Source organism: Camellia sinensis, chromosome 14 (assembly GCF_055761805.1).
Source record: "Camellia sinensis isolate YWXY chromosome 14, ASM5576180v1, whole genome shotgun sequence".
Taxonomy (NCBI): Eukaryota; Viridiplantae; Streptophyta; class Magnoliopsida; order Ericales; family Theaceae; genus Camellia; species Camellia sinensis.
Genome location: NC_138974.1, coordinates 21,788,138 through 21,860,226, shown reverse-complemented (window position 1 = coordinate 21,860,226; position 72,089 = coordinate 21,788,138). Strand labels below are relative to the sequence as shown.

The 72,089-nt window shown below is 35.2% G+C and overlaps 5 protein-coding genes and 1 long non-coding RNA gene across 10 annotated transcripts in view; 3 read left to right on the top strand and 3 right to left on the bottom strand.

The window, feature by feature from the left end:
- Positions 1-32,999: 32,999 nt before the first annotated feature.
- Positions 33,000-35,026, bottom strand: LOC145807640 (putative germin-like protein 2-2). Its single transcript, XM_082906175.1, has 2 exons — positions 34,832-35,026; positions 33,000-33,717 (listed from the first exon to the last, which is right to left on the bottom strand). Exons 1-2 carry the CDS (start codon positions 34,938-34,940, stop codon positions 33,182-33,184), a joined length of 645 nt encoding a protein of 214 aa, XP_082762301.1. The 5' UTR covers positions 34,941-35,026; the 3' UTR covers positions 33,000-33,181.
- A 698-nt stretch (positions 35,027-35,724) lies between these two features.
- On the top strand, positions 35,725-43,522 carry LOC145806840 (uncharacterized). Its single transcript, XM_082904675.1, has 5 exons — positions 35,725-35,761; positions 36,525-36,602; positions 38,297-38,478; positions 40,883-41,030; positions 43,109-43,522. The coding sequence occupies exons 1-5, from the start codon at positions 35,725-35,727 to the stop codon at positions 43,234-43,236; spliced, it is 573 nt and encodes a 190-aa protein (XP_082760801.1). The 3' UTR covers positions 43,237-43,522.
- A 2,358-nt stretch (positions 43,523-45,880) lies between these two features.
- Positions 45,881-49,881, bottom strand: LOC114308258 (calcium-dependent protein kinase 17). The gene is made up of 8 exons (XM_082906790.1): positions 49,090-49,881; positions 48,225-48,368; positions 47,963-48,115; positions 47,749-47,864; positions 46,932-47,099; positions 46,697-46,824; positions 46,490-46,589; positions 45,881-46,411 (listed from the first exon to the last, which is right to left on the bottom strand). The coding sequence occupies exons 1-8, from the start codon at positions 49,790-49,792 to the stop codon at positions 46,313-46,315; spliced, it is 1,611 nt and encodes a 536-aa protein (XP_082762916.1). The 5' UTR covers positions 49,793-49,881; the 3' UTR covers positions 45,881-46,312.
- A 5,704-nt stretch (positions 49,882-55,585) lies between these two features.
- LOC145806839 (non-specific lipid transfer protein GPI-anchored 10-like) lies at positions 55,586-57,220 on the top strand. Its single transcript, XM_082904674.1, has 3 exons — positions 55,586-56,188; positions 56,688-56,759; positions 56,970-57,220. Exons 1-3 carry the CDS (start codon positions 55,825-55,827, stop codon positions 57,203-57,205), a joined length of 672 nt encoding a protein of 223 aa, XP_082760800.1. The 5' UTR covers positions 55,586-55,824; the 3' UTR covers positions 57,206-57,220.
- A 211-nt stretch (positions 57,221-57,431) lies between these two features.
- On the bottom strand, positions 57,432-62,001 carry LOC145807830 (uncharacterized). Its single transcript, XM_082906789.1, has 2 exons — positions 61,401-62,001; positions 57,432-57,733 (listed from the first exon to the last, which is right to left on the bottom strand). The coding sequence occupies exons 1-2, from the start codon at positions 61,875-61,877 to the stop codon at positions 57,560-57,562; spliced, it is 651 nt and encodes a 216-aa protein (XP_082762915.1). The 5' UTR covers positions 61,878-62,001; the 3' UTR covers positions 57,432-57,559.
- Positions 62,002-69,767: 7,766 nt separating this feature from the next.
- The window catches only part of LOC145807585 (uncharacterized), a 3,771-nt gene continuing 1,449 nt past the window's right edge, over positions 69,768-72,089 (top strand). The window contains exons 1-5 of one of the 5 annotated variants that reach the window (XR_014350812.1): positions 69,768-70,097; positions 70,188-70,277; positions 70,354-70,518; positions 70,631-70,883; positions 70,988-72,089. The exon at positions 70,988-72,089 is cut by the window's right edge and continues 138 nt beyond it. This is a non-coding gene — a long non-coding RNA (uncharacterized LOC145807585). The remainder of the gene's footprint in view (positions 70,098-70,187; positions 70,278-70,353; positions 70,519-70,630; positions 70,884-70,987) is intronic. The other 4 variants (XR_014350809.1, XR_014350810.1, XR_014350811.1 and 1 more) reach the window with 4 other exon arrangements.

The window sequence follows — 72,089 nt, the reverse complement described above, 5'->3', positions numbered from 1 at the left end:
GGTCATGCCCTTTGGCCTGAAGAACGCAGGGGCAACATTCCAACGGATGGTCACCAAGATGTTTGAACCATTGTTAGGCAGAACAATGGAAGCTTACATCGACGACATGGTGATCAAAAGCAAGGATGAGAATGACCATCTTAAGGACCTAGGCGAGATGTTCCAGATCCTGAAGAAACACAAGTTGCGCCTCAACGCGTCCAAGTGTGCATTCGGAGTAGGATCTGGCAAATTCCTAGGCTTCCTCGTGACCAACCGAGGTATAGAGGCAGACCCCTCTCAAATCAAGGCAATCCAAGATCTGGAGAGACCAAACTCAGTAAAAGAAGTGCAGCATCTCACCAGCATGGCAGCTACACTCAACCGGTTCATAAGCAGGTCGTCAGACAGACTACGACCATTTTTTCATGCCTTAAAAGCCATGTTTGAGTGGGATGAAGAATGCGACCGAGCTCTGGAAAGCTTGAAGGAGTACATGTCTTCCCCACCACTGCTTGTTACTCTAGTACCTGGTGAAGAACTCTTCTTATACCTGGCGGTCTCTCAGCACGCAGTTAGCGCAATGTTGGTTCGTGCAGAAGGAATCCAACACTTGCCCATCTATTGTGTCAGCAAGACGCTGCTGGGAGCCGAAACAAGGTATTTGCCACTGGAAAAACTGGCATTAGCCTTGATGATGGCCTCCAGAAAATTGGCACACTACTTTCACGCCCACACCATAGTCGTTCTCACAGCTTTCCCACTAAAAGCTTTGTTTGAGAGGGCGAACTTTTCTGGGCGAATTTTGAAGTGGGCAGTAGAATTGGGACAATTCGACATCAAGTTCCAACCCAGGACTGCAATAAAAGCCCAATCTTTGGCAGACTTTGTCGCAGAGTTTACTCCTAGAAGTCATCATATCTGCCCAGTCGACCTAACTGTCACAACCGAACTAGGGACGGAAGTTGACACCGGAATAGCGCAACCCCTAGTAGAAGGTACTCAGCCAAATAAGGTAGACCAGACTAAGGACAACAAGGAAGAAACAAACAAAGGCTCACCAACATTACAATCAGATGACGAAGGGCGGACAGCAAGCATGGACTTTGAAGAAAACACCATTCTTGACCCCACGACGTCATCTGACCCCTCCACATGCTGGAAGTTGTTCGTTGGAGAGATGTGGAAGCTCTTTGTGGATGGAGCATCCAACCGGCATGGTGCAGGACTTGGCATAGTCCTCATCTCCCCAGACGGCCTGGTTGTAGAGCAAGCAATCAACCTTGGCTTTCCAGCATCAAACAACGAAGCGGAATATGAAGCGCTTCTCGCAGGACTCAAATCAGCATGCTACATGAAGGCCACCGAACTAATGGTTTACAGCGATTCACAGCTGGTGGTAAATCAAATTTCTGGCGACTATGAAGCAAAGGATGATAGGATGGCCAAGTACCAAGAGTTGGTCAGAACAGAGACCAAGAAATTTGAAGTAGTAAGGATAGAACAAATCGGCAGGGAGGAAAACAGCAGAGCTGACGAACTAGCAGGCTTCGCCTCAATGGCAGACTCCTCCATACTTCATCCACTACTAATCGACTACCTACCTAGACCAAGCATAGAAGACCCCGAAGCAGAAGAGGTATGTTGCACAGAACTAGGCCCCTCTTGGATGGATCCCATCATCCTGTTCTTAAAAGACGGCATCCTACCAGAAGAGAAAAAAGAAGCCAACAGAATAAGAGCAAAATCACAACGATTATGGCTCTCTCCATCCTTAGCATTATACAAGAAGTCATTTTCAGGACCCTACCTAAAGTGCGTACATCCCAGCAAAGTAGAAGCTTTCTTGTACGAGATACATGAAGGGGTGTGCGGAAGCCATCAAGGTGGAAGATCGTTAGCTTACAGGGCCATTTCACAAGGTTACTGGTGGCCATACATGCAGGCAAACTCAGAGAAATATGTAAAGAAGTGTGAGAAATGCCAAAAATTCGCACACCAAATTCATCAACCAGCAAGAGAACTCCTACCATTGACCAGCCCATGGCCTTTCGCAATGTGGGGCTTGGACATATTAGGACCGCTTCCAACAGCACCCGGCAACAGGAAGTTCTTTATCGCAGCAACAGACTACTTCACAAAGTGGGTGGAAGCAGAAGCATTGGCATCAATCAAAGAAAAAGATGTGAAGAAGTTCGTTTGGCAGAATATCATCACTCGGTTTGGCATACCAAAAGTCCTAATCTCAGACAATGGCACTCAGTTCGACGGCAGAATCTTCAGAAGCTTTTGTGAAGAATACAAGATAGAGTTCTACAATTCTACACCAGCATATCCTCAAGCAAATGGCCAAGCAGAAGCATCAAATAAAGTTGTCTTGGATGGACTTAAGAAAAGACTAGAGAAGGCAAAAGGCAAGTGGACAGACGAACTTCCTTATGTTTTATGGGCTTACCGCACCACACCTCGACGATCAACAGGACAGACACCATTCTCCTTAGCCTATGGAATAGAAGCAGTAATCCCATTAGAAGTTGGCCTCCCCACAATTCGAAGCGAAAATTTTGATCCAGACTTAAATGAAGAAGCCATAGCATTGGAACTCGATCTTGCAGAAGAAAGAAGAGAAAGGGCACTGGTTCACATTGCTTCATACCAACGAGAGTTAATTAGAAAATACAACAAAAAGGTACATCCAAGACAATTCAAGATCGGCGATTGGGTATTGCGCAAAGTAATGGGAAACACCTTGGTACCAGGAGATGGAAAGTTAGGGCCAAACTGGAAAGGTCCTTACAAAGTGGTTGGGTTAGCAGGCAAAGGGGCATACCACCTAGAAGACAAGGACGGCAAAGCAATCCCTAGGCCATGGAACACGGCCAATCTCAAGTTGTTTTATTTTTAACTTTTTTTCTTGCAAACATGTAATTTCTTCTTTTTTCTCAATAAAAATCAATTCTTTTTCAGCATGAGTTGTTCTTTGTAAAAGTTAGTTTTAGTAAAGATAGGAATATTCCAAGTTACCTGGAAAAAACTAACTTAGAGGTTGGCTGGAATAAACCAAATCTTAGCACTCTTCAGCCGAAGTATGGGGATGGCTGAAGAGCGGTTGGCTGGAATAAACCAACACCCTTCCTAAGCCCAGGATAAGGATCCAGGCTGCAGGACGTTTGGTCGGAATAACCAAACATTGTCCTAAGTTAGCTGGAAAAAACTGACTTAGAGGTTGGCTGGAATAAACCAACACCCTTCCTAAGCCCAGGATAAGGATCCAGGCTGCAGGACGTTTGGTCGGAATAACCAAACATTGTTCTAAGTTAGCTGGAAAAAACTGACTTAGAGGTTGGCTGGATTAAACCAACTCTTTGTACTCTTCAGCCAAAGTATGGGTATGGCCGAAGAGTGGTTGGCTGGATTAAACCAACTCTTTGTACTCCTCAGCCGAAGTATAAGTATGGCTGAAGAGTGGTTGGCTGGAATAAACCAACTCTTAGTACTCTTCAGCCGAAGTATGAGTATGGCTGAAGAGTGGTTGGCTGGAATAAACCAACTCTTAGTACTCTTCAGCCGAAGTATGAGCATGACTGAAGAGTGGTTGGCTGGAATAAACCAACTCTTAGTACTCTTCAGCCGAAGTAAGGGTATGGCTGAAGAGTGGTTGGCTGGAATAAACTAACTCTTAGTACTCTTCAGCCGAAGTAAGGGTATGGCTGAAGAGTGGTTGGCTGGAATAAACCAACTCTTGGTACTCTTCAGCCGAAGTATGGGTATGGCTGAAGAGTGGTTGGCTACAAAACCAAACTCATCGTACTCCTCAGCCGAAGTAATTATGTCGGCTAAGGAGTGGTTGGCTGATAAGCATAGTTTAACCATTTAAAACCGGAATAGCAGTTGGAACAAAAGAAGACATTACAAGTGCAAGCACACATCAAAACCGGAATAAAAGTCGAACAAAATTTTCATTCATTGAAAAACAATTACAAAGGGGCGTAGCCCGGTTACAAAGACAAAAGGTAACAAAAAAGAGAAAAAGTGCAAGATCAAGAAAAAAGATCTTCAATTTCAGCGTCAAAGGCAGCGTCGGCATCAACTTGAAGACCGGTTTCAGGCGGAAGGACGTTTTCAGTCGCAAGAGTGGTTTCGGTCGGAACCACGGTTTCACCTGGTTGTTCAATAGTTAGATCTTCCACCGTGGGCTCCGACCGAACTACCTGATCTACATTCGCAACCGGAGTATCCTCAGGGGCAGAGTCTTCATCAGAGTCTGAGCCCTCAAGAAACTGCTGTTGCATGGCATTTGCATATTCCATGAGGGAGTTCGGTATGAAGTAGGCTGGAGGGTTGAAAACCTCGGTCTGAGGATCATGACCGAGCTTCTCAACGGCTCCCCTCCAGCCGCACTTAAAGAACAGCTCCTTGGCGGCCTCACACTGTTTGACATATACATCTTCTGCCTTCTTGAAGCCTCTCTTTTCGGCCTCTTTTGCGCTCTCTTTCGCCTGGGATATTTCGGCATCTTTCTTCTTTTCAAGCTTTACCAACTCGCGCAGGTATTTGTCCTTCAGAGCAATGGCAGCCTTCTGTTTTTCAAATTCAGCCGAACTAACCAGTCCGGTCAGTCTGCCGATCTCACCTCGTAGCTCGGCCATTTCCTTTCTGGCCTCCTCCAGCTCGGTCGCTTTTGCCTCAGCTTTTGCCGCGGTTTGCCTGGTTACTTTCCTAAGCTCCAGCATTTTCCTATGAGTGATTTGGTTTTTCTGAATGGCCTGACAAAGCAAAGATTTCCCTTTAGCCGAAGTAGAAGTTGAAAAAAAGAAAGTAGACAGAAAAACGACCGAAGTCACTTACCAGAATCATGGACTTTGTCGAAGACCGGATGGCCTTCAGTTCGGTGTTTAACTATTTTTGGTGGTGCTCCATGTCTTTGGGCAGACACACACTCTTGGCCAGATTGAAGGCCAACAGATGGTCTTTCTCAACAACAACCGAATCTGTATCTCGGATGTCTCGGTCGTTAAAAGTAAGTTTTGGTGCCCAGCTGCCGATAGTTCGGTCAGAAGGCTCCGGTTGGGGGCTTGGTGATAAGCTCGGTGGAAGAGCAGGTTCTTCTTCATCAACCAAAACTTGTTCGGTTTCGGCAGTTCGGGCACGCTTGGTTCGGCGGGAAGGGGACGGCTGTTGAGAAGGGAGGGCCATAACAGCAGGCTGCGATTAGTTGGGTGGCGTTACTTCGGGCCTGGTTGTCTCGGTTAAAAGCGCCCTGACTCTGTTCTTTTTTGCCATCTCTTCTTCAACTGTAAGTGGGACTAGTCTAATCTCGGGCAAGGAAGGGTCCGGTTCTGGGGCATCTTCAAGAAGGAAGTCAGTTACTCTGGCTTTCCGGCGACCACTATGTCGATAGGTCGGCTCGAATTGCAGCAATTTGGCCCAGCTACGTTCAGGATATCGTAGTGCGGCTCGCAAAGTTGCAAGGTTTGGATAACTGTATAGAGAGTGAAGGTGGGCAAAATCTGCGAGAAAAGACAACTGTTAGTCCGGCTGAAACATTAAAAAGCCGAAGTAAAAAATGCAAGGAAGAAGACCGAAGTTAAATTACCGGGCTCTCATTTTTTCCAATTTATAGGTCGGCCAGGAATTTGGGCTTGAAAGTCCTCAAAGTTCCCAGAGACCCAGAAAAAATCGTCGTCGTTTAAGTCTTTGTCCGGTGTATGTTTTATTATCTTCTCTCGGCGGCGACGTATTCTAAGGTAATAAACCCATCCATCCTCTTTTGAGCCAATGGAATATTGATGGAAGATTTCGGCCAGGCCAAGGTTTAGTCCGGCTTGACGGTTCAGTTCGGCAATTCCCATAATGATGCGGTAGGAGTTAGTAGAGAGTTGGGTTGGGCATAGTCTGGTTTGCCTAAGGAACTCGCAAATCAATGGCTGGACTGGGAACCGTAGTCCGGTCTCCATAATGTATAAAAGGGTGAAGGGGACGAAGCCTTCATTGTCCCAGGGAATGACGTCTTTTTCGGCCAAGACCAGATGGACGTCATCAGGTATTTGGTAGTCTTTCCTGAATTCGGCTAAGCCGCCCGGAGTATTTACTAGGTATCTATACTTCCCCATCTATCGTATAATTTAAGAATAAGTTATTTCGGTGCAAATATTTTGCTCAGTAGCTCGGTTGAGCGCACGCAGGAGTGCCTGGGCAACCTAAGTCTGCAAAGTAGAAAACACAGGGGTTAAGCACAGATCATTGGACCGTGCTACAAATTAAAAGCGAGGTAAAAAAGTCCTACTTCGGCTTCATGGACGGGTTCTATCTCGGTTCAGCAAAATGCTTGGTAGCTCGGTTTGAGCAAGGTTCTTATTAGCCAAATCTTGGCAGGCATCTCGGCATGCTGGCTTTAGAAACAATTTTGTTAGACCGGTTCATCGTCTAGGGGCAGCTTTCTGAGTTCGGTCTAAAAAAACTAAGAAAGCTGGCTCAGCCCCAAAGGCCTAAATCGGTTGAACTAGGAGTTTTGTTATTTCAGTTGAGCCTCTAGGGGCAGCTTTCTGAGTTTGGTTTAGAAACTAGGAAAGCTGGCTTAGCCCCAAAAGCTTAGCTCGGTTGAAGACCGAGGTTCCTTATTTATTAAAGTCAAACTTCGTTCGGTGGGATTATCTCGGCTAGAGTTATTCAGGAGTTTATAACCTACTGAAACTACTGATTTCTGGAGTTCTAGTTCGGTTATTATCTAAAGTGATCTACCTATATAGGACAAACAGTATCCTAGTTCGGTTGCTACATGATTTTGGATCCAAGACTAGTTTTCTACAGAATAGTTCATACACGCATGAGTTCTACTAATTTTTTCATGAAAGTACAGAAGCGAAGCAGAAATGGAAGAACATGTTTTGCAAAAATACAGTAAACCAAATGCATAGAGCAGATACGAAAGCAAAAACAGGGAAGGAAAGTAGATTTGCTTACCAAGATTGAAGAAAAGAGGACTGGAGATGGAAACAGTAACGGCAAATGAACACGAGCTTGGTAGTTGGAAAAGCAGAGGCACGAAGAGAGAAGATGAATAGAATAGGTGAATGATCCAAAGATGAAAGGGCTGTTTTGTGAAAAGGGAGAGGGAAAAAAAGCGGGAACTGTTCAAAATTTTTGTAGTACGAGGGCGGCGTGACAGCTGCTCACAGCTTATCAGAGCCTGCCACGTGTCATTGGAAAGTGAAGCGTTACAGTCAGTGATTGAAGAGACGTTTTGACCGAACGTGTAGAGCCGGAGTAAAATGAGCTCGATTGGAGAGGCTGAGTGATTTTTTAGTTCGGTTGGAAAAGCTTATAAACGTTAGCTCGGCTGGTCACTAGGTAATCCCAATCATGCTGTGCAGATGGAATTAAGGGGCAATTGAGAGGGTAATTTTTGGTGAAAATTGGGCCGAGCTATGAAATGGACTTTATGGCCCAAAGTACGAAGGACTGGGTAGAATGGGCCGAGAAGTTACTCCGGCCCATGAGAAATAAAGTTACTTCGGTCAAAAGAGATAAAGTTACTTCGGCTCGGGAATTGTAAAGCTACTTCGGTTTGGACAAGTTGAGTTAGTCCGGTCTTCGAGTTAGTCCGGTCATGACGTATCCTGGATAGATCGGTCAATACCTTGCTACTCGGTAGCTCGGTCCCAACATATCATGGTTCATACAAGGGAGAACCGATATGAGGAGTAAAAGGAAGGGCCGAACTATCTTAGTTCGGCCTACCTCATGGCTCAGCTTAGCTAGTTTACTTCGGTCAAATGGTAGTTCGGCCGTAGTAAAAACCATCCCACTTGGTTTAAGCAGTGGGGGGGTGTAAAAGGATAAGCATTATCCTTTAGGAGTATGAATCCTAGGAGGACTCTGCATGGAAGAATAAAAGTCCTACTAGGATTGGGCCACTCGAAACCTATAAAAGCTCACAAGCATCACCTTGGAGGAGGTAACATAACACAACATACAATTTTGCTTCCTGAATACATTGAGCTTTGTCTATTTGTCAAGTTTTCTGACTTAGGCATCGGAGAGGTTTCCGGCACACACCCGCCGGCTAGCTCACGTTTGTGTTTTTAGGTGACAAAGCGACGTCGTATGGAGAAGCGTGGACTTAGTCAACAGGATTATACGAGGAGAATTATTTCTTCCCCGTACAGTGATATATATTGATGATTAGGTTTTGTTCATTTTTGTGAAAATGAAAAGATGAAATGTGAACTTTCAAACTCCTAATCTCAAAAAGTTTACTCTTGGACAATTTCATGATTTTTGATGTAAATATCATGTGATTAATTAATTTTAGAAAAGTTGTGAAAATTATTATTTGTAGAGAGTTGGGAAAGATTGGCTATTTGAGTAGCTTGGCATGAAGTATGGTTGTGTTTGAAGGATGGGGCATATTAAGTTATGTTTGGTATTGTTTCTTTTGAGAAATGTGAATATAATAAACTTACTAATTTAGTGGATTAAATTAGTTTAGTTAAAAATTTATATCCGTTAGGATTACAAGTGTGTTATTGAGATTATACCATAACTTTTAATATGATAGGATGGAAATGATAATATTCAATAAGTATGAGATATTAGTGAAAATTATTTTGGTTATCTTAGTTGAGGTGGAATAAAGTTGATTGTGAGTTTTGTGTGAGTAAAAAAAAAATTGGGAAATTGATTATTGGTTTTAATAGTTGGAGTATGCTAATATGCTATTTTTGTACATCAAACTCATATATGAGATATTTGAATTGTAAATTGAGGGTTTGGTTAAATTGGAAGTTAATTACCTATAATCTAGCTATTTAATGTATTTTCTATATATAAAATTACATGTGGGTATTTGAAAGTGAGGAAGTCCCAATTTGTGAAAAAAAAAATCCTAAATGTTAATGTTTTGGGAGTTGTTGGTTTATTGAGGAAAGATTTTGTTCGGTTTTAAAATTGAGGATTTGATTGGAAAACACTTATGAAACTTTTGGAATGTCGAGTATTGGTTACTCCTTTGAAATATTGAGTTTAATGGAATGTTATATAAGTTTTGAAAATTTGTCTTTAATAAATGTGGAATATGGATTGTTTCCAAATGTTGGGAATCATGGGGAATTCCAAGTTATGGTTGCATGTTGGATTATATATCCATGTGGTTATCCTTTTAATTCATACATTAGAGATAATTGTTTAACTATCGATGGATGATTACCATGTTTGCATTTAATGAGGGATTTCTTGGAAGGATGAGAAATGTTGAAACTTTGAAAGTTTGATATATAGTAGGTTATAGATTTGTCTTGAGATGACTAAATTGGAAGCGTTGATTAACATGTGGAGACTATAAGAATGTGGATATTGTTTTATTATCTCTTGGGATTGTATTATGATATTACATTATATGGAATTTGATCACAATGGAGCATTGTGTGGTGGAATTGAAATTGGAACTATTCTAATGCATTGTTACATATTGCATTACCATTCTATTCATTGTTATCATGGATTTCGAATTGCAAATGAAAACTATTATTTTGATAAAGGAATTGTTTTTTGTGAAACAAGATCATTTTGATTTGTTTTGGGTAAATACGTTGGTAAGTCTGGATAAGGGGTGTAGTTTGATATTGGTTAAGTTGGCTTGAGTATCCATGATGAAATACCGAAAACACGCGCGAAGGAGGTACCACGGGCCTTCCGGTGAGAGATCGGTAAAGTGGGGATTTGATAGTGCTCGATATGTCTACTTGCAGACACTAAGGATTACTTAAGTCGTATTTATCACCTTGAAATTATATTGAAATTTTCGAATTAATATAGCGATTCTGGTTTCGACCTGACCCTTGTTATATCTCAGACTCGAATTTCATGGTTTCATATTGTTGGTCACATCTTGTTTCCCTTGTATCTCCTTAAATTTGGCTTTTGGATTGTTGTGGTTACGTTTGGGACATGTTGGTTGCTTAGTTTTTCAAACTCTTGTTGCCTAGAATTCTGCTCCTCTGCTCGAGCGGCACTTCTTACGCTCGAGTGGGCTTTGTGAATTCTCAGTATTTTTGTAGGTCTGCAAAACTACTAGGAGGGTGTATTCTATGCTCAAGCAGATCTTTTTGCACTCGAGCGTTGGTCTGTTGTCTGCAAAACTACTGGTAGTGTGCATTCCGCGCTCAAGCGTCACTTCTTGCGCTCGAGTGGAATAACTTATTATGTCTGACGCTTGAGCGTCAACTCTAGATGCTCGAGCGTCAACTCTGGTGCTTAAGCAGACTGTGCATATATCAGTTCGTAACAGCCACTTTTTACATCACTTTTTCATCTCTTTCTCTCTCTAAAACATTTCAAAACCCTAGATCTTGAGCTTCTCTCTCTAGAACTCACATTCTCTCTATATTTTCACCTAGATCTGTTGGTTTCTCTACCTTAGTGTCTTTGGAAAAAAGGTAGAGCATTTCAAGAGCTCCATTTTGATCCGAACAAAAGTCGGTTTCGGCGTCTTTAGAGTTTTCTCCTTGCTTTGCTCGTCTTCTAACTTTGAGGTAGGGACCTTCTACACTCTCCTATGACTTTTAACTTCGGTATTTGTTGATTATGTAAATAATGTTGGGATTGGAGGATTTTAGACAAACTTAGGATTTTGGATTAAAATCTAAATGGGGGTTTTCAAATGAAGGTATTGAAAATGGTTATGGGTGTAGATATTAGGATGTGTTATGTTAAATTTGTTGATTTTGACACATGGATTGGATTTGGAAGAAAATAGAATTTTTCCCTAAAATGTTTCAAATAATTATTTTGTATAAATAATGGAATTGGTATAGGGAATGGGAAATTGGATAGATGTTTATATAAAGGGTGGAGTTGGATACTTGTTATATCTCATCTATAGAAATTTGGATAATTTATCTGTCTTGGAGATTGTATATCTGTTTAGCAATATCTATTTTGGACTATCGATGGAAAATAGCTATGATTGTTGTAGAAATTGCATGAAGATTAGGTGAATTGAAACTAATCTCTTATTGGTTGTTATTGAACATGACTGTGTTTTAATACATTGTATATGTATGATGTTTGAGAGGAGAAAGAGGATGTACTCCATGTTTGGGAGAAGAAAGGGGATGGACTCCAGTAAATTAAGTTGGCCTGTATGTCCAGGGTGAAAATCCTGAAAACTGCGCGTATACATGGGTACCGATTCCCGTGGACGAAATTTTCGTAAAATGAACAATTTGAAGTGTTTGGGTAATGATTGTATTGATTAGAGAACCACTGAGTTGTATCCTCAGTTGGGTTGTCTGGATAATAATGGACTTGACTCATGGATTGAGGTGAAATGAATTGTCATGAAATGAATCAAGATAAAATGGCTTAAAATATGAAACTTGGCATATTATGATCTTGTAAGAATTCTAATGATCTTATCGTGAGCATTGTATATGCATATCATATTTATATCTTTGTTAAGATTCATATATTGTGGTAGATTGTTTCTGCTAGACTTTGGTTCACCCTACTTGGGAAAAATATTTTCAGGTGCTGGTGATATGCCTCCCAAGGACTTAGCTTGGGAGGATTGTGGAGCTGAAGGCTCACTTTTGTTTACTTTGTATTTATCTTTTGTACAAGCCTAGGGCTTTATTGTATTGAGCTTATAACTCATTTTGTTGTAACCAAGCACGGTCTTGGAAAGATGTAAGCACTAGGGCATATGAATACCTATTTAGCTTTCATTCTTTATTTCGTCTTGTAACACATGTTATAGATTCAAGATGAACGATTTATGAATGTATATCGCATGTGTCATGTTTTGTATATTGACTCTGATGAATGACAACTTTTTATTTTATTTATATCACATTGCACTAGTGTTTGGAGTTGGATAATTGTAATTATTTTGGGGGCATTACAATTAATGTGTTTTCAAATTGGCTTTATGCACAAGATTTTCAAAAGGTAAGAAAAATATTTTGAGCATGACATGGCATATGCATTCATCTCATAAAACTGTATAAAATGTATTTGATGCTTTGTTAGATGTCATTATTAATTGTTTAACTATTTGATTCAATTGACAATGGAGTAATTGAATAAATTGAAAAGAATGTCATGTTGCTATTAAAGCATGTTTATTTATTTAAGTTAACTAGTTGTGATTAATTAAATTAATTTGATTTAAGAGATTATGTAATAGAATCATATGGTTTTGACATGATATGATTTCACGTATATGTATAAGTATCTTTGTACCAGCATATCTTCTAATGTTATAATATGAGATTGTTTGGAAAGCTAGTGGTTGCTCACCCCCTACATGTACATGTGTATAGGGAATGTTTTCATAGTTGAGGATCAAACAACTTGGCATGGTTGTAAAGTGGTGATGAGTCATTGTGCTTTTTGATTGTTTCTTTGGCTGAGTTCTATGCTTTGTAAAGGACAACACTCTCTTATTTGTTGTAAGCCTCCGGGCATTTCTTTTATTTGTATGTAAATGGCACTGTTGTATAACGAGAGAGAACTTGTATATTTAATTATTCATCATTTCATCAAAGGATGAATTGTCATTTGTAAATGGACTTAATTAATGAATATTGGAATGTTATCCGAGTAATAAAATACAAGGTGTGACAACCACATTGGGAGCTTAAAGCCAAAGCAGTCCTCTTATTCATGTTAGGGGATATGAACATTTTGGATTTTTGAAGATTAACTTTGTTGCCTGAGATACTGCTAAACTCCTCAAGAACATTCATAATGATATCACAATTATCCTGATCAGCATTAGCAAAAAGAATTAAATCATCAGCAAAAAATAAGTGAGATAGAGGGGGGGCTGTTTTGAGATGCCTTAATGCCTTTCTAGCCACCTTCTTTCACATTGATATTAATCATGTTAGACAAGGGGTCCCTTTGTCTCAATCCTCTACCATTAGTGATCCCTTCTAACACCTTACCATTCCAGAGAACATAGGATTTATCATTTGTTACACAACTCAAGATTAGATTCACTCAGCCCTAATTAATGCCAAATTCAATAAGGGTTTTATGAACAAAATTTCAGGACAATCTATCATAAACTTTTTTTCAAATCAATCTTAAACATCATTCCATTTGTTTTTCCTTTTTCTTTGCCTCAAGGTATGAATGATTTCTTGAGTGATGATGATGTCATCAGTTGTGTTTCTCCTAGGGTTAAAACTACTCTGATTGGGGCTAACAATGTTATCCAACAGGGTCTTATTCTATTAACAATCAATTTGGAAATGATCTTATAAGTAACATTACAAAGGTTAATAGATCTGAATTGCCTAATACTATTGGGGTTATCCACTTTGGGTATAAGAACAATAAGAGTTTCATTCACCTCCTTAGGGATTTGTTTTTTGTTGAATCAATCTTTCACAAATTCACAAATAGATTACCAACAATGTTCTTATACTTGTGATAAAAAATAGCTTGTATCCCATCCTTACTAGGGGCTTTATAGGCTCAAATATCTTTAGTAGCTTTCCAAATTTCAAAATTGGTTAAGGGTTTTAGCATACCATCATTATCCTCCTTGGTAACTTTTTTTGTTGCAATGTTGTTCCAGTTATCCAAGTAATTAATATATTCTCTCTTGAAAAGCTAATTAACATAATTAACCATGATTCTTTTAACCCCATCAGTATCTGAAATCCAATTACCCTCATCATTCTTAAGGACATTGATCTTAAGTTTCTTTCTTTTGGTGATGGTGGATATGTGGAAGAACCTAGTATTTCTATCACCCAAAGTAATGTACTTATTTCTAGATTTCTGGAACCAATGAACCTCTTCCTGGAATAAGGTATTATTGTATTGTTTAACCAAGTCTTTTTCTAGCAATTGGAGGTTGTGATTGAAATTAACTGCTTGGGATCTCTGAATGCCCTCAATTCTAGCTAAAAGTCTCATTTTTCTTTCAAAAATATTATCAAAAACCTCACGATTCAAAATTTAACATTTTGAGTAAATTCAAAAGTGGAGTCAATAAGTTTATGATTCATATTATTCCAAGTAGATTCAATAATATCGAAGAGGTCAGGATGAGACATCTAAGCAGCCTCAAATCTAAATGATCTACTAGGGGGATTTAGAGAATGCATACCTTGGATGCACACAACAAGAGAAGAATGATCAAAGTTTGTTCTGGGTAAGACTCTGACAGTGGCTTCAGGAAACATAGTCCTCAATTCAGCATTGCACATTGCTCTATCAAGTCTCTCCATGGTGTTAGCCATTCCTTGCATGTTGTTTGTCTATGTCATGCAATGTCCTCAACTTCCTAGATCAATCAATTTGCACTTGTTGACTCTATCTATGAATTTATGGGTTCTTGTGGTGTTTTGACTTGTGGAGAAACTTCTTTTTCCATCCTAGTTCTTATAATCATTAAAATCTCTAGTGACAAGCCAAGGTTTGGACATGTTTTCTGCAACTTCCTCCTGATTTTCCAACAGGGTATCTCACATAGTGGGATTAAGGTTAGCATAAACCGTTGCTAAAACCCATTCTTCATAATCTTCCTTGTGAACAGTTGCATGTATAACTTGGGGATTAGCCTAAGAAGCCCTAACATTCACATGATTTGTGTCCCAAATTAGCCAAATGCCTCATGTTCTTCCCACTAGATCTACAATCGTTGAGGCTATAAATCCTATTCTGTTAAAGAAATTGCCCATTTTACTATGAGCCACCTTCGTCTCCATAAGTACCAAAATCTCTAGTTTATGAATGTTGATAATTTCCATCAAGTTTCTCTTAAAAAATTTATTGCCAGCTATACGACAATTCCAAAACAGAAGTCGTACAGAATCCATAGAAGGGCATGGAGTGAGTAAATCAGTGCCAAGATCCATTAGTATACTACGGATTCTCCGATGGTTATCCTCCACCGATCTCATTGAAGCCATCTAGATCGAGTGAAATGGAGATCCTGCTTTGTTGCCCCAATTTGGCTAGATTCTCAGCTGAATTTGTTTTATCCACCATTCGTAGGCGACAAGGTGAAGAGCTTCTTTCCCTGGTTCTATTAGTAAACCCACCAGGCTGGTGTGCTTCAGGTGTTCTTCCACTTCTTTCTTCTGGTCTTCTTCTCTCTCCATTTTTGATTCTTGGGTCTGAAGGCTCACTATCCTTAGGTAAGGGGCTGAAAAGAGATTTTGGGAGAACCCTAGTACCCTTGGTCAAGGGTTGCAAGGGCTTCAACCATACTTACCTTACTGAGTTGTGTAACAACTTCCAGGGGACTGTCATTCTCTAATTGGTTTTGGCATGACACTTTCTCAAAGTTGCAGAGAAAGATTTGATTTTAGTCAGTATCCTTCGGATTTAATTCTTTAATTCTAGGTAATAATGTTGAACTTTCTCCATTGGGTTTTGCATTTTGCTTGATAGTTTTATACTCTGGTTTGTTAGTTTAATCTTAACCAACAATGATCTTTCCTTTTTAGTCCTTGGCTCTTTGTTCCCCTCTAATATTGTAATTTCCATTTGGGTCTTCTCCTGTCCTATTCTATTAATTTTCCTTCCTCTTGGGTATTTACCATGCTTCTCTTGAGTTCTCTCTAAAAATTTAAATCTGTTAGGCTTGGGGTTAGCATTTAGATCCATTGGCCTTCTTATTGGATCGGTCTGCGATTTTTCTTAGTCACAAGCATCCAGGGTCCAAATTCTTCTTCCTAGGTCATGCTCTGTTGCAGGTGACTGTTACCTTCATCAGTGGCCGTTGATAAGCTGGCTTCGCCAGAAACAGCTAGCTATTTTGGTTCTAATCTTAAGTTTGCCGGTTTGAATCTACATCTCTGCCTATGATCCACCCTACCACAAAATAATAATAATAATTAAATAAATAACGTATGTAAAGATTCATATTCTATGCCGTAATACTTACTTTCCAAGAAGAATTTAGGGCAGAGAGGCTTTCGGAGATCAATCTCCACACAGACGTGGGCAAATTTTCCCCTTGTGGCCATAGCCATTGTCATATCAAGCTTAAGAGGTTTCCCAATCATTTTTGTTATAGCAAACAGGACTTTATCTTGGTAGTATTCGATCGGAAGCTCTGGAAACCTCACCCAAACAGCGGTTGTGGTTTCAAAAGCTTCCGATGCTTTAAAGTTAGGTTCCTATTTCCTGACCGTAAGATAATGGTCCATTATCATCCATGGGCCCCCTGTGTAACCTTTTGTACAATCCTCTTGTACGACAAATTTGAATATGTAGAAATTATTGCCCAAGTCAATTGCATTAAACTCCCCTTACAACCCCTAGATGCTTTTAACTTTGGTGCATAACATTTTGTACCCAATAGTTTTCCCCAACAGCTTGATGATTAAAGCATTTTCCCACGGCTTCCTAATCTTTTGGAGTAGCTTGTGAGGGAGTAAGACTTTGGGTGTCCCCAATGGGTCCGCTACTTCCATGTCCTCCATAAAGGCTTCTGATAGGTCATCATCCTCTGCATCAAAAAATAAGATGTCTGCTCTACTATCAAATAGGTAATCCATGTGCTTAGGCGTGGCTAGTGCCTCCTTGAATGACGTCGTGGTGGCGATCTCAGAGCTTACGGGTTCCATATGGTGTTGGTTTTTGAATTGCGACATAGTTTCTACTTCCATTGCTCCATCCATGTTTTCTCTTTTAGGATTATTGGAGCTCTTAATCTTCTTAGTATTTTGGATTAAATGATCTTCTTCTTGCGTGGATTTTTTCAAGTTGTTGGTCTTGAGATGTTCAGAGCTTTCCATTCTCACTTGGTGGCCCTATTGCCATTCCATTCCCTTCCCTTCCCTTCCACCACCAACACCATTATTATTGCCACTACCACTACTACCACCTCAATAACCACCACACCACCACCCTATTACCGTTGTCGCCACCGCTACCACTACTATCGCCACTACCACTACCTCCACAACCAGAAAACCACCACCAGAACTATCGTTAGAACCACTACCCTACTACTATCGCTCCCATTACCACCATTGCCTCCGCTACCGCAACCACTACCGCAACCACCACTACTACCACCTAACCACACCACCATCACTACCATTGCGAAAACCACCACTCTATTATTGTTGCTTGTCTACCACCATTGCCACAACTACCACCATTGCAACTACAACACCACCTTCCCACCACTACCACTAACGCCGCAACGATTTACCACTACCACCACCACCATCTTACTACCACTGTTATCACTGCCATCGATGTCACCACCACCACAACTCACCATCACTTCTACAATTATCAATATTATTGTGAATTTTTAACTTATTTGTTACTAGCTTGTTAAAAAATAAAAAAATAAATAATAAATATTCCATTCCATTAGTTTAATGGACATAACCAAACATGAGAGTGAGAATTATTATTCTATTTATTTTTATGTTATTCCAGGTTGTAACCAAACACTGGAATGGAATTCCATTCCATTCAACCTTGTATTCCATTTTCACTTTCTTTCCATTCTCAGCTCATTTCATTCTATCGTACCAAATATTCTCTACATGTACAATTAAAAAGATTATAGGTGTATTGGAGACAATTGAATTTTTTTTTTTAGGGAAAAAAATTTAAATAATGGCATAATTGTTATTGTAATTTCTCTTATGGGCATTTTGAAAAAACAAAATTCTATGACATAAATACCAACAACAGTGTTTTCTTGGATTTTATTAAAATTTTAATTAGATTGTTGGTATTTTTAAACCCTTGGATTTTCTAAACTCTTCAATTTTCTAGTTTTGGTATTTTCATATACACAATCACTCAATACATAAAGTTAATGTATTCTATCAACCGTCATACTCTATGACACAACCCATTGATTAGTTTTAGTTTGCCTAATCAACATGCATTGTCTACAACAATCAACACTACCCTCCACCGGTAGCCCAAAGCAATTATTTCTAAGCAGGAAATAAATGCACAAATGGATAATATATCAACATTGCAACTAGATGAGCAATAAAAGATTCGTCTACACTCTTTAATCCTATACATTCCCAATTTCAACATTCTCAATTCAATTCCTCGCTTTCTTCAATTAATTATATGCTTTAAGTAATTAAACCAATTAGGGCAAATTACCATAATTCACAAAACAACCCTAAGGTTCCATTTCCATCAATGTCCCAACATTAATCTCATTTCTCTATGCCTAACATGCATATAGGTTTATATATTTAAAACCCCAACTTTTGTAAAATTACACAAAGGCCCAAACTTTTTCAAAATTACCCAACAACCCCCAACATATCAAAATGCTAAAATTCAAAGACAAAGCTCATAAGATGGAGTAGGTTATCCCTACCTCGACTGATGGGACGCAACAAAGAAGATGAAGAAACGGAAATGCTCCAAATCCCGAAATTTTCAGATTAAAAGATAGCCCTCGACGATCAACACAACTTTTGTAAAGGCCCAAGGTGAGAAAACAACTCCTACTAGATCAATCCTAAGAGAGAATTTAGGGTTTTAGTGAGAGGAACTCTCAAAATACCTTTTTGGAAAAGTAGGATAGAGAAAGGATGTTGAAAAGTGAACAAAAAGGTCGGATCTCGGCTTTATATAAAAGTCGCCTCGCTCGAGCGTCCAAACCCCCGCTCGAGCGTCACTCACAGACTCTCGCTCGAGCGTCAACAATCCCGCTGGAGCGGCGGATACACACTTCCAGAACTTTTACAGAACCAGGTCTCCGCTCGAGCGTCAACCCCACCGCTCAAGCGTCAGACACAACATCCCGCTCGAGCGTCAAAGCTCCCGCTCGAGCGTACAACACTGCAGAGGAGATACTGGAAGATGGAAAACTACGCTCGAGCGTCGAAAACCCCGCTCGAGCGGACAGACAACAACAAAGGGCCCGCTTGAGCGTCAAAATCCCCGCTCGAGCGTGAAGGCCAAAAACTGGGCAACTACTCTTGGTTTCTAAGTCCAATCAACCTGTTTCAAACTCGCCCAACACAACCCAAGACTCGAATGCAAGGAGTAAAGGATGTAAACAAGATATACACGACAACCAACTCCACGGAACCTAAGTCCGGATACAACAGTTAAAGAAGAGGGGAAACTGGGATCGCTATACCAACAATAGATAGATAGATAGATATAGATTATATTAGATTTTCTTAAAATTTTAATTTACATAATACTTAATCACTTTTTTATTAATAATTTTTCAATCATATATATGGATGGACAAATTATGATGTCGTATGTTTTACACTCAATTGTATAATTTTTTTCTTATATATTAATGTGATTTTACACTATTTGTATTAATTTCAGTTACTTTGAGCCTTACTAGAATGAAGGTCAATGTGATTATATCAAAACTAGAGAGCAATTTGTATTTTCTCCATATCTCAAGTAAGGGCGGCCATGACCCAATGGCCCGTCCAACCCTGCCCAATCTGATACTTTTAGGTTTTGGAAACATTATTTTCCCTATACGGCCAGACTAAGTTGAGATTTTTGTGGCCATTAAGATTCAGGTTAGGCTTGGGTTAAAAATTTCTAGCCTAATCTGGCTTTGCCCGCCCATTTATAAAATATTAATCATAATTTGATATTATTTTAATAAAATAAGGTAGAAAAAAATATAAAAGACAGAATATATATATACACTTCTTTTGTAGGGTTTAAATTAAACTATTTGTTAAAAATCATATTTATTTTATCATTGAATTTTGTAACATTTCAAATTCAAATAATAAATAAAAGGACCGTACTAGGGAGCTCGAAAACGAGCTCCCCCGAATCCCCCTAATTTTTATTTTTTTTTTTCAAAAGCAGAGAAGGAGAGGAGGAGGAGGAGTGGACTGGCGGGGGCCATAACAGTGGGAGGAGGCGGAGGCGGGCCGGAGGCGACGGTGGAGCTGCTGCTGCGACGATTGGACCTAGGCGACGGGCTGGGCGATCGGTGGCGACGGGCTGGGCAACGATCTCTTCCCCTCTTCTTCTCTCTTTCTCTCTTCCCCTCTTCTTCTCTCTTTCTCTTTCTCTCCCTCTCCCTCTTCCTCTTCTGCGTTGCAGGTCGAAAATGGAAGAAGGAAAAAAAAAAAAAAAAAAAAAAAAAGGCTAAAACGACGTCGTTTTGGCCATTAGGGGGATTCGGGGGGAAGAATTTCGGGGGACAAATCATTTTCCTAAATAAAATGATTTAAATAATTCAATATCCATTAAAGACAAAAATTAAAAATGAGAAGTGTTATGTTGGTGGATTTGATATGTTAAATTTTTCTAGGATTGGACTTGGGGTTGTTAGATTAGGCCTTATATCGGGCCAGGTCGAGCTGGGTTTGGAATGACACATATCCTCTTACTAAATAGTGTAAGCACGACCTGACCTGAGATTTGTCTACACCTAATCTCAAGGATGATTAGTATAATGGTTAAATTACACTTTGCCCCTTTATGTTTTTGTCACTTTTCCACTTTGACCTTTAAAGTTTGTTTTTTTCACTTTGGCTTTTCATGTTTTAAGTTTTTCGTAGTTCACTCTTAAAATTAATTTATGTTAAAAATTAGACAAAAAACGATACACTGACTGTCGCGTGGCATAAAAATATTTTATTATATATAACTCACATATCTGACATAAATTTAAATCTCAATATAATAATATATTTTTTATATTATGTGATAATTGTTATGGCATATTCTGTCTAATTTTGAACAGAAATTAACTTTAGGAGTAAATTAGGAAAAACTTAAAATACAAAAGGACAAAGTGGAAAGAAAAATAAACTTTAAAAGCTAAAGTGAGAAGTGACCAAACATAAAGAAGACAAAATATAATTTACTTTTAAAAAATAAAAAACTAAAATTACCGAACAAGTGACACCTAGTTAAAAATTGAATTATCTTGTCTTTTGAAAATGTTACGTTGGTAATATATCTAACCAATTGCAAGGATTAAAAATAAAAAAATAAAAATAAAAACAGAAATATAGTAGACAAAACATAAAACACAAAACACTATTAAACGGCCATAGAACCACGTGTGCGTGGTTGTGAACCTACTAAATAATTTCTGTTACTTGTAGGTGCTATAATATTGTGTCCATATGGAATACTACTAACAAATTTAGATAAGAACATGTTAGAGCATCTCTACCTTTCACCAAATTATTGAGAAAAATTAAATTTGACAAAAAATAATTAGTAAAGATGAGATTTAATTATTTCATTAAACTTGTATTAATCCAAATTTTACTAAATATATTTTCGTCAAATCAAATATGAATTAAATATTTTATTTTTAATAATTTTTGTAATTAATTTTGATGAAATTGTTCAAAGATAATTGAAAATGATACATATTTTTTTCCATTTAAATTGGTTAAAGGAGATTTTTTTGGATATGTTTGGTATTTTTAAAAATATTTGTTAAAAAATTTAACTCTCACTAGAGTGAGCTATATCAAATTTTTAAAACAAATTAATGAAGGGTACGACTCCCGAGTACATTTGAGAGAACACGTTTGGGAGAAACCCATGATTCATTTGTCATTATTTATTTATTTTTTTTTTTATTTTTTTTTTTTACTTTTAAGGCATTATAAAATATATATATATATATATATAGTAAAACTTAAGGAAATTCTATTTATATATCACTAATTTTTTCACTCTATACCACTAACATATTAAATTTATATTTCAATAATATTCTCAAATAAAAAGGCCATTAAGAACAACATGAGGGTATATTCTACCTATTCAAAAATTTCATATACAAAAATACAAAACGTTCTTTACACACCATCATCACCTATAGATATATAAATATTCAAAATAATTTGGTTTTGAAGATTTAGGGTTTAAGAATATTAAAATCAATTGATTTTGAAGATTTGCACACCATGAATAACACTGAGATTGTTGATTTCAAACAATGCAATAATGACAAGGTCAGTTTAATACTTAACTTTTTGATTTTTTGTTTATCTCGTTCGTATAATCGATGGGAAGATTACTTTGTTCGCCACATGTTCGGATGATTAGAATTGAACTTTTACACAATGTTCAATTATTTTTATTCGAACAAAACAATTTTGTTCAAATTATTAAGATTGACCAAATTATAAATATTCATACATAAAAAAATTGAACATTTTTAATTCTGTAAGAATTTTATTTCTCAAATTTAATTTCATTCAGTTCAATAATTTAATTTATTTTTGGTATATTTTCTTTTCCTTTTTTACAAAAAGTAGATGTATACAACATTTACAAATAAAATAAAATAACAAATTAACATATAAAATTTAATATATGTTTAATATAATAAGTCTGAACGATTTGAAATTGTTCAACATATAAAGTATGAACGTATTTATTTTGTTTAACATAAATATTTTGAACATATTTAATTTGTTTAATTTTATTTTTTTGTAAGATGATATTATGTTCAGACAACTAAAGTTGAGCCAAATTGGAAATAGAAATTGTTATGGAAGTTGAATCGATAACCAAATCAAAATAAGATAGGAAAAATATATCAATGTGAAAATTAAAGGTGTGAATCAGAGGTGAGAATGACAAATCTTTAACACCGACAATGCATCAGTGAAACAATTACGAGACGATGGTAAAGATGGAGATGTGAAACAATGACAATGCACCAGCAAGTCAACAACGAAATGACAACGATAATGGAGATTTGAAACAACGAGAATGCACCGGCCAAACGAAACCCTTCTCCGTTGATGCAGATCTTCAACGCCGACGATGGAGATCTATAGTGTTTTGAAATAGAGGTCTCTGGTGTTTTGAAGATGGAGATATTTGGGTGTGGGTTGTAATGTGTATTCAAATATAGACAGGTGGTGTGTTAGTTAAGGTGTGAACTAAGATATTTTCAAACTCTAAAAATTATTATGTGTGTGTGCTAAGTAATGGTGTGTACTAAAATAATTAGAATTGTGTAAATAAAATTACTCATAACTTTAATTTTAGAAAAAAATTGAGAAAATAAGGAATACACGTCTTTATAAATTTCTATAGGAGTTATAATTCACAAAAAATTCAATTGTTAGTTAAAGTCGTTAAGATTTCAAATTATAAAAAATAAGAAAAAACTATGATATAAATTGTCAAATGTAACCTTTCAATCTTAAAATAGCTCTTTTCCAGATTTGTTTATCTTATTTTCTCTCTACATTCTTTTTCTTTTTCAACTCTGTGTGTGTGTGTGTGTGTGTGTGTGTGTGTGTGTGTGTACCACAAGAGTTGTCAGATCTAGAGTAATGGCGTCGCCAATGGTGAATCACAGCTCTATCATCATTGTCGTTATCGTTATCAATTTATTTATCTAAATCGTTTATGCATTGTTTCCATTGTTTAACTCAGATGAAATCTCACAATTACAACGAGTGCATGACATTGTTTTTGTACAACTTCCACCACCACATCTCTATCGTTCCGCCATCATCACCAACGCTGCTTTGTTGCTCCACCATATTTTTCTGTAGTTCAAATTTATCTTTATTTTTGTTTCTCTTTCTATCTTTTTAGGTCTTTCTCATTCATCTCTCTATCTATATCTATCTTCTCTCTTTCATCTCTTTAATAAAAATATATAAATTTACAATTGCAATACAAAATTTCACCATCACAGTAAAATTTCACTATGAGAAATTTCTCTCAGTTAAATTTTTTATCGAATATTAATGTGCAAAACTTATCTAATTGAATTTGACTGAAATACACAATGAAATTTGTCATTGCACAGTGAAATATGACTTTTTGACCTAGTAAAATTTTATTTTGTTCAAAATCAGAGAAGATTCATGACAATTATAGTTAGAGAAGATTAAGAGAAATTTCACTAACTGAAGATAACCAACTTAGTGAAATTTTGACACCTTTTTCTTTTAAATTTTCATAGATTTTGTCTGATAGATCTCAACAAGAGAATTCTAAAAATATAGGCCATGTTTGGTTTGTATTTGTGAAATGACTTTGAAAAATAATTTTCTAGAAAGAGTTTACAAAATTTGAAAATTTTATTTGGTTGTATGTTTTGTAAATAGTTTTGAAGTTTTGCATGATTTAATTTAATTTTATTTATTTATTTATTTATTTATTTATTGTAGTTAAATAGATAGGAGTGAGAAAAAAAATGATTGATTGGTGTGTAGTAAAGAGAAAAGTGATTTTGAAATTTTTTTCAAAAATTTTCAACCAAACAAATTTTTGAAATTTTTTCTCAAAAATTGTCTCTCAAGAGACAAACCAAATAAGGCCATAAATTTTTGAAAAAAAATGAGATTTAGATTTAAAATTATTGAATTTTTAAGTTTTGAAAACCATTCCAACTTTGAAAACAACATAGCTGTTGTATTTGTTTTGTTTTTTTAAGTGTTAAGATTCAGTAAGGGTATTTTCGTCTAAACAAATGCAATATACTCTTGAAGAACTTTATACTAATAAGTATTATTTTTGTATGAGGACCTTTTACTTTGGACCCCCCCAACTTTCCAAAAGTGCTCTCCACTTCTATTTCATTGGATCCCTACCTTATTTCCAATTTTACCTATTTTCTCCGACTTCTTCCTTCGGCAGCGCTCACCACCCATCGCCCACCACTTCCATCATCGCAATACTGCCGTCAACCCCAACCATCGCCATCATTGCAACACCGCCGTCACCCCCAACCATCGCTATCATCGCTCTCTCTTTTCCTCTTCCTCATCCTTCTTTCCATCACTGCGATGCTGCCATCATTGCCCACAACTCACTGCTGCCACCTAAACCCTAACCCTAGATCTAAATCCGCTGCCATCACCACCAACCACCATCGTTAGCCACACCTCCAGCACCTTTTCTTCTTCTCCTCCACCAAACCCTAGATCTAAAAGTTCTTTCTCTCTCTCTCTCTCTCTGTCTCTCTCTCTCGCACTCTCGTGCACGATGGTTGAAGGTATAAGGGTTTCGTGGGGCAGTTCATGGCAATGAAGATGGGTTGTGGTGGAGATAGATCGCTACTAAGAGAAAGATCGCGGCGAAAGACACAGCGACAAAGGAAAAATGACGAAAATAGAGTTACAACGACGGCATGAGGTAGCGGTGATGAAAGGGGTCACCGATGGAGAGGGGCTATGCTCGAGATCTATGAAATGGGTTGAAATCACTAAACCCTAACCCTAGATCTACGGAGAGAAGAAGATTAGGAGAGGGAGAAGGAGAAAAAGGGTTGCGATGATGATGGTGAAAGGTTGCGATGATAGCGACAAGAGGTTGTGCAGATGGTGGCGAGAGGCTTGCTAGAAGAGGAAAATAAAGAAGGTGGGTTGGTCGCCGGAGGCCGCTGACAGGAGTGGAAGTGGTGGTAAGATTAGGGTTAGAATTAGACTTGAGAGGATAAGGATGTGAACAAAATTGGATTTTGATGTTAGGATAAAATTGTAATAAAAAAAATGAGAGGTCCAAAATAAAAAGGTAAATGCTAATAACAGCCCTCTTTTTGTATCCTTATAATAGTAAAGACTTGTAATGGAGGAGTTGGAAATAAAATCCTCTTAATTTTACACATTTATTTTTAATTAAATTATATATTTGAATTGTTTCTTGGGTGAAGTACTAATAAATCTCAAGTTCTGAACTTGTGCACCAATTAATCCTGCATCTTTTCTTTTGAACTGAAACGTCCTCAAATAGAGAGAATGTAATTTTTGTCCTTATCCATGCGCATGTTTAACGTTCACAATATAGGCGAATGTGGGTTTTGGGTAATGGTGAAATTACAGTTGTGGACATCAAGCGCACTATAGGCTTTTTTTTAGTTTTCCCTCTTTTTCAACAGAATCTTTTGATCTATGTAAGGAAACGTTGGTATTCAACATTTCCATGCTAGTGTAATGAAACCCTAAATGTGTTTGACGGACTTCCGAAGATTGTTTTTTGAAAATTCCACATCTACATTTTCGGCTTGGAACCCTAATTAAAGGAATCCACATTCCGACGAACCACCTTTTGTCAAACAAATCATCATCAACGATGTAATCTATGCTAACGAGAACGTCACTTCGTCTTCTCCGGCTAACCTATTTATAGAAATATTGGCAATGTTCCCGTTGGTGTATGGCGACGGTGACAATTCCGGAGTTATGTACGATGACAATGAAACACAAAAGTGCGTAATGTTTTACACATTAATCGTCTATGTGTTAATCCAATGTTTATGTTTTTGGGGGTTTGTCCTGGGTTTTCGGTGTTGGATTTGGGGCTTTTGGGGATTTTTTTTTTTTTTTTTGTATGATTTATAGTGCAATGTGGGATTTGGAAAATTTTACGTATGTGAACATGACATTTGAGGGATCCACAAAAATTATGAATGTGTAGCAGTATTCGGCCGATGTTAGTGTCCGTTGTTATGGTGTTGTGGCTTGGTTGTTAATTAGACATGGTTTTTTAGTTTGAATGAACTATGTTCTTGGTATATTTTTAAGAACGTATATTAGGACACATGCCCTGTTTGGGGTTAGAAATACCCTGGTTTTTACATTAATAATTGCCCTCTAGTTGTTGGTGTTAACATCGATTTTACGATGCAATGTGGGTTTTGGAAAATTTAACATATGTGAACATGACATTTGAGGGATCCATAAAAATTATGAATCTGTAACAGTAGTTAGCTGGTGTGTCAGTGTTAGTTGTTATCGTGTTATGGGTTTGTTATTACATAAACATGGGTATTGAGTTTGAATGGACTACTTTGTTGGTGTATTATTAAGAATTTATATTGGGACACATGCCCTGTTTTTTACATTTAAAAATGACCTTTGGTTGTTGGTGTTAACATCGACTCCCCATGCGAGGAACAGATTATGCATCACGATGATGGTTATGCATATACATTGTACTAACACATATGCGAATATTAGTTTAAAGGTCCCGCTTTTTTAATACATGAATACGTTAACAAAAGTGTGTTACATTGTCAAAAATTATCACAGATACGTACATCATACAATGGTATTGCTGCATGTAAATTTTTTACTTACGTTGGTTTTTTAATGGCAGTGTGCATTCGTCGTACATAAACTCAAAGCATCCATTTTGTTTGATTATAACGTTCGATATATGTAATAAAGTTCTGAACTTGTGATCCATTGGATCACAAGTAAACACAAATGTGGACAGACATTTGTCATGTCATCTTGTTTGTTAAGTATGTGGCATGATGATATGTGGGGGTGTGCGCGGTGCGGGTCGGTGCGGTTTGAGAGAAAAATAGAAACCGTATGGCGGGTGGCGGATTGATAAAAGTGTCACTAGAATTTGCCATTTTCCTTATCAAAAACTGGCGGTTCGGTTGGCAAATAATGGCGCATTTGCCTTGGCGGTTCGGGCGGATTGGCGGTTTATAAAAAATATAATTCAAATTACAAAACTTAAATCAAATAGTTAAAAAAAGACGAGAGATACCGTGATGTTAAGCATCTTGCGAAGCTTTCTTCTGATGCAGCAAGTGTAGCAACAGCATGATAATATCAACGACTATGCCATCAGTTCATTACAAGCATCTGTGGAAGTTACAATGATCAAATACAATACATAAAATTTCCCTCGAGTAGTAATGTAATACTATATTCTAAGGTATAGAACAACAAGCAAACTTAAGTAAAAAAGAATTTTTAGAATCTTATAAAATATAATTTAATAACGGTGCGGGTCGGTGCGGTTTGGAAGAAAAATAGAAACCGGCGGATTGATAAAAGTGTCACTAAAATTTGCCATTTTTCTTATCAAAAACCGGCGGTTCTATTGACAAATAATAACGACTTTGCCTTGGCGGTGCGGTTCGGTGCGATTTTGGCGGTTTTGGCGGTTTCGGCGGTATTATGCACACCCCTAATGATATGTATTATTTTTTACAATGAATTCTTTTTTGTTTTTTTGATTGAGAAAAAAGGAGGTTCTGTGGGGGCATCACGACCTCCGCAGGCCCAAGCCCCTGGATAGCCGGTTGCCGGCCTGGTTTAACCCAACACATAGGAAGGGACCTACCACCAAGGCACCAGTGGAGCTCATCAACCGCGCCAGCCCTGACCAAGTGCGATCGGAGTACAGCGCGAGGTCTTAGGAAAGAGCCCCTGGAAAATCCAGGATTTTCGTGCCCCCCAAGAGTCGAACTTGACCCAAGGTTGTGGGAAGGCAATGCCTTCACCACTGGGCCACCACCCTCGGTGGTTTTTACAATGAATTCTGATCTCTGGATTTTGGTGCTAACATTGATTGTCCATGTAGATAAAACTAATGATGGTTGTGTATATGTGTTTTATTGTCACATTTGCAAATATTGGTTTAAACGTCGCACTTTTATAGTACATAAATTACGTAAATGTGACATCAAGAAACAATGAGATGTGTTTGAGGTAGTTGTAGTTGCTGACTTGTTGGCCAATAGTGATAAGTTGAATGTGAAACATTATAACCCGAACCAAGCATCATGTGATTTTCGTTGCACTTTCAAAATGAATATATCAGTCCACGTGTGGATTTTTGCACCATCAGAACATTTGCAAGACACAATTTCCACCACATTGCAAAGAAAACCACATCAACAATTGGCTCTCCTATACTGTAAATCACTGCCAAAATCACACACACACAAAAAAAATGAAAATGTACATACGTTACCTACCTCCCTAAACCCACACCCAACACATTAGCAAAGTAGAATCCAACCAAATCTCACCAAAAGGGTAAATGGGTATACCCAAACTAGAATAAATCAAAAGAAAATATTCCTTACCAATTAAATAGAAGCAAATGATTCATAAGAAAAAATATAGGATTAAATGGAGTAACATTCCCTCAATTGGGATCCATCAGTAATTTTTCCTTGTTTCTTCAAAACCTTTCAAATAAGATTTATATTAATTATAAAATTTTAAATAAAAAATAATTGAATTTTGAAACTTTTTTTTTATCAGCAAAAAAAGAACTTTATTGGTGAGAAAGCATACATTACATATGGGAAAACATCACTAAAGAAAGGAAGTGCAAAAAGCATCAAAATACACCCCCCAATCCTAACTAGGTTGGCACCAAGGAGGATACCCAATCATTTGCTAGCACCACCGAAAGTTGGTGAGAAACCAACAGGAAAAGAGAGAAAAAATGGGGATTTGGTCATAGCCCCCTCACTATCTAATTTCTCTTTCAAAAGGACAAGAATTATATAAGTACTTTCAAAACCCCCTGATATTTTAAAACTTGTTTCTTTTCTTTTACTATATTACCCTCATATCTATCAGCTCTCCTATTAAGACATTTTCACTATGTGTTTCAGAGTAAAATTTTACTCTGTATGAAAGTAAAATTTTACTCTGTATAAAAGTAAAATTTTACTATGAATGAGAGTAAAATTTTACACTCTGAAACTAAAAGTAAAATTTTACTCTGTATAAAAGTAAAATTTTACTCTGAAAAATAAGTAAACTGTAAGACTCTGAAGCTAAAAGTAAAATTTTACTCTATATAAAAGTAAAATTTTACTCTGGTTCTGTCAAATGAAAAAAACAGAGCAATAGAACCAGAGTAAAATTTTACTCTGGTTCTATCAAATGAAATTTGATGTTTACTCTGAAAAATCGATGGAACTTTGAGTTTTGAGTTTTGAGCTTTGAATCAGGCATATAATCCTTGAATCAATCGATGTTTACTTTGAAAAACATTGAATCATGCCTATAATCCTTGAATCAGGCCTATAATCTGAAAATTTTAGAGAAATCTCAATTTTTCATTCCTCGGTTCTTCAGATTTTTCAGATTTTACAGATTTTTCAGATTTTTAAAACTTTGAGCTTTCAAAAATCTATATATTCGAATTCAAATCTCAAAACACACAAACACACACATATATATAGATATATATATATATATATATTACAGATCGGAATATGTAGATATATATATATATATATTCGAATTTAAATCTCAAAACACATATATATTCTAATTCAAATCTCAAAACACACAAACACACACACACACACACATATATATATATATATATATATATATATATGTATCAGCGCGATTTGCAAGTTCTCCACAACTCCAGCCATGGAGGAAGCTAGGATTAGAAGAGAGAGACGAGATAGAAAATGAACAGTTGAAGGAGGAGAGTTGAGAAGATGCAGAGAGATATCGTCGGAGCTTAAGAATGACACAGCTCCGGCCATGAAGGAAGCTAAGGTTAGAAGTGAGAGACGAGAGAGAAGATAAATTTTGTATCTGGATTGTGTATATGTGAGGGTATAATAGTCTGATCAAATATTTAAATAATAAATTTTGTCCTTTATGCAAGATTTTATAATTATGAGGGGGTTTAGAAAGTATAATTTTTTTTTTAGTCCTTCTAACAATGAAAGGAAGGTAAAGAGGGTTTATAGCCAAATTTCCCGTGAAAAAACACCAAAAGCACCAAGGCCAACAGATAAGGCCATCAGATTCTAACGCAAGAGCTGCAGATTCTAACTCAACTGCACCAAACAGCTGCAGATTCTAACTCAACAATTGCCATACCAGCAAACAATTGCCATACCAAACCAGCACCAAGTCAATAACAGCAACTTGCTGAAGGTGATGAACTAAGACAAAAACAACACCAACCAGATGAAGTAAGGCCATCAGATTCTAACTCAAGCTGCAGATTCTAACTCAACAGCACCAAATAGCTGCAGATTCTAACTCAAGAGCCACTCCTAAGGCCATCATATAACAGTTAGATCTAACTATTTCGATTTTCTTTGAAGACTTTTTATAACCTAAACGGTAAAAAAATTTCAACATCTATTTTAGTTGGGTAAAGTAAATATCTTAGGCTACTTCCATAATTAATTTCGTGATTTTTAAGAAAATTGAGTTTGGACCTCCAATTATGTTAATTTTAACACGATTTTTTGAGTAATACTAAAAACAGTAATTAGTGTACTAACTAATACACCAATTAGATATAATATTAGGTAAGGCCATATTAAATGGTGGAATCCACATATTATATCTTGTGTCTTAATTAGTATGTTACATTAATTAGTATTTTTAATATTACTCCGATTTTTTTGTGTTGTTTATATCTCTCAATTTTTTTATAGTGTTTTTTATGAAATTTGGTAGGTACCTTTATCACACATAGGTGAGTGCTTAAATAAAAAAAATAAAAATAAAAAAAAAAAGAGATAATAATAATATATTATCATTATTATTATTATTACTTTTTGAGGTAATTAGGTTTGTCTTATTCACTGTCGAAGTTTTTTTTGTCATGTTTTCTTACCATATTTAGATCTTATTACATTTCACACAACTAAAAAATTTAACACAGTAAAACTTGAAAAATGATCCGGATCCCACAGGAGTCACCCCCACAACCCCCTCTGGTTTGTGATTGGTTAGTTTTTTTTTTTTTTTTTTTTCTTCTTCTCTAATTACCAACCTCCACGTGTGTGTGCAGATGGTGGGAGTGGGGGGAGAGACGGTCTCAACCACTTTCGGTTAAACTTAGGGGTCATTTGGTAAACATTTTGAATTAAAAAATTACAAAAGAACAAAAAAAAGTCAAAAAATTACAAAAGGACAAAATAAGCAAAAAAAACAAAAAAAAATACACCATTCCAAAGTCAAAAAGCCAAAAAAGCCAAATAAGAATACTAAACGACTAAACAAGTCTCAGGCTAAAAAAGTCAAAAAAATCGAAAAGCCAGCTAAAAAAGTCATTGCCAAACGAGTACTTAATAGTAAATTATTTGTAAAAAAATATTTTAAAAATTAATAAATACACAAAAATATGAAAAATATACTAAATTTTCATATTTTTTTTTGTATTTTTGGTATTTAGTAAATTTTTTAGAGAAAATTATTTATAAGTCCTATTAAGGAGACTTATGCTACATATGGTCTTACTAAAAAACTTATGTTCCCATAAGTCCTGTGTGAAGTTTGTTGACACATTTACCCTCAATATTAGTTCTAATATCATAAATAATGGTAAAACCATATTTAAGAAATTGAATGTTACCATAGATTAAGTTTGCAAACTGTAACGTGACACTTACATAAACGTAACGTAACGTGACACCTACATAAACGTAACGTAACGTGTCATGTTACGTTTCGCAAAATTACTAGGTTTTTGATTTTTTAAATTGAATGTGAAAATGTTACTTGTTCGTGCATTTTGAAATTCACATTCATATAGATATAATCTATGGTAACATTTATAGAAAATTGAATGTTACCATAGATTAAGTTTGCGAAACGTAACGTGAGACTTACATAAACATAACGTAACGTGACCATATCAGATGGGATATTATATAAACGTAACGTGACGTGACACCTACATAAACGTAACGTAACGTGACACCTACATAAACATAACGTGACACCTACATATACGTAACGTAACGTGTCATGTTACGTTTCGCAAACTTACTAGGTTTCTGATTTTTTAAATTCAATTTCCTATATATGGTTTTGCCATTATAGTGTATAATAATATATTAATATTATTTATTTACAACTCATAGGATCTTGTGGAATACATTCCTATCTAAATAGGACTTGAAACTCCATAAGAAATTACACAGGACTTAACCTAGCATAAATGTCTGAAATAAGACTTATAAATAAGTCTTCCAATTTTTTAAAGATTTTTTTCACAAATATTATACTTCCTAAGTGTATTTCGGTTAGGTATATCTAAAAATTTAAAAAAAAAAATTACTTAAAATATTGAAAACATTCAGAAAAAAAATACAAAAAATGAAAAAGTAAATTTTCTAAAAAATAAATTCTAAAAACTGAATAATCAGCTCATTATATAAGTATTCATTGAGTCGGCTGCTTCTCCCCCTCTTTCTTTTCTCTTTCATATTTAAATTTGTCTTTTGTGTGAGGCACTTGTTGACTGTTAAAATCCATTGAGACCAAAAAAAAAAACCTTGAACACTTTAATTGGTATTTATTTGCCTTGAAGTTAAAGTCTAAAGGAGCTATTCAACCTTTTTTGGCATGTCTAAATTACAATTTTGTCCCTCTAAAAAATTCTAAAACCAACAATGTGTCCAACAGAAAATAAAGATTAAAAAAGAGAATTCAGAGACACTCAAATGCATTAACCACACGAACATAATATCCTTTTCAATCGTTTTACTCATCTAAAAAATGGTTTGAAGGTAGTAGACTACGCCCTTGTCAATCTGGAATGCTTTAGCGACCAAATCAACAGGCATAGGCGGGTTTGATCCGAAAACAGCACCACTCGCGAAAACAAGTCCAGGGTTTTGGCTGCTAAGAGCAGAAATCGAAATAGCATTTTCCCATCCAACATTTCTTTGGAAGTGAATGAGTCCGACAGGAAAGACAAACACATCACCCATATGGAGAACCTTGGAGATGAGTCGGTTATCGGGGTTAGAGGTGACAAAGCCAACTTCAATGGTTCCTTTCAGAACTGTTATGATCTCGGTGGCACGGGGGTGACTGTGAGGAGGGACAATACCAGAAGGCGCATAGTCGAATCGAACCATTGTTAATCCGAGAGTGTTCAATCCAGGAAGTTGAGCCACAGTGACGGGGGCAATGCTGAAGCCAAACTTGTTAGATGTATTGCCAGCAACATGAAGCCCACTGAAGAAGAAATGTTTGGCCTCTACAAACTTAGCATCCATGCATGCCAGGCCATTTACTCTTGCTGTCAAAATGCACCAAACATTTATGTGAGAAATAGAACAATAATTAAAAAGAAAAACTACTCTTTTTTTTTTATCAGCAAAGAAAATTTATTGATAGCATCAAGCATATATACATATGGATAATATCAATAAAGCGAAGGCAAAGAGCAGAAAGCATCACAGAGCTTCCCTTCATCCCAACTAGGTTAGCACCAAGAGAAACACCGAATCATATGCTAGCTCAAGCCAAAGGGAAAAAATACTTAGCCCTCCTCAACCCCCAAGAAAAAATACTTGGCACCAAGAAAAAATACTTACTTGAAGGGAAATAAAATTATAACCACTCCAAAACACCCCCTCCTCAACCCCCACCACATCTTAGCCCCTCCCCAGTCTTCCCGTGACTTTATCTTTCTCTTTGCTTGTAACTAGAACTAGTGGTGATAGGTAGGTAGTGGTTGGGGTAGAGTGAAGGGTTAGGGTATTTAAAAGGAGGGAAGGAGAGGGGGTGATGGACAACAGCAAGGGAAGGTTAGGGGGCTGGGTCGTTTTCGGAGATGGTTGGGGTGGTGGCTGGTATATGGTTTAAGGTTAGGGTTTAAGAGGGAGGAAAGAGGAGCGAGCTGTGGGAAGTGAATGAGATAGGCAATAGGCAGCGGGAAGCCAATAAAAGACGGCTGGGTGGCTATCGGAGATGATGGGGTGGTGGAAAAGGTGGTGCCAAAGATGACAAAGGGAGGGAGGGATTAAAGTTAGAATTAATTGGAGTGTTCAAAGAAAATATCAAAATTCAAATTTGCTAATGGATGTTCAACCATATTTTTTGGAGAGCATTTAGAGGCTCCCATTTCAAATTAGATGTTAATCCTTGAACCACGGTAAGAGTAGTGATTATATTATTCTACCATTTAATTTCACTCTAATTTTAAAGAGACGTTATCAATAGAGCTAAATTAGCAAAATATGAAGAAAAAAAATAAGAGTAAATTGATACAATTATAATTATAAAGATCAAATTCACGCAATGCTTACTTGAGAAGAAATCAAATTATAACCACCAAAGCAACCCAAAAATAATAATAATAATAAATAAAAGAAAGAAGGAAAATTGTTAAGCATGTGAGCATGAGCAACCTGTGCTAGTAGGATCAGCAACACAAAAATCTTGCAAGGGACTGGGCTCAAAAGCAATGGCCATTGTGCAAGAGACTAGCAGACTTAGAACCAAAATGAGGTTTGCCATTTGAGTTGATTCTCTTTTCTTTTCTTCCTTTGATGTTTTTATGGTTATCTAGAAAGCAAAAATGATGAATGAAAAATAAGTATGAATTGTGGTACAAATGGAGTAAACACTAAGGCCTCTCTCTCTCTCTCTCTATATATATATATATATATATAGGGTTGGTTGGTGATGAGAGTTGTGGAGGCAATGAGGAAGAGAAAGACTTTTCAATAGAATAACTACAAGTTGCCGTCTAATAAGCATTTGAAAAGGTCTTTACGGCAATCTTCACTACAAGTTGATACTATTGAAACATGAATATGGACTCCATACCTAAGATGAACAATTTGTTTTTTTGATTCGGTTGCATTGGATGAGGAGGACCCATTTGTCTACCCTAACTTGTTCAATGCATGAGTCCAAATGTTATGTGTGTGGCCACATGGCACATGAACATGTCATCTTTCATTTGAATGGTTGATTGCTATTTTATATTTTTAAACAGTAGTGTTACAGAGACCTAGATTATTTATTCATAAATTTATCTAGAAACTTAACTAAATAGTCTTGCATTTTTTATATGGACTCACAACACATAAGTTGAATCTGAGCCATTCATCTTCATTCTAGGTAAATTTTTGGCTCAATTTTTCTAGGTTCAAAGCTTTATTGTCACTCAATAAAGAGAGAGACCCAAAAAAATTACCATGAAACTTGCTCTGAAAGTGATGAATGGTTCAACTCATGCTTGAAATGAATCTTTATCACACATTGTGTTTTCTAAGTAAGTTTCTGAGTCTCTAACATGACTGCTATAGTTTTAGGCAATGTTTGGATCAAACGTGTGCTTCACAATTAAGAAGAAATTATTCAGTAGGTCGTGTAGATCACATCATCATGCTGATATGACGTGTCAAACTAATGAAATTTTAAAGAAAGTGATAGTTATTTTTTGAATGAATAACACATTGGCATACTTCTTAGAATGCCTCCATATATTCTGACTTTTTTTTCTCAATGTATTGTTTCCATTGGTCGAGCATACTGCTGATGTGGTATGCCAAACCCATGGAATAACTTCTCCACAACTAACCGAATTTAACCTAGGAAGTAAGAAAATATGCCATAAAATTAATCATGGTTATGACTTGTAGCAACCAAGCCGGCATACCCAATAGAAAAACTACATACTTCTTGTATTTTTGCTATTTGGTATGTTATGTATTTTTCTGCCAATATAAATTTGCGGGAAGAAATTATTAATTAATTGATCCAAAAAATTACAACAAACATTAATCTCATAAAAGTAGTAGCACTAGCAGTAGTGAATTATGCAAAAACCCTTGAATCTAATAATATTGTGGGAGACAAAATCTAGCTTGGGTCGTAGCTTGGGCAACATGGACCGAGCAGGACATGTGGTATTATGGCATAAGGCCATAGGCATCACACTTTCTCTTTGTACTCCCATCGTATCGCCGCTTTGGGTATCAGAAAATTGTTTGATTGAAAATCTCGGCCAAGCAACATATATATATATTGATAATTGGGCGTTGGGACTTGGGTGTCTTGGCAAGTAACAATTATTGTGCTTTTGTGTTGTAGGAAGTAGATCTTCTTACCAAATTCCATGCTCATCATCTCCTGTTGATTCAACAATCAATGTGATCCAAAATTTTCTTTGTACAAATAATAAGATGCACCAATGATCGGTTCGTTCCATTTACAATCAGTAGGATGGGCATAGCCAAGAAACCAACAAAGAAACCAGGATACAAAAATGTAAAAGGCCCAAAAAATAGTGTGGGTTTGGTTTCGTATAATAAATAGTTATAAGATTTTGTAAATTTGCGGGTTTAGATTTTAGTTAATCTATGCTTTAAAAAAATAAAGATTTTAGTTAATCTCCATGTACTAAAAGGGGGCTTTTGAATTGTCGTACCATGAAATTGACTATATTAAGAGCATGAAACACCGCGATTCATGTGTATGAACTTATTACAAAATTATAGATTTTGTAATAATTTACTACTACTATTAATTGAAAACAGATACAAACTTCAAGGGCTTTTTGCAAAATGGTCAATTTTACGAATTGTTGATTGTAATAATTTACTACTACTATTCATGTTTATGCATAATGGAAGATTTTCAGACATGTTGATTGAGTTTTCGAACATTGTGTTGAGGCTTTTAAAGATTTAAGGTGAGAAATGTGATTTTAAACATAACAGGACCGTTGTGCTCATCCTACTATATTACACGTGCGAATATTAACCCTGGTGCTCGAGGTATGTGGTGTTTTTATTTTTGTGTGAAGGATTTGTCTCCTTGTCTAAGGCTTGAAAAGCCATCTTTTGATTGTGTATAATTTGAATTTATGGCATGTAGTAATGTTAGTTTAAATTTTTAGACGGGCCTGTTTGATAACCATATTTTGTTTTTAGTTTTCAGTTTATGTTTATAAAAATTTTAAAAATTGTCATAAAAACTTATTTGATAATTTTTGTTTTTGTTTATAAATGGTTGTCTCAGTTTATAAGTTTGAGAAAAAAAAACGTAAACTCAAAAAATGAGTTTATGTCGGTTTTAAGCAGAAATTTAAAAATTTGACTAATAAATTTTTTTTTCAATTAATTTTTTTTAATTAATTTTTTTTCAATTATAATGTGTATAATCCCATTGTCATAAATAATAAATAATAAAAATAAATAATAAATAATAAATATAAATATAAATATAAATATTTTAAGCCTGAACAAACATATTTTTTAGTTTATATTTTTAAAAATTTTCAAACATTTAGTTCAAACCAAACACGCACTACAACAAAATACACATTCGGCGACCAAAATTAGCGACCAAAAAAAATTTCGTCGCCAAAGGTTATGAAATTGGCGACCAACTAATTTTTTTAGTCGCCAAAAGTAAAATATTTAGCTACTAAATTTTTTTAGTCGGGGCATATTGGTTTTTGGCGACTAAAAAAAATTTTCGTCGCTAAAAATGCTAGAATTGGCGACTAAAAAAAATTTTAGTCGCCGTATATTAAGTTTTGGCTACTAAAATCATTTTGTCGCCAAAAGAAAAATAAAAAATTAATTTTTTACCTTTGGCGACCAAAAATTTGGTCGCCAAACGTTTATTTTCAGCGACAAAAAAGAATCTTAGTCGCTGTATGTTAACTTTTGGCTACTAAACCATTTAGTCGCCGATTAAAAATTAAAAAATTATTTTTTTACTTTTGGCGACCAAAATTTTGGTCGCCAAAAATGAATTTTTTTTTTATTTGGCGACCAAAAATATATTTAGTCGCGAAAGGTTGAAATTTTTGTTTGAGAGGGAAACAAATTATTTTTGGCGCCCGATCTATTTAGACTCTGTTCTGTCTCTCACACACACAGACACACGACCAAAAATATATTTACCCTCACCATCCCTGCTAACAGTTACCATCGAACTTCCACCACTGACATCGCTGCTCTCGCTACCGCCGCTCACCATCGCGGCTCTCGCCACCGTCGCTCACCATCGCGGCCCCCCTCCCAGCCATATTCAGGTTTCTCTCTCTCTCTCTCTCTCTCTCTCTCTCTCTCTCTCTTCCTCTATTTCCCCATTTCACCATCTCGGATCTAGGGTTTTATTAGGTAGATAGCAATTGATTTAAGGTACTGAACAATTTAAGAATATTATTAGTAGGTAAGTTAATGGAAAATTTTAGGACTCAATTCCGTGAAGTCCTCTTCGCTTGATAGGATTGAAATTTGCTCTGTATTCTACATATGGGTTTTGACTTTTTTATTATTTTTTGAGTTTTATATTTCAAATCCTACTCAATTTTAGCAAATGGGTTTCAATTTGATTTGTTTTTTTATTATAAAAAAAATGGCCTTGCTTTGATTTGGTGGGGGTAGTGATTTTTGTGATCCTAATAGCTATTCGTGCTCATGATTGAATGATTTTGAGTTTTTTATGCATAACAAAAGCTTGAGTCACTGTGAAATCTCATCCTCCTTTTTGTTTTCTGAATTTGAATTTGAGGTCTTAACTCTGTGTAAGTATTTACCTTCACAGAGATGTATGAATTTGAATAATAAAGAAAGGGAAAAAAAAAGTATTACTTATTATGGACCTCCTAGTTACACTGCTCTGTTTGTTCTCCAAGAATGCGACAGTCATCAAAGTAAGGCTGATTTCTGCAATGATTTATATAGATGCAAGATACTTAAGTTTGATAAGGAATTTGTGAATTGTCTTCTTCATCATTGTCATTGATCTACAACTCAGGAGTTTTGGATCTTTCTTTTTTCTATGTTGAGAATCTCATCAGTCATGCTGATCAACATTGACTTGTTGTCAAACCAATATAGCCTCCTTATTTACTGAGCTTTTTTACTTTGATAATCCTGGACAAAATTAATTTGGTCAGAAATAGACAGTTGATGGTTTGTGGCTGTTATGCTGGAAAATGGAAACCAGTTGAGCTTTCAAGTTCTTAATGTACTTACACTCAAAGGAGTATTTAATTAGGATACAATAACTCTATGCATTGTAGCTTCCCCTGTACGAAGTTGTTCCTATGTTTTTCATTTGGGAGTGGCCACTAGGGCAGTTACCTACCTACCTTGGGTTTGTTGAATAATAAAATGATATGTTGAATAATTGAACTGTAAGATTTTGATTGTATTTGGTCCTAGTTATTATAAGACTTCAATTGGTAAATCACAATAAACAACTTGGACAGCTGAACTTCCCATTGCTTAAGAGGAAGAAAAAAAATCTGCAGGAAACACAGGACTAAAAATTATAGGCAGTTTTGTCACAATTTGGTGGCATAACAATAGCACCTACCTGTTGTCATATATATTTTTTCTTATATGAAGGATTTTTGATAGGTGGTGCTTACATATTCCCATTATGGATCGAACACCATTTACAGGTTTCTGTCCCTCTTAATAAAGCAGTCATAAAAAAAGTGACCAAATTCAGGTGCATCTGGACATCCATTGGGAACTGGATATTTACATTTTTGTGCTCCCATAGTTTGGAGTGGATTTTACTTTGGTCCTTATAGTTTTAATTGTAATGTATTGAACTTCATATTTTTTAATTGGTTTCAATTAGGTCCAACTGTTAATTGTTGTTAGCGATTTGGATGCAAAAATGCATGTCAATATCAAATAACTTTCTTTGATCATGTGAAGCTCTCATGAATCTCACGTGGATCACATGGAATTGACGTGGAACTCAAGTGTATTTAATTCTTGTCTAAATTCTTAAGATGAAGTTGACAATTAAACTTAATATACACAACAATGTGTCATACTTGAAACTATGAACACTAAACGTTTTGATGGGACCGTGGACATAATCTTCTTCGAGGATGCCTTGCACTTGCAGTTGCTGCTCATAATCCTGATATTGATTTTGTCAAACCCAGGTGGGAAGCTTGTTTCTTGCTATTAATCATGTTGATGGGACCGTGGATTGAATGGTCCCATGCTTGAATCAAGCCCAGTTTAACTCTGGGATTACAAGTTTGATAATTGGCTAAAAATCTCTTGTTATAGCATTTTTCATTCTTGATTTTTCTATCTTCCGTTTTCCTTCATCTTGTGCCCATTGAAATTGTTTCTCTGATTTTTCTGGGCCTTCTGAAATCAAGTCTTTTATTAGAAGTATGTAGTAGATTGCTGCACAAAAAGATTAATGTTTGAGAGTAATTGTCGCTTCATATATACTTTACTACATCATGTTTAGTTTGCCTCAAACATGTGACACAGTTTACACAGCATTCCTTCAAGGCTACAAGAAATGAAACATCTAGTAAATCGATGCATGCACTGAATAAGATGTGCTAGCTAGGAAAAACAATAACTGTATTTTGTTATCTCATAGTAATCATAGTACAGAAATAAAATTGTTGATTGGTGATTTATAAAATTTGATATTTACTGAAACAGGTTCATGAAGGTGTTGTAGAAGATGTAGCATGGCATCTGAGGCATGAATACTTGTTTGGTTCAATTGGGGATGATCAGTATCTGCATATATGGGATCTCCGGACTCCATCAGTCACCAAGCCAATTCAATCTGTAATTGCTCATCAAAGTGAGGTCAGTGTCCAAAGTTTCAGAAGTCTATTGGATGCTTAGATATGCACAGACACATTCATTGAAATGGTTCTACTCATCATACATGTACATAAGTTTGGATGAACTGACACATGGTATAAAAGGTGTAATACTTTCACCTCTTGATGATTTTTTACAGTATCAAATTTTGAGTAGGGATACCCTTTTTCTCCCTCTTGTCATCTTTTCATTTTTCCACCCCTTTTACCATTACCAAATGGAGCAAGGTCTGTTAAATATTGCAGCATGGGTAAGCAATTTAACAGAAAATTAAATTTTCTGGTTGGAAATTAAACCTGGCTTGAAAATATTTTGTTTAAATTTGAGATAACTATGTAAATTCTTTTGAAGAATAAGTACAAGAACTGCAGTTCATGTTTGGAAAAGGTGTACAAGAGTTCTATCCCCTCATGAACAACTTCTAGCCACAGGTGTACATGCTATGTGTGCAGTTTTATCTTATACCCATTACATATACACACGTGTAAATAAAAAGAAATATAATTGAGAAAGTTTAGAGGTTGTTGCAACATTAACGAGATATTGTTTGGAAATTATGGGTGAGACATGGTTTTGTGGATAAGATTCAGTTTTTTAGTGTTACACAGCCACAGCTTCAAAAAGACTTATACACCAAATTAACATGTTCACTTTATACAATAGTATATATATAATAATGGATGGGATGCTGTGGGTGAGATTATGTTTATTTGGGGTCATGGTGGTGAAGTTGTGTTGGAAAAATCTTTTGATGACATAACACTATCATCTAAACACTTGTTAGGAAAAACGACCTTCCGTTTCTAACAAGTAAATATTTTGTGTTCAAATTATATATTGTGCTTTACAAAATTGTATTCAAATTATTATTATTTTTAGACTGTCAATTTCTATTGCAACACTCTTTCAAAGACATTGGATTTGGTTTCGTAAGATATGCCACCGTAGAAGACTCTGCAGAAGGTATAAAGGGCATGGATGGCAAGGTGAGGTGACTTTAGCGCAAATACTTCATGCACATAAAAACACCCTTGCACAGACAAAAGTAGCTGGAAAATGATGGTTTGGAATTATGTGTCAGGATTACTGTTAAGGAAATGGGTTGCCCTTTAACAAGAATGCCCCCCATTCCCTTCTGTTTTTTATTTTTATTTTTTGAAAATTCCAATTCATTAACAATATTAGGAAGAAACCTTTGGGTCTTGAGACACACCATTGTGCTCAAACAAGAATTCATATTCAACTATGAAAATGAATCCCATGTTTCTGACTGTGTAGTTACCTGTTTGATTCCTCATAAGAAAGTGAAGCACAAGAAGAAAATCAAGTGCTCAAAATTTATTACGAAGTATCTTATGGCACAAATTACTTATGTTAAAATGTTGGATAGCGAGCGTGCTAACAAAGTTCTACTGTTTCTCAAAGTGGTTTAGAGAATATATATATATATATATATGGTAGAATTATTTGAGTTCTAGTATTTTTATTTCTTATGATGACTTCTGGCATGTTGAGTTTTGTGAATTGATTGTTTTTTAGGTTGTGCTGTTTAAAGCTTGAATAATCTGTATGGATTTTGAATTTCCTATGTAAAAGACAATGTACCTTAGGCTGTGCTGTGTAAAGTTTGAATTACTTGTATGGATATTGAATGTTAAACTTTTCTTATGTAAAAGACAAATGTCAATGGTCAACTACACCTTCTGATGGCCTTAGCAAGAACACAAAAGGGAAGAACTATATACCTTTACTAGATAGTGGTCATTGTTCATGTTGTGTTTTGATAATACCCTTGAAATGAGTGATCTTCTAGTGGCAGGAACACGGAAGACGTGTACACTTTTATTAGATGTTGATTATTGTTCACTTTGTGTGATTTAGTGGCCTTGACAATTCATGACATTCAAAATTACTCTTGTTTTTCCCATATCACCAGCACAATACTATATGCATTTTCTATGCCACGGGGCTCCTTCAGCTACTTATTGTTATGATATTGATGATTAATTTATTGGGTATTGAGAATGATGAGTTTTTGTCTTGTTGATTGTGTAGTTTTTGGGTGGATGGGTTATATTCGCAGAGTAGGCTACACCAAGACCACAACTTACTCAGTTCAAGAACAATGCTGGATCACCACCTCCTGGATATGGCTCTCCATATGGTCGTCAATGAATTATTAGTGGAAGAAGCTGGTCATTTTAAAGATATCAGATTGTTTTGACAGCAATTGTGCTTACTCAGTTCTCTATTTTGACTTGCTGAGAGCCGAGTCTAGCCTTATATGAATCTGAGCAGAGATTGAATTGAGAAATATAGACTTGAATTGCTGCATGTTAAGACATTTTTGTGTAGACTATTTGCATCTGCTATTCATGAATATCCTGTGACAATTTATACTAATGAGACTGTATTAAGACACTTCAAATTTATGCATGTTGGGACCTCCTCGGAGCCAGCTTTTCCTTATGTTTCCAGATTTTAACAATTAGATATTAATTTTGTTTAATCCTCTGTTATGTATGGAATTATATTTTTGAGATTGGATTATACTTGATTTGTATAGAATTTTTTTTGGAAATATTAATTTGATGTTAAATATGATTTTTTTTTTTTTTTTTAATGGTTGAAAATGAAATGTGAGTGTGTTGTGGAATGGTTGCTAATTTTATCAGTATATAGATAATTTTATTTATAAAATGGGAAAAAACTTTTGGCTACTAAATATTTGGTAGCTAAAAATAAAAATAAAATGGAGAAAAACTTTTGGCTACTAAATATTTGGTAGCTAAAAATAAAAATAAAATGGAGAAAAACTTTTGGCTACTAAATATTTAGTAGCTAAAATAAAAGTAGACTTTAGGCGACTAAGAATTTAGTAGCTAAAAAAAAAAATGAAAAAAATAAAAAAATGGAAAAAATCCTTTGGCGACTAAAACTTTGGTCGCCATAGATACTTCAAGTTTTGGTGACCAAAGTTTTAGTAGCAGAAAATAAGATTTTTGGTGACTAAATTTTATTTTAGGCGACTAAAAAAATTAGTCGCCATTTATAGGACTTTTGGCGACCAAAAAAAATTTAGTCGCCAATACCTTCCCCGACAAGTTGTCCACGACCAGTCTAGCGACCAAACTATTTAGTCGGGCAAATCATTTGGCGACTAAAAATTGTACTTTTGGCGACTAAAAATTTAGTCGCCAAATGTGTATTTTGTTGTAGTGACGTTTGTAATTTATGTTTTTCTAAAAATAAACAAAAACCAGCTTATAAAATTTTTATAAACATAAACCAAAAACGTATACGTTACCAAACGTTATCGTAATAACTTGGTGGTTTTTTTTTTTTTTTAGACTTTCGTCGATGAAAATATGTTTGTCACTAAAAAATAAATATATTTGCCAACTAAAAGACTATGCTGCCAAAACAAAGAAACTAATAGGGACACATATTTTTGTCACCCAAAAAATATGGTCATCGCTAAAACTTTTACATTTTTTGAGCTAATATTGTCCCTTGGCGCCTTATGAATGTTTTCAATCTACAACGACAGATTGGGAATTGCGTTGCTAAAAGTCTGCCTTTACTAACAAAAAAGATTCTTGTGTCACATAAAGTGCACTTTTGGTTACGAAAATTTACTTCATTGCCAAAAGTAATCGCTAAAATTGCAATTTCTTGTTGTGTAAATTGGAAAATTAGAATGCATGTGATTAGGTCTTGAGGGCTACAATGAAATAAGGAAAATAATGTGGCATATTGAGGGATTGGGTATCATGCGTGCTCAGAGACGAAGGCCATATTTGGTTTGGTTTTCATAAATTTGTTTCAAAAATTTTTTTAAAAGAATTATTAAAAATTAATTTGGTAAAAGAAATTAAAAAATCAAAATTATTTATCATTTTTATATAATTTTATCTTTTGGGGGCCTAAAATAATTTTTTAAAATTTAAAATTATATTTTTAATATTTATTTTTATTTAACTAGTTTATATTTTTTCAAAAAAAAAAATCTGACTTTTTTTTTTTTTTTTTGAAACAAAAATCAAACATGGCCTTCCCTTGAAAATTGATTTTCCTACGCCTAAAATGATACAAATATATTTTTGACTCATGTGTTATAACAGACTTTGATCCTCTCCAACCAATTCATCTATGTAATGAAGGATTTCCATTAGAAATCTAATCACTATAAAAAATAAATATAAATTTATAATTATTTTAAATTAAAAAAAAAATCATTACACTCACCATTGATCCACCCTTGGAACCTTAAAAGAGAGCACCAGTGCATCTGCCATCCTTGGGTAGTTTTATCTATAAATAGGTAAGGCTCTCACCAATTCTATTTCATTCTGCTTGGTATAATTTTTTCAAATTGCTTATAACATTTTTATTTTGGAAATATATGTCAAAATGTTTGGTATAATTTTTATTTAACTTATGAGACAAAAATAAATTAAATAAGTTGATCATCTAGAAACTGAGAGTGAAACTTGTTTTCAGCTCCTACTTTCTAGTTACAGAAAAGCTAGTTGTTCAGAAAATTTACCCAGAATCTTATCTAGGAAAATGATGTTTGGGACAGATTCAACTCTTATATTGTGGGAGATACACTTAAAATTGATCTCAACCACATGATTATTCTTTTGGATATTTTTTTGAATAAATTTTCTAAGTGTCTAGTATTGCTGTTTTGATTCACTTTCAACTTGAGAAAAATTGCACCAAACAGGTACTTCATCCGACTTTACATGCATCAAGGAAACAGGCATTTGAAGGGAATATGAGGCCCCTTCAAAGTTCACAACACATGGTAATTAAGATAGATTAATATAACAAGATGCCATTAAAGTCTACAATAATAATACATAGTAATGTCTATACTAATAAATATTGAACAAGAATAGATACATTTAAAAACCCCCATTGATTCCTAAACATTTCCAAGCCACACCTGATTAAAGTGTTAAAAAAATGAGAATGATAATAACAAACCGAACACCATAAAACCTCATTATCTTCAAACACATGGATACAAATTCCTTGTTAAGCCTCTTATCATTTTGCCTATATATATCCCTTCCAATCTTTTTCCGTTGCAATATGTAATGTACACAATACAACAAGGAATCCATGAATTTTTCTTTTTATAATCAAATTCATGAAATTTCTCACCATTTCTCACCGTCCAACCATTAAAAGCTCTTTGGTGACATAGAATAGTTATATTTACTCCTCTGCTGTCACAGAAAAGCATAATCAAACGAATACATCGCGCCTTTTCTTGGGGTTTTGTGCTGCTTCCGGGTTACCCTTTCTCATCATGGCCACAAATTCATCGTAGTCAATCCGACCATCCTGCAAGTATTAAGTTGTTCATTAGTTTGCTTCATCAAATACAGCTTTTTCTTTTCTTTTTTCTAATTTTTTGCTCACATGATCAGCATCAACTTCAGATATGATTTCATTTATGTCCCTCCCATCGTTGATTCCAAACTCACGAAGAGCTTGTTGTAGTTCTTCTATGGTAATGTACCTGGAAAAAATACAAATAGTAAACAATTTTATATAATGCTAGTATGTAATCATAAGGATATCAAGATTGTTCTTGGCATGATCATTGCCAGTCATGATCATAACTACCCGCTATTATCTTTGTCAAAGTATTGGAATGCAGTGTAAAGATGTTCTTCTCTGTCCATTCTGTTCAATTGCATTGTTGCTGCAATGAACTCGTCATAGTCTATTGTCCCATTTCCATCTGCGTCAGCCTATTTTGGAAAAATAGAGCATAAAATTAAAAACATAAAATAAAAAATGACACGATGGAATTCAAAACTTTTATTAACAGGGTTTTTTTCTTTTTTTGGGAACTTACTGCTTCCATCAACTGTTTGACTTCATATTCGGATAGCTTTGTCCCTTGCTTCGCGAGTCCTTGTTTCAGCTCCTCTAGTGTTATTGTCCCGCTGTTATCAGTATCCATGCCTTTAAACATTTGCTTCAATCCCATGATTTCTTCCTCTGATAGGCAGCCAGCAATAACCTAACCGTTGCAAGAAAATTAAACTGTAACGGAACTTTCCTAATCTCGTGTGCCAAGGATTGGGCAATGGAGCCAACTGATCTAAAAGCAGTTTAGTGCCAGTGCTTGTGACATAGCTAGTAGAGAGTAGTGATATACAAATAGAAAAAGTTTACAGAATTACTATTTATAATGATGTGGCATAATGGTATCCATTCATTTAAAAACATTATTCCGATTATTATGGTCATAACTTTGCAAATATGTCCCTGCTACATCATTTTAGTAAATTCTGTATAAAATTTCTGATAGTTTAGCATTTTCCCATAACAAAATTGAATGTTGTAGGGAAGGATGATTTTGAAAAGTTTTAGGGATGGATGATGTTGTTTTACATGATTCTAGTATAAGGAACATGTTACGAGTTTAAAATTAACCGCTTAGTCTTGAGAGACTAATGGCTGTAACACATGCTTACAATAGCACCAAATTCTATACCAAGCTCACTAATTGCATTGTCATGACCTAAGTATTCATCTATTATTGTCATGATTTGTTTATCCAAACTGAGAACGTGAGACTTTCTGAACTATCAAAATGAAACGAATATTTACCATTCAAACTAACAAACAAGATGACTACTGTTTAAAATGAGAGAAGTTTGGCATACCCGAAGAGCAACTTTCTTGAACTTATTCATTGCTCTGAACTGTTTGAGTCTATCCAAAACAGCATTGTCAAGTGGTGTATCAGGTGCTTCTCCATCTTCCTTAATCCAGGGATGATCTGAAACACAAAATTATGCTTATTTAGAACACAAGTATTCCATTTTTCAACGACGACATGTATTGAAACAATAACTTTTGAAATGTAATCATGCTAACTTAGAACTTGGAATGCTGTCAGCCTCTGCTTGGGGTCGGAGTTCAACATTTTCCTCACAAGATCCTTTGCTCCGGATGAAATTGAAGGCCATGGATCACTTGTAAAATCAACATGGCCACGCAAGATTGCATTGAAAATGCCATGCTCCGACTCTGTCAATTCGTTTTTATCAATCAATTATCCATACTCTCTCAATATATAAACCTTGAGACAAGTTAAAAATAAATTTAAAAAAAAAAAGAAAGAAAAGAAAATGATTACCAGCCCAGAAGGGGGGAACACCACATAGAAGAATATATAACATAACCCCAATGCTCCATATATCTACTTCTGGTCCATATCTTCTCTTCAACACTTCAGGTGCGATATAATATGCACTACCCACAATATCTTTGAATAGTTCTCCTGTCGAAGGTAGCCATTTCTTAATGTTAGATAGGTCAGAAAGTCTTCAAATTAAAGAGAAAAATGAAACATTCATTAGAAAAACAACATCATATCCACAAAAAGAGGGGTTTAGTGAAGAAAACTGTTAAGTTATGGCAAACTGAAAAGCATTATCCTTTGGAAAGTTTGCACACTTGCGCTTGGAAAAAGTTTATATTGTTTTTAATGGTACACTCATCTACAATAAATTTTGTTCTTGTATGGTAACTAAGTTGATTTCTACTTCTTACAACCATTTTGGTGTTTTAGGTGATGAAATCATTAAACGCAAATTTATTTCTTGTAAGAAACTTAAAAACTGTAACATTTCGTCTTTGTGCACACATCACAAATTCACAATATAATCTAAATTAGATTAGAAACATGTCTCCAATTTTTAGAAAATTGAGAAGACAGAGATTATCCCAAAATCAACTTAAAGCAGAATATGTTAAAAAATATATATATAAAAAAAAAAACCATGGTTTAAGAATTTCAACACCCTACCAAGTTTTCTCATTCATTCTATAAATTGTGTCATTTCATTTCCTGGTTTTTCCTCACCAAGCAAAAAAATATATTTTTTAAATTAACAAAAGATAGCCAAACCATTTTAAATTAGATATTTACTGAAATTTCATGGGTAAATAGCTCATAATGTAAGAAAAACATTAAGAAACAAGGATGATAAAACTAGAACCTTGCTTGTAGAAGACGGATAGACCGAAATCAGTAGCTTTAAGAGGCGAATTCTCATCCTTGTTCAACAAAAGGAAGTTCTCGGGCTTGAGATCCCTATGAATAACCCCCATTGTATGACATGTGTGGACAATCTGCACAATGGTCCTCAATAGCGACGCAGCAGCCCGTTCAGTATAATGCCCTTTGGCTATGATCCGATCAAACAGCTCACCTCCGGCACACAACTCCATCACCAAATGTACCGAATGCTTATCCTCATACGCTCCCTTTAATTCCACGATATTTGGTTGTCCCGCCAAATGATGCATAATTTGGACTTCTCTCCTAACATCCTCAATGTCCTCCTTGTTAACCAATTTCCTCTTTGCTATTGTCTTGCAAGCAAATTGTTCCCCAGTTGCCTTGTTTGTGCACAAATGAGTCACACCAAATTGTCCCCTCCCAAGCTCTTTTCCAATCGTATACGTCTGGCGAATGTCCTCCATAGGCCGGCCTAAAACAGGCCCCACTGCGGCAGGCTTTGAGGGCTTGTGACTTGGGGAGGACGAGGGAGGCGTGTTTTTAGGCGGGGTGGTTGAATTTTGTGGAGATTGGGTGGGACCGGCATTGTTTTCATCCATCTGATCGCCTAATCCCTCGGCTTTGCCAGCATTGTTGTCAGGGGGGTCATTGGCATCGCCATGGGAACAACAGTTCCCCATTAGATGGAGAGACAGGGAGGGAGGGAGAAGAAGAAGAATATGGGATGGGGGTGGGCCCGGAGGGCGAGCAAAAAAGGAGTGGGGGGTTTTGGGGACTGAAAAAAAAAAAAAAAAAAAAAAGAAGAAGATATTTTAGAGACAGACAGAAAAGAAAGGTAGAGAAAGGATGATACAGGTTGGACTTGGGAGAATATTGGAGAGGACTGATGGTGAGGAATTGTAGGGGGGGCTATGTTTGAAATGGGTTGAAAGAGTCTTGAGAAAGTGGGAGGAGACTAGTGTTTTCTTTTAGGGACTAGGGTTGGGAGGGTTTCCCGGGAAACAAACGGTTTTTTGATTTGTTGGTTGTGTTAGATAACGGCTAGGGAACTTGTACAGATGAACAAATTGCAAAGCTATGATGGGCACCTTAGGGGAGCTTCTATTTACACACACTCATTTCCCTTTTTACACATCTTTTTCAATAAATAATTGATTCGGAAGTAGATTTCTGAAAATAAGCAATTGAATCGGAAGTAGCTTTCCGAAAATAAACAATTGGTTCAGAAGTAGACTTCCGAATTTTTGTTATTTTTCCGACAATCAACTTCCGAATGGGTTTATTTGATGTCTATAATAGTAATTTCACCTGAAAAAAAAATTTATAATAAAAATAATTTTTATGAAGTGTGTGCAAAGAGGGGAAGGTTGATGTGTAAATAGAAGCTCCCGCACCTTAGCTGTTATTTTTGAGAAAGTGACTACAATACCCCTAGGTGGATCTCTTTGCAAATATACAAAAGTATGAAAATTTCAATGGATTGTCATCCCTATATACACACACTGTCAATTTTGTACTTTGATGTTTGGGAGTGACAAAACCACCCTGGGGTGTGGTGGATAAACTTACATGGGTACAAGATTTTCTGATATGAAATTTTCTCTATTCCTTGTTTGAAAATATATAGAATTATATCTCGAGACTTTGCAACTTGAAATTCTCAAATAGTATATATATTTAAAGAATTTAGGAATAGATAAATATATAAATTATATACAAAAATATTGTAATGACAGAAAAACATATAATGATCTAGTAAGATATGTGAAATGACAAACGTGAAGCCAAATATGGATTGAGAGTTCTCCCACTCAAGAAATTTGTATGGCTAATTCCAGCTATTTCAATTTTTTTTTCCTTTTTTTATAATAATTTTGTGAGTTTGGGTGTCATGAAGGACAAGTTCTAAATCTGGACTATTCGTTTATGTGGGTTTCAAGTAAATTGTCATATAAATGGATGGTGGTAAACTGTCATATAAATGGATGGTCCATATCGCATCACTACTAATGAATAGTTGCTTGGAATTCACTTATGCCAATAAATAAAAAATTGTGACTAGTTTTTTTGTCTAAAGCAGAATTGAAGTAACAAAAATGTTAGAGATCTTAAAAATTTTACTAAATATTTTATATGGGTGTGAGAATCACATAGGACCCACACCCATGTGAGACATTTGGTAAAATTTTTAATAGAATTTTCAGAATCTCTAACATTATTCTTGAAGTAACTTTTTATTCTAAAATGACGAGAAATGTCATATTTAATCATTTTTTACAAACAAAAAAGTTGAATGAATTTCTTGGGGGAAACGGCACTTCAAAATTTTCAAATAACCTATTTGAATCAATCTTGGAAACTTGGCTTTTAGGGTGTGCTTAAATCATAAATTTTGAAAGGAAAACTGAAAATGTAAGGCAAATATGAATGAAATACAATTTAAATTTTTTTTTTTCATTTTCCTTTTAAAATTTCTATCCAAATTCATGATTCCTTAGGTAATTGACTATCATTTTCTTTTTTGCAATTATAGTTAGTAAACTTGATTTATGTATTCCAATCATCAAAGCTGTTCACATAAAATACAAGCAATTTGGGGCATGATTTCTATTAATCTGATGCGTGGACTGTATCAAGTACTGTATTGATATAAAGAAATGTTACCTAAACAAATAAATACTACACCAGAATTAGTCTTTAACCGCGGTTTCATTAACGGCAGTAAGACGAGAGGCTTTTCCCAATATAAGCCTTTTTTACATTGTATTTCCAAAACTAGGCCAACTTTTGACGGAATTCCAAAACTAAGCTAAAGTGCCATTACTATTCGCGCTTTTACTGTTAGGAGCGCAAAAGTAGATGAACAGCAAAATCGCTATTACAAATAGCGATTTTGATTAAGAAGTCGCTGTTACGAATAGCGCTTCTAAGGTTAATTTTTTTCCCAAGGAAAACGCTGTTAAGAACAGCGCTTTTTACACAAAATTTTTTTGCGAAAAAAACGCTATTGCTAATAGCGCTTTCACTGTACATATAATTTTTTTTTTTTTTTTTTTTAGAAAACGTTATTTCAAATAACGTTTTTACTGTTGAGACATTCACCAAAACCAACCCACCTCTGACACACGCACACACCCACACACACCCAACCCACACTAAGCATTGCTTTTAATATAATAATAAATTATATAATTTTTATAATTTTCGTAAATATAAATCATTTTTAGGTTATGGATGGTTTGATTTATAACACGTATGTAAGGGTAAAAAATTTTGTAATCAAAAATAATTTTTACAATTTTTATAATAAAAAATAATTTATAAATTACCAAAAATAGTTTATAATACGTATGTATTATAAAATTTTTTTATAATAATTTATAATATATATGTATTTACTTTAAATAAATTATATATAATCCGTATGTATTATATATATAATTTTTATATATTTACTTTAAATAAATTATTTTTGATACGTACGTATTATATATATACTTTAAATAAATTATTAATAAATATATAATAATTATTTTATAAAATAAATTATTAATAAAATTTTATAACGCATATGTATTATAAAATTTTTTATAATAATTTATAATACGTATGTATTATTTAAATCTTTACATTTTTTATTTAAAACTTTTTACAGTAAACCCATCTTCACATTTTATAATACGTATGTATTATTTAAAAATAATTTATAAAAATTTATAATTAATACGTATGTAAATAATTTAATACGTATCTTCACATTTACATTTACAGTAAATCCATCTTCACATTTACATACGTATGGTTTAAGGGTAAAATTTTTGATAAATGATAAATCAAACCATCCATAATTTTTATAAACTAATCAATTTATTTTACAATCAATAATTTTTATTAATAATTTATTTTATAAAATAATTATTATATATTTATTAATAATTTATTTAAAGTATATATATAATACATACGTATCAAAAATAATTTATTTAAAGTAAATATATAAAAATTATAATACGTATGTATTTAAAAAAATTTATAATACAAAATAATCAAATAGCGTATGTATTATATATAATTTATAATCAAATAGTGTATGCAATTTTTATAATCAAAAATAATTTATAAATTACCAAAAATAATTTATAATACGTATGTATTATAAAAAATTTTATAATAATTTATAATACGTATGTATTTACTTTAAATAAACTATATATAATACGTATGTATTATATATATAATTTTTATATATTTACTTTAAATAAATTATTTTTGATACGTATGTATTATATATATAAATTATTTACTTTAAATAAATTATTAATAAATATATAATAATTATTTTAGGTTATGGATGGTTTGATTTATCATTTATCAAAAATTTTACCCTTAAACCATACGTATGTAAATGTGAAGATGGGTTTACTGTAAATGTAAATGTGAAGATACGTATTAAATTTTTTACATACGTATTAATTATAAATTTTTATAAATTATTTTTGAATAATACATACGTATTATAAAATGTGAAGATGGGTTTACTGTAAAAAATTTTAAATAAAAAATGTAAAGATTTAAATAATACATACGTATTATAAATTATTATAAAATTTTTTATAATACATACGTATTATAAATTATTTTTGATAATTTATAAATTATTTTTGATTATAAAAATTGCAAAAATTATTTTTGATTACAAAATTTTTTACCCTTACATACGTGTTATAAATCAAACCATCTATAACCTAAAAATGATTTATATTTACGAAAATTATAAAAATTATATAATTTATTATTATATATAAAAATTATATTAAAAGCAATGCTTAGTGTGGGTTGGGTGTGCGTGGGTGTGTGCGTGTGTCAGAGGTGGGTTGGTTTTGGTGAATCTCTCAACAGTAAAAACGTTATTTGAAATAACGTTTTCTAAAAAAAAAAAAAAAAATTATATGTACAGTGAAAGCGCTATTAGCAATAGCGTTTTTTTTGCAAAAAAAAATTGTGTAAAAAGCGCTTTTCTTAACAGCGTTTTCCTTGAGAAAAAAATTAACCCTAGAAGCGCTATTCGTAACAGCGACTTCTTAATCAAAGTCGCTATTTGTAATAGCGATTTTGCTGTTCATCTACTTTTGCGCTCCTAACAGTAAAAGCGCGAATAGTAATGGCGCTTTAGCTTAGTTTTGGAATTCCGTCAGAAGTTGGCCTAGTTTTGGAAATACAATGTAAAAAAGGCTCATATTGGGAAAAGCCTCGTAAAACGATGGTTCTACAAACCACCTTTAATTTTCATACCCGTCGATTTTTTATGTGGCGGTTAATAACCGTCGTAGATACCGCCGCTATTAATAATGGCGGTAACATTACCGCCTTTAAATTATTCCCGACACTTATATAGATGACGGTTTCACTTTTTGTCGTCTTACCACCGTTAAAGGTTTTGTTACAATTTTATACTTATTAACGGCGGTTTGTTATCGCCGTTAAAGGCAAACTCTGACATAGTGAAATTGTATAATTTATTTTATTTTTTTACTCACAAATGTATCATGCAATCATATAAGTTAAAAATTTGAAACAAAATCTAATATAATAGTATGGCAGTGCCACATCAATTGTTTAATATATATAATTTGTTTGTTTGTATAAAACCAAAAGAGTCTCATTTCAAATTCTAAAAAATGTATTAATTATAAGTTACCAAAAAAGTTATCCAAATTTTTATCAAAAAATATATATATATTAATTGCCAAGAATATAAATGTATGGTGTAGATGAAGACTTGATATATTGTGTCCCACACCTATAATGAATCTCATCCATTTAATTTAAATTTTGAATAAATTTCGCGGTTTGTAGTGTGTTTAATAACGGTTAGAGCCCACACGCTGATGTGACAATCTTTTGATAAACTTTGGGACAATTTTTCAAGCATAGTAAATAGAATTACTCATGTTGTTAAAAATATATATATCTCATATTTATTGATAGAAGTTACTTCTACCAAAAAAACAAAGAATTATTCATTCATATACATTCTATATCCACAAGTCCAAATCTCATCTTGCAGACCCATAAGTACAAGAAGCTAGTTGTGTACAAGATAAAAAGGTAAGAGTAAATTACATTATTAATCCTCTAGTTTGAGTGAAATTTCATTTTAGTCAGTCTAGTTTTAATTTCATCAATTTAAGCCTACGCTTTCAATTGCATTTCAATCTGGCCCTTTGTTAATTGCTGTTAGCTCTTCTGATGGAAAAATGCCACGAGCAACTCACGTGAAAATTTTAGCAATTTTAAGACAAGAAAGAAAAATAAATAAATTACACACCAACAGTCACTATTATCTTTTCTAAATGACAATTTGGTCCCCTTAATTTCGCACGTGTTGTTTTTTGTTCAAATTATTAATGAAAATTGATGGAGGAATCACATTAAAATAAAATTGAAACTACGGGACCAAAGTAAAATTTTGTCAAACTAAATGGACCAATAATGTAATTTACCCAGTAAAGTAGAAAGTGTGTGTTGGAATTACACACATTAGGCATGGAGCAGCTCACACTAGAACAATGCATCTTCATCTATTTCATACACCCTTAGTACATTTTCTTCTCATCTAAAACAAACTACTCTTAGACATCTATCTAATCTCCCAACACACACAAAAATAAAATAAAATAAAAAATAAAAAGGAAGAAGCAAACACACCACCATGTCTTCTCTTCACTCCCTCTCTCCCATTGCCATAACCACCTCTCTAGTTCTTCTGTTTCTCACTGGCCTCCCATCAACCACTCTTTCCCAAAACCTAGGCATCTTGCCATCGAGCCCTACTGTCGCAGATTGCACGCCACGCCTGATGCTATTGGTCCCATGTGCGCCGTTCGTGCAGGGGACTGTCCCCTCGCCGGCGCAGCCATGTTGTGATAACCTCCGACAGCTGTACAACCAGCAACCAGGTTGCCTATGCCTCTTGCTGAATGACACTGCATTGAGCTCTTTTCCTATCAATACTACACTTGCTCTGCAGCTCCCACTTCTTTGCAACCTCCAAGTTGACTTCTCTACATGTTCAGGTATTATATTATACTAGCCAACTTTTCCAAACATGGTACACCATGGCATAGATTAACTTCCCGCAAGAAAAAAAAGAGTAATGCTATACAAATAAAATAATATGACAAACTTGATTTTCTTGCTTTGAAGGAGAAGATCCATTGACTACTGTCACATAAATTTTATAAATAAATAAAAAAATATATATATAAGTATTCTAGAAGAATAAAATTTCTCCCAAAATAAATAGACCTTAAGGTAGGGTATGACAATTGCTTTCTAGTATTCTTTTGTGGAAAACTACCTTATTACCCTTACTAATTTAGCAAAAAAGTAAACACGATTTTTACTCTTTGAATTTGTATAGTCAAAAAACAATTTACTAAACTATTGTCAAATAGGGCCTAATTTGTGGACAAAGTTTAATATTGGACAGTGTCTGTAGATATATTTGCAAGTTGGGTCTTACAATTGATTTTGTATAACATGTTTGTGTTTCTTTGTTTGGCTTCTTTGAAGGGGTGCCTATCCCTCCCAGTTCACCTGTTTCTCAAGGCCCCTCTGGGACACACCCCAATTCCTCCATAGCTGGTAAGTAAACACATCATATTCCATAATTCGTGTAAAATGCAATTGGATAGACAATATATAAATAAAAAAGTTGAATGAATTTGGAGTGTAATTTCACAATTTAAAAAGCATTACACAAGTTTTTTTCAAATAATAAATATGTTACTCACACAGAAGATTCACAAACAAACACAAATTTTATGTGGATAAATTTGTGTTGAGTACCTGTAGGCTGTAAGTTTTTCTGTGATTCTTTAAGAACTACTGTTAGTCTTTGGTCCTGGTTTATTTACAATCCACTTCCTTGTTTTCTGGGAATTTCAGCCGCTCCTATGGTCACTGTGGCACCTAGAACCAACATCATGGGTTTTGGATTTGGCCGTAGTGATGGCACAGAGTTGAAGATAAAAGGTCAAACGGTCATGCTGGTCGCTGCAATAGCATTCATACTGCTGAGTCCTGCATAGACCACTATATATAGTCTGCTATATCATAATCCCTTCGCTTTAGGTTTAGTTTGTCGAGTGAATTTAATTTAATATCGAAGAACAGAGTTATGGGTTGGTAATGTAATAAGATTTTACTACTTTGATAGATATAGTATTGATTATATTTCCTTTTTAGTTTACTTTCTACCAACAATCTTATGCTATACCTACGTCTCATATCTCACATAACAAGAGTAAAACAACGAAAAGTGAATTAGTTACAGCGCTTATCATTACCTTACAAACCGAGGGTAACAACTATGGTTGAAATGTTCCTTTTGCCGGAATTGTATCATGACTACAAGGTGAAGTTTGGATTCAAAATTTAAATGGCTATTCCAAACTAGGTGCCTCCTCAGTCGGGTTGGACTCGAAAACGTCAGAGTTAGACCCTTCCGGTTCTTCTAAAAGCTCTCTTGATTGAATTGATTCCTTGTATGCAGGAGTCGCCTTGAAATCTGTTGCACCTTCATTGTATGTGGCAACAGCAATTCCACATGCAATTAGCTGCAATTAATAAAGTTTAAAAATCAATGTCAGAGAGTGCCAAAGAATGCAAACATGCACAAATAGCAGAAGGGGGTACTGACATAAACTCTTCACTACATCAAAATTTAAGACTAAACAGTTAATGTTTCAGAAAGTTAGCACAAACTTTCTTCATTAGTACGGATCAGAAACAACAGTATAAATAAAGGTCCTTTAAGCTCCAAATAACCTGATCTACTGATACACTAAAACCTTCTTCTTTTAATTATTTATTTATTTTTACATAGAGACACTTATCATATAAGTACTGTCATACCTAAATGTCGATATGAGAAGTTTAATTTTATCAGCAGCAGTAAGAAAGTGGGGGGAAAAACACATTTCCCTAACCTTATTAACAAAATTCATAGATTATAGTGACAGTTAAAGAAATCAATTTGGAATTTTAAATTCTACTTTTCAGTGTCTTATATGTTGAAAAGGTGGTCTTCCATAAGCTTTCAGCACATCTTCAATCCTTTCAGCCACATTGTCTTCAACATTTTAATGTTGTTGGGTTGTGTGTTGAAATTTTGAAGGAAAAAAAAAGTTCTGACTTTAACATAGACTTTTTGCAAGAGTTTAGATGGTTGAGGTTGAGAACATGATTAATAGCAATGATTGCAATAGTAAATTATAAGAAAACTCCATGCTGGTGAAATAATTTCGTTTCAATTATTCGTAACAGATTTGATATTTAAAACTTTGACAAAATAAGGAAAAAATACAGAAAATCATATCAATACACCTCAAAGAATGATGAAAGATTACAACATCTAATAATTTGTGAGTTTGTAGCATTTCTATCCAGATGGTCTATTACATGATCTATAAGACTTTTCTCCTAAATTTTCAATGCATCCTACGACATATCTTCATTACTATATCAGAAAACTAGTTTATAATTTAAGGAGCAACAAAACCTTAATATTATTGGATAGACAAAATTTGGGCATCGCTAGCAAATTTTTTGTCATGCTACATATCAATATATTATCAGCTGATATACATTGGTATGGACTTGTCAACTAAGCATGCTGCTGCAGATAGAACAGTCAATGCAAAGAAGGAATTCTATGCTTTAAGTCTGATGTTTAATTGCTGATGCAAAAGAGCCTATTTCCTTCATGAAAGATTTGGGAAATGTTGCATTAGGCATAGAAAACATGTTACTGAAGTCTTCTTAAGACGATACGCTCTCCCAAAATGGCTTTTAGTTGTAAGATGGGAAATGTGGTCTGAAAGTATGAATAGGCTCTTTGAAAAAACAGCGACTAGGGTCAACATCCCATCATAATTTTTTATCCCAATTGAGATGGTCATTGATTCGTCATTCTCCATTTCAATCAAAACATGGTGATCATGACCATCATTATACATAATTCTAGCTATTCAAGTGGAAAGAACATCAGTTTCGATTGACATCTACTGAACAAGATCATTACAAATATTTAACTCTTTTCATTTTTTTCTTTTTTTGGGGAATAAGCACCCTGAGTATACCAACCTTAGTGACTGGCTTGGCTGAGATCATTAATCCTACACCAGTTAATGATGCGATGGGAGAAGTTTTTATTTTGTCATTTTTTCATCAATGCTAGCCCAGTCGAGGGCTAAGCCTTGAACAACCAACCAATATCAACTCTCTTAACTAAGAGCACGTTTGGTACGATAAAATGGGCTGGAATGGAATGTCCATTCTAGCTTTGTATTCCCTTTCTCTTGTTTGATACGTCTTATCTAAGTGGGAATAGCCATTGGAATGACTATTCTAACAAAATGTGGGAATGCCTATTCCTTCCTCCAACCTAAGGAATGGTTATTCTATTCCATCATGGAATCACCATAAAATTTTGTTATTATTTTTTTTTTTTGGGGGTACTTAAAAAAAATATTATCATTTAACTACCACTACTATTCCCTTCTGCTACCACCCATTCCACCACCTTACCGCCACAACCACTACTGCCGCCTTCACAACCACACCACCATTACTACCACAACCACTACCACCACAATCATAAAACCACCACCATTACCATCGTTAGGACTACTACCCTGCTACCACCGCTCCCACTACCACCATTGCCTCCACCGCAACAACCACTACCTTACCACCACTACTACCACCTTCATAAACATCACACCACCACCATTACCATCGCAAGAACCACCACTCTACTATCGTTGGCCGCCACCGCCGCCCCCACAACCACCACCATCACAACGACAACACCACCTTACGACCACCAATGACACCACAACAACCTACCACCACCACTACCACTACCATCATCTTACTATCACTGCTATAACCACCACCAATGCCACCACTATCACGACTCACACTATCACTTCTACAAGACTACAACTATCAACACTATCATGATCTATATAAATTTTCAATTTATTTGTTACTAGCTTGTTAAAAAAATAAATAAATAATAAAAACTTATTATGAGAATGAGAATTATCGTCCTATTTCTATGTCATTCCATGTTTGCAACCAAACAATGGAATGGAACTGGAAATGGACATAAACATTCCATTCCATTCAACCTTGTATTTCATTTTCACTCTCAAACCATTCCCACTTCATTTCATTCCATCATACCAAATATGCTCTATAGTCTCTAAAGTTGCCTGCAGGGGCAGAGCAACATTGAAACAAGTGGGAGCAATTGCCCCCAATGACTTTTGAAAATTACTAGTTTATCTGTGATAGATCATTTTTTCACCCCCAAAGGTAGGATGAGCATTTGATACTTCTGTGTTAGAGAGTGGGAGCAATTGCCCCCAAATGTAGGACGAGCATTTGATACTTCTGTGTTAGATCTAATTAACACTGAAAGAGAACTGATTGAGATATTTCTAAAATTTGCACAATTAAGTACATTAACATACATAGGTTTCAGATTTAAAATATCTCAATCAGTTCTCTAATTAAAATGGCCTATTTAGTGCTTCAAAATATTTACAATTACCAAACATGGAAAAAAATCATGGCTCTGCCCCTGACCTCCTAGCACTAACTTCATAGCATTAGACCAAACAAGCAATTGGTATCTCTTACAATTTATATTGGCAAACCAATTCATATGTACATTCGAAAAAATTGAAACCCAATTCAGAAAACCTCTCTTTGGACTCTATAATTCAAAGGGCACTAAACCAGAGGTCCACTTCTGAAACTATTGAATCGCTTAAATCTTTTTAGACCAAAAAGACATTATATGTCCAAAAAGACACATATCTGTCTAAAAAATGTAACATACATGTACAAATGTCATCTTCACATATCTATATACGTGTCAACTATCTATCTATTTGTCCAAAATATCAACTACTCATGTCCCCTATCTACCTATCTGTCCAATATCACCTATTTATCCACCTCATCGCCACCAGCAGCGGCTGCCAACCCCTGGCAACTTTTTTAGAGACTTTTCAATGCGTGTTTTGTCACAAAAAAATAAACTTTGGACCAAATAACATATAGCCCATAACTGTGTACTTTTCACCAATTAATCCTAAAAATAATCATAAAAAGGACCAATTTTACCCAAAACCCAATCACTATAAACACTAATGAACAACCAAATAAACAAAAATTGTCACAGAGAGAGAGAGAGAGAGAGAGAGAGACCGCAAAAAGAATGCCAAAAGCCCAGAGATATTGCACGACAAATCCAAAAGTGTCCCACTGAGGCCCCTCCCAGAAGTCCTGCTCTAAACCGGGAAGCTCCGGCAAGAAATACCCATCATCACCACCAACTCCATCAACGACCCCTGTTCCACCACTACTCCCATCAGTTTCAATCTGAACCGTCCGTTGTTGTTGTTCTCCTTGCTCTGTTTCTTGTTCTTTGGTTGTTGTATTCAAGCTCCTTTTGTTCTTGCTGTCGAACTTTCCTGTTCTGGAGGACATCTTCTTGGCTGCTTTTGGAACTATGTTGTTGTTGTCATTTCGTGATGTGGATTGAAGAGACCAAAAAAGAGGGTTTGATGGTGGGAGGAGGATTGGACGGCGGAGAAACCGATCGCCGCCGTGGTTGAAAGTGGTGGTGCGGCCATAGAGTGTGCCAGCAGCGCCACCACCTCCGCCTCCTATGGTGAGAGCCATGTTTGGGTGGATGAGAGAGGATTCGAGTTGAGATTTTTCTGGCTAAGCCTTGTGGATAAGACCTGATATCTGCACTCACTACGCTGTCGTTTTGATCCACTGCAACGGTTCCAAGTGTGAAATGGACAAGTTATGTCATATAAAAAAATACTTATCAAATAAAATAAATGTACTTATATTTTTAAATAATGTTTAAATGTTTAAATTTATTTATTAAGATTTTAATAAGTTTGAGTTTTCGTTTGACATAAATTAAAATGGGATTTTTTGATTAGGCAATGGCTTTCCTCCAGTCTTATATTAGATCGGAGAGTGTTGTTGGGCCTGTGAAGGCCCACTATGAGTCTCGTTTTCGATAATTTGAGCCGTTCAATATGTAGAACTCGTCAAGTACTATATGCCTGTAAAAAAATCACGTTGATCGGATATCGATAGCTATCTCGTCGGATTAGTTTTCTGTCAACCATTTATTTTTTCACCGTCCATTTGTTTTATACGAAACTTATTTGATCACGTAGGTATCGATGTCCGATCAACGTGATTTTATATAAACATATAGGGTGTGTTTGGTAACATTTACATTTTCAGTTTATATTTACAAAAATTTTATAAACTGGTTTTCGTTTATTTTTTGTTTATTTTTAGAAAAACATAAACTACAAACGCGTTTGGTAATTGACAAAATGTTTTAAAAAATTTAAAAATATAAAAAAGAGTAAGAAATGGCAAGTGGTGGCAAGTGGCGGTGGAAGATGGTGGTGGAAAGTGGTGACGGTGGGTAGTGGGTAGCTAGTGGTGGCGGGTGGGTGGGTAGTGGGTGGTAGTGAGTGAGAGATGGTGGTGGTGGTGGCGGGTGGCGAGTAGTGGTGGCAGGTGGGTGGCGGACGGCGGGTAGTGGTGGGTGACGGGTAGGTGGCGGGTGGTAGTGGTGGGTGGGTGGGTGACGGTGGCGAGTGGTGGGTGGTGGTGGTTGCGGGTGGCGGGTGGTAGTGGATGGGTGGGTGGGTGACGGTGGCGGGTGATGGGTGGTAGCGAGTGGGTGGTGGTGGTGGTGGTGGTGGTGGCGGCGGGTGATGGGTGGTAGTGGTGGTGGTGGTGGCGGCGGCGGGTGGTGGTAGCAAGTGGGTGGCGGATGGCAGATGGTGGCGGGTGGTGGTGGTGGTAGTGATGGGTGGGTAGATGACGGTGGCGGGTGGTAGGTGGTAGCGAGTGGGTAGTGGTGGTGGTGGTGGGTGGTGGTGGCAGGTGGGTGGTGAGTGGTGGGTGGTGATGGCAGGTGGGTGGTGGGTGATGGTAGTGGCGGGTGGGTGGCAAGTGGCTGGTGGTGGCAGGTGGTGAATGGTGGTGGCAGGTGGGTGGTAAGTGGTGGTGGCAAGTAAGTGGCGGGTGGTGGTGGCGGACGGTGAATGGTAGTGGTAGGTAGTGGGCGGTGGCGGGTGGATAACAGGTGGGTGGTGGTGGTGGTGGCGGCGACAAGGGGTGGGTGGTGGTGGCGAGTGGGTGTCTGGTGGGTAGTGGTGGCGGGTGGTGGCTGGTGGTAGCAGGTGGGTGGTGAGTGGTGGTGGCAGGTGGTGGTGAATGGTGGGTGGTGGTGGCAGAAGACGGCGGTGGAAAATGATGGCGGGTGGTGGCTAATGTTGGGTGATAAAAAAAAAAACTGAAAACTCAAAATAGAAACACATTTTTTGTGTTTTCATTTTTTGGCCAAATTTATAAACTGAGATCACTGATTTATAAATCAAAAATTTTACCAAACAAATTTTTATTTGAGTTTTTTAAATTTTTGTAAATATAAACAGAAAATTGAAAACGTAAGTGTTACCAAACGGTACCATAGTATTTAATGAGTTCTACATATTGATCGGTTCAGATTATTAAAACGAGACTAGTGATGGGCCCTCACAAGTCCAACAGCACCTTCCAGTCCAATCTGGGATTTGAGGGAAGCCAAGCCCTTTTGGTTAAAATAATCACAAAAAAAAAAAAAGAAATAGGTTTTTTAGTCTTTAAACCATAATTATTTTATTTTTTTCTCTAAAAAAATTAAAAAAACCAAAAAACTTATTCCAAACAAAACTTATTTGCCCCGAGCTAAAATAGCCAAAAAAATCAAAAAGCTAACGCACATCTCAAACGAACCCTAAATTTGAACTCGAGTTCAACAAAAATTTAACGAACATAACTCGAGACTGATTACAAATCTTATCGAGCCAAACAAATTATAAATTCATATTTGCGTATGAAACTAAAGTTACAGCTAAAACTTTGATTATATAATTATATATACAATATATATAAATATATTAAAAGAAAAGTTAATATCTTAACAAGATAATAATATATATCACCACTATTATATAAATGTATTATTCATAGTTAACTATTATTTACTTATAAATTAATTTAGCTATTATTTATATTATTTAAATATATAAATAATATATTTATTTTATTATATAAATTAATATTAAATGAGCTGAACTAACAAACTGAGTTTTAATATGCTTAAACTTGTTCATTAAGATTTTAATGAGTTCAAACTTGGACTAAATAGAATTTAACGAGTTGAATTCAAACGAGTTCTTACCGAGTGGTACCAAGCTTGTTCACGCATGGTTCTACTCATTTGCAGCCCTAATGGTAGGGGTGTGCATAATACCGCCAAAACCGCCAAAACCGCACCGAACCGCACCGCCAAGGCAAATTCATTATTATTTGTCAATCGAACCGCCGGTTTTTGGTAAGAAAAATGGCAAATTCTAGTGACATTTTTATCAATCCGCCGGTTTCTATTTTTCTTCCAAACCGCACCGACCCGCACCGCTATTAAATCATGTTTTATAGGATTCTAAAAATTCTTTTTTACTTAAGTTTGCTTGTTGTTCTATACCTTAGAATATAGTATTACATTAATGCTCGAGGGGAATTTTATGTATTGTATTTGATCATTGCAGCTTCCACAGATACTTGTAATGAACTGATGGCATAGTCGTTGATATTATCATGTTGTTGCTACACTTGCTGCATCAGAAGAAAGTTTCGCAAGATACTTAACATCACGATGTCTCTCGTCTTTTTTTTACTCTTTGATTTAAGTTTTGTAATTTGAATTATATTTTTTATAAACCGCCAATCCGCCCGAACCGCCAAGGCAAATCCGCCATTATTTGCCAACCGAACCGCCGGTTTTTGATAAGGAAAATGGCAAATTCTAGTGACACTTTTATCAATCCGCCACCCGCCATACGATTTCTATTTTTCTCTTAAACCGCACCGACCCGCACCGCGCACACCCCTACCTAATGGTAATACACCTCATCATTGAGACGGGATACTATCATCTAACAACATATAGTGATCCGCACACCATGTAGTTGTAACCATTCATTTAATTTTTTTCTCACCATTCATTTAATTTTTTCTCCTAATTTTGATTTTTTTTTTTTGTTTGTTTCTCTCTCTTTTTTATAAGTAAATTATACTAATCTCCTTTGAAATTTTAAAAAAATATAGAAAGTCTCATAAATTTAACATAATTATATTACATCCTTTAAAGATTTTAACTCATATCATATGATTCCTTTTTTATCAAAAATTTATTAGTCATATAAATAAATAAATAAAATTAATGTTATTGGCCATGTTTAGTTTGGTTTTCACAATCTTACTTCAAATTTTTTTTCTTAAAAATTAAAAATTATTCGAAAAAGTTGCTGAAAAATCCAACATATAGCCATGTTTGGTTTGTGTTTTGAAACATGTTTTTAGAATAAAATTTCTAAAAACATGTTTGGTTATAAATTTTCTCAAAAAAAATTTAAAATTACTTATTTCTCTATTATACATCAATCAATTACTTTTTCTCTCTTATCTCTCTTAATCACTTTTTCGCTTACATATATCTACTCAACTATAACAAAATATTAAATCATTCCAAACTCTCAAACTCCAAAATTATTTTCAAAATATACAATCAAACAAACTAAAAATAATTTTAAACTTTTTCTTCAAATTTTTTTTTAAAATTTATCTCAAAACACAAAGAGTGTTTTGGGACGGTGGTCCAAATTTTGGTCTTTACGGGTAATAAGGACACATGCATGACACAGCCTTCTTAGTAAGTCCAAAGACAATCCTAAGTTTGCCTTTTACGTGCATTTTGTGCTAAAAAATTTTAAAATCTCATAATTTGAGTTTTATAAATCTATTTTTAACAAAATTGATATTTATAGATTTATCTTTTCGAGATCTTTCAAATAAGCTCAATCTTGAATATAAAATTTTAAAAAAATAATAATAAATTGATTTTCCAATTAATCAAACCAGAAAAATAATATTTTTTGAGCACCCAAAACTGCTTTCGCCAATTTGTATGGATAGATATTGAAAAAATATATGGAATAAAAAAAAAAGTATCAAAGTTGGACTATTGAGCCCAAACTCATGACTTATTGAAGTCTTAACACCATAAACAATTTAAACATATAGTTAATTTACTTCTTGTATATATCTATCCGTGCAAATTATTTCAACACATCTGTTCAAATTATCTTTCAATATTATAATCTATATGTTCAATTTATTTTAAACTATTTGTCTCAAGTGGATGCCCTATGTATAGCTATGTGTCCAAATTATTTGAACATCCAAATTATCAAAATAATTTTAATGTCTTTCTGAATTATTTTAATCTATCTGTCTAAATTATTTTTAACTAGATTATTAACATATTTGTTTAAATTATTTTAATCTATCTTTCCCAAAAAATTTAACCTATATGTCCAAATTGTCTAAATTATTTTAATGTGCATGTCCTAGTATTTTTGCTTATCTGTCCAAATCGAATATATCTATGCTAATATTTTTGCTTATCTGTTATAGTATTTTTTGCTTATTTGTCTAAATTAAATCTATCTCTGTCAAAATTGAATCTATATTAATTTTGAATGATGTGGGTAACAACGTTAAAAAAATAAATAAATAAAACACCCATACTCTGGTTAAACTTGTAGTAGAACCTTTTGCAATGGCACAAGTCTAAGCATGTTTTCTCATGCATCTTTGCAACGTGTAGTTTCGCAAGATGTCAATGTCTATATTCTCAACTTTCTCTATATTCTTAGCTACTTTTGCGAGCCCATAATCTATAACCCCAACCACTTACATGGTACCCAAATAATGAAAAACAGACCCATTTCTTAAGACCATCTTCTAAAAGCAATTTGAAAATCAAACCCCAATATTATGCTATGGTTATTTAACTAAAGCATGGTCTACTTATCTACCTTAAGAATTCAATTCATACTTTCAAACTGAAAAAACACAATGCATATACCAAACTTACATCAATTGCTTTCAAAACGATATGAAGTTCAACCCTATCGACTTCATTTATACTTCACAGATATTATTTGAATTGCATTCTGCTGTTGCTCAAAACTGAAGACACCCTATTTTTAACCGTCCTTAAGACTTGGGTTCCATCGATTGATCACCCAATGATGATTGCTACCCTTGTCACGCTTGAGTTCCTCATCAGAAAGCCTCGGTTTTGAGCCTCAAAAGCCTACAAACCTTGCACCACTTTTGGACCAAAACAGTATTTGTCCAAGCTTGACCACCCAGAGGCCTGCAGGCTACTTAGTGGTCGGCTGGCCAAAAATAAGTGTATGGTCGTCCCCTTAATGGCCGGCCGGCCACTTGTTCCAGCAAAACAGATATTTTCTGCCAGCTGTGCCAACTGTCTCCACAGGTGCATGCACTACACCAGCTATGTGTATACTTATATTTCCGAGATAGTCACACATTTTTCTATATATACTTGACCCCCTCTCATAAAATTAGGTTGAAAAAAATTGTGAAGTGCAAAATTCCCAAAAATATCTCTTTATCTATCTTGCAACCTACACACTCTCTGTCTGCACTTCCTAAGCCAATTTTTTTAGGGTTCCCTGCTGAGATTCTTGAGCTTGAATTTCAACACTTAAGGGTGTGAAATTGTTGGTTTATAACTCCAAGGGTCACCCCTCTTCAAGAGGTATACATCCAAGCTCTTTTTCACTACTTCTTTCCTATCTTTTCTTACTATTTTTGGGCTGTTTTTCAACTATGTTTATGGGTTGAAACTTGTGGTTCTATTAAAGGTAGAGGGGTTAATCACCCTTCTTTGAATCTTATTTCCTAAGATTTTACCCTTGTGTTTCCCATCTTCTTTTCAACTTTTTTTCACTAATTTTCAGAGGTTTTCAGAGGCTAAAAATGCTATTTTGAAGTTCCAAAAATAGAGGGGTTAGCCACCCCTCTTTTGGCTTGTTTGCTAGCTTAATTGCTCAATTATTTAGCTTGTTTTTTTTAGTTACTTTTACCTTAATTCCAGCACTGTTTCAGCCTAATTTAGGACTGTTTTTATGTGTTAGTTTCATTTATGCTTTGTATAGTATGCTTGTAGTGTAATAGTCTTCATAGGTTTGGTGTTTTAGGCATTAAACACCAACCTATTTGAGTTGATAGCATTTATTTAGTACTTTCCATACTTGTGTTCACCTCTAATCACCTCTGCAACCTCCCTCATTTCTTGGCTTTTTATTTCCTTGAGAGTCGTTTCAACCGATTGTTGTTTAAGCTTGAAATAGAAATCCTTGTGCTCAATGGTTTAATCTCTTCAGAGGTTCATTATCAAAGGCATGACATCTCTCTCATGCCCAAAACAACCCTTTGTTTGACACTTCTCTCCATTAGTAGACTTAATGCTCATTTTCAAACTAAAATAACTAAGAATGGAAGGGTAATTAAAAGAAGCTAATAAAATTGGGGCTAAAATGAAACAAGATAATAATCAACTTGAGTTCAATCGGGCATTAATTGAACCCATTGAGTCTTGAGTCATTTCATACTTGTTAGTGATGAAAATGGTCAAGAGTCAATATCAACCACTTCCCTTGATCAATATCATGATAGGGAGAGGTTTTTGTTGATATTTTAGCTTCATTTATTAAGCTTTTGTCCCTTGGTTCATAAGTCATCACGCAATGACTTTGCATCGATTGATGGCTTGCGAATCAAGCCTACCCTCCTTTGATTTATTTGATGATAAGGAGAGGCAAAGTGGACAAATATCCCCTGAAAATATTCTGTTTGTGCTCTATTTCATGTCTGTTGTAGCAGGGCACTACCAAACATTAGTGGCCGGCCTGCCACATTACGGTACAGCCGACCACTTCTTCTGGTCGACCGGCCACCTTTTCTAGCCAGGCAATATGCTTTTTTCCTTCAAAACAGAGCAGAGGCTGAAGTAAAAAACAGCACAATTTTCTAACTGCAAAACATAATTATTCTGGCAGCCAAACGGGGGCATTTTCGGGTGGCAAATCCACATTTCATGCATGAGCACTTCCTTCTTGTGGCTTGTTAATTAGTATCTTGTAATTAATAGAGTGTAATTCCTTTGAACTTGTGATAGATTAGTTAATTAATTGTGTTGTAATTAATTAATTGGTTCTAACTTGTAAATAATTAGCTAGAGTAGTTGATTCATTTATTTTGGGTATTGTAATAATTAGTTAATTCGTAGTAATCTTGTCGAGGGCAAATGTGTAATAATTTATGTATGTCTTCCAACCTCCGTTCCTTTTTCCTTTTATTTACCCGCTTATGATAGATAGCGTAGTACATCATATTTTGTTTAGTATTTTCCATGCTTTGCATCCATGTGTCTTGCATGCATAAAAGTTCGGCTCAACATTCTAACTCACATTGTTATTTATTACTTCTTTGAAAACGTGCTTAAACCGCATGCTATCAAATTGATTGGCATGCCATGTTAGTAGCCGAGCCTATTTAAATTGCATATTGCATGTGTTACATTCACTGCAAGAAAAATAGGTTTTAACGGCGTTTTTTTAACGGCATTTTTTTAAACGCCACTTTTTTTAATTTTTAATGGCGTTTTATAACTGCCACGTATTTGTTAACCAAAACGGCTCCGTTTTATAATTGAAAACGCCTCCAAATGCGGTAGGCACACGCGCGTCCTCCGTCCTTCCTTATTTTGAATCTCAGCCCTTTCTTTCTCTCAACCCTTATACGCACACACATCTCTCTCTCTCTCTCAACCCTCTCTAAGCTCCATCGAAGCTCCATCGAAGCTCCATCTGCACCGGCGATTTCGAAGATTCAAAGCGATTTCGAAGCTCCATCGCCAGCACGATCTGCACCGGCGAGGTAGCGAGCTCCACCGTCTCTCTCTCTCTCTCTCTTTAGTGAGAGATTCAGAGCTCCACCGTTTTATTCTGACTTGATCATTGTTTGCAGAGATTCAGAGGTTCAGTGATTTCAGAGCGATTTCTATTTCGAAGCTCCGTCGCCACCACCATCTGCACCGCCGATTTCGATTTCACTAAGGTGAGCTCCACTGTCTCTCTCTCTCTCTCTCTACCTACACTTTCTATCGCTAAAACTCTCTTTTCTCATCTTCCAGAAGCTCAGATCTGAACTCTGACCCCTCGATTACTCGCTTTTCAAGCTCCAATGGCGGTAGCACAATAGCCAAGCCTATATGTTCAATCTGCTACGAAGATCTCAATCCAATCATCGAAGCCCTTCAATCAATCTCCATTTGCGGCCATGTCTTCCACGAGCTCTGGTCAGTCACTTCTATACTCACATATTATAGTTATATCTTCACAGTTGTTCACTTCAATCGATAATTATTCGAGAACGATCTTCAATTTGATGTGTTTTTTTGACAAACCTAGCCTTCAACAATGTATCGAGTACTGTTCAAATGTGAAGAAAAAACGATGTCCTGTATGCAAGCAGGCCTTTTCGGAGGCCAATGTTAGTCGGCTTTATTTCCAATCAGTAGGCAACCTCTATCAGAAATTGATCAATTGCGAAGATAATCCAGGGGAGTTGCATAGGGAAATGGAGAAATTGGAAGGGAAGGTTTTAGGACTCAGATCGGCGATAGAGCGTCATCAGAAAGATGTCGAAGAACTCAATGAGGAGGTAATTTAATTTCATTGCTGTTCTTTTCAAATTGTTTTTTTCAGAGGCATACAGTTCTTTTCAAATTGTTGAGTGTGTTTTTTGTGTTTTACATGTTTACACAGGTTGATTGAAACCTTCTCATTTAGCTCCTTCCTTGTATAATAGGAACTTGATAGATCAACTTTGGAGTGCGTAAGGCTGCAGGAAAGGAATATGGTATTGGCCAAAGAGCTTGCAACGTTGAAACTGTAAGTGCCTTCATACTAGTGACAGAACCATTTATGTTTCGAGTCTCCAAACGAACTTTGTTGATTATTATGGCTGTCTGATCGAAACACTTCGAGATCGAATGTTTAGGCCCTAACACATTCATTGAAACACTTCGAGATCGAATGTTTAGGCCCTTTTTGTCTACAATCATTCCTGAGAATTCAAGGTAGGTAATATCTTCTCTGTTTTTTAGTTCCTTACATAGATTTTATTTTGTATATTATGTGGCTATTTTTGATAAAATAAATTTCCCAACATAATAGAAGTTGGATTACCAAGCAGGCCTTTTCGGAGGCCAATGTTACTCTGGATTTGTGCATTATTAATGGATAATAGGCAGCGTCTGAAATTTTCAAATGTTGGTATTTATTCATTTATTATTAATGGATAATGGTATTTATTCATTTATTATTATTTTTTTGTTGGGTATTCTCGTAGCTCTGTGATGGACGATTGCTTGCAAATAACGGGTGAGTTGCTGAGATGAGAGATACTTTATTGAAAAAAGAGAGTTGGTGAGAGATAAGCATGTGATGGGAGCAACTGGTGTTGTATTACCAAACAGTGGTAGCAAAGTGTATAGATTGTGATTTTTTTTTTTTGTCACATCTGGTTCCTTTGTTTTCTTTTGTTTTTACTTTGAAGGACATAATACGTATGGAGAGAATCAAAGTGTTTAGTTTCTTGTTGAGAGTGTCGCAGCTTGTCAACATATTGCCTTAAAATTTGAATCCTTGGTTCCTTACCATGTGCTCATATTGGTTGATACTTACTTTTATTTATCTAAAATGCCAGGATTTTTATTTTGTCATTAGCTGCAGTCTTTGAAGTTGGCCATTCTTTAATTTTAAGTTTTGCATGCCATGTCTGAGTCATTAGCCTTTTTGTCGGAGTTGCATTATCTTTCTGTAGTTTTCTTCCTGTTGTAATTTGTATGTCCTGCTAGCTCACTAT

Excerpts from the sequence above, each read along its gene's own strand:
- LOC145807640 (XM_082906175.1), bottom strand. The coding sequence starts at position 34,940 with ATGGCAAACCTCATTTTGGTTCTAAGTCTGCTAGTCTCTTGCACAATG. Across the intron at positions 33,718-34,831 it reads TGCTGATCCTACTAGCACAG|CAAGAGTAAATGGCCTGGCA; the intron begins GTTGCTCATGCT and ends GCATTTTGACAG.
- LOC145806840 (XM_082904675.1), top strand. The coding sequence starts at position 35,725 with ATGACTGCTATAGTTTTAGGCAATGTTTGGATCAAAC. Across the intron at positions 38,479-40,882 it reads CCCCTCCCAGCCATATTCAG|GTTCATGAAGGTGTTGTAGA; the intron begins GTTTCTCTCTCT and ends TTACTGAAACAG. Across the intron at positions 41,031-43,108 it reads ATCTGTAATTGCTCATCAAA|TTTTTGGGTGGATGGGTTAT; the intron begins GTGAGGTCAGTG and ends TTGATTGTGTAG.
- LOC114308258 (XM_082906790.1), bottom strand. The coding sequence starts at position 49,792 with ATGGGGAACTGTTGTTCCCATGGCGATGCCAATGACCCCCCTGACAAC. Across the intron at positions 48,369-49,089 it reads ATCCGTCTTCTACAAGCAAG|GAGAACTATTCAAAGATATT; the intron begins GTTCTAGTTTTA and ends TACCTTCGACAG. Across the intron at positions 47,865-47,962 it reads GACAGCATTCCAAGTTCTAA|ATCATCCCTGGATTAAGGAA; the intron begins GTTAGCATGATT and ends TTTGTGTTTCAG.
- LOC145806839 (XM_082904674.1), top strand. The coding sequence starts at position 55,825 with ATGTCTTCTCTTCACTCCCTCTCTCCCATTGCCATAACCACCTCTCTA. Across the intron at positions 56,189-56,687 it reads TGACTTCTCTACATGTTCAG|GGGTGCCTATCCCTCCCAGT; the intron begins GTATTATATTAT and ends GCTTCTTTGAAG. Across the intron at positions 56,760-56,969 it reads CCCCAATTCCTCCATAGCTG|GCTGTAAGTTTTTCTGTGAT; the intron begins GTAAGTAAACAC and ends GAGTACCTGTAG.
- LOC145807830 (XM_082906789.1), bottom strand. The coding sequence starts at position 61,877 with ATGGCTCTCACCATAGGAGGCGGAGGTGGTGGCGCTGCTGGCACACTC. Across the intron at positions 57,734-61,400 it reads CTTTTGGCATTCTTTTTGCG|CTAATTGCATGTGGAATTGC; the intron begins GTCTCTCTCTCT and ends TATTAATTGCAG.